Source organism: Sprattus sprattus (assembly GCF_963457725.1).
Source record: "Sprattus sprattus genome assembly, chromosome: 13".
Classification (NCBI taxonomy): domain Eukaryota; kingdom Metazoa; phylum Chordata; class Actinopteri; order Clupeiformes; family Clupeidae; genus Sprattus; species Sprattus sprattus.
The window spans coordinates 24,418,012-24,483,011 of record NC_137911.1 but is presented as its reverse complement, the minus strand read 5'-3'; the positions used below and the strand labels follow the sequence as shown (position 1 = coordinate 24,483,011).

At 44.5% G+C, this 65,000-nt stretch overlaps 4 protein-coding genes across 4 annotated transcripts in view; 1 reads left to right on the top strand and 3 right to left on the bottom strand.

The window, feature by feature from the left end:
- Positions 1–3,902, bottom strand: part of fbxo30a (F-box protein 30a) — a 6,854-nt gene extending 2,952 nt beyond the window's left edge. Inside the window, exons 1-2 of the mRNA XM_080850742.1 lie at positions 3,756–3,902; positions 1–2,208 (exon numbers count right to left, since the gene is read on the bottom strand). The exon at positions 1–2,208 is cut by the window's left edge and continues 458 nt beyond it. Of these exons, the coding sequence (XP_080706868.1) occupies positions 1–2,167 (2,167 nt within the window). The 5' untranslated portion in view covers positions 2,168–2,208; positions 3,756–3,902. The remainder of the gene's footprint in view (positions 2,209–3,755) is intronic.
- A 1,034-nt stretch (positions 3,903–4,936) lies between these two features.
- On the bottom strand, positions 4,937–13,156 carry LOC308374462 (pancreatic secretory granule membrane major glycoprotein GP2; the record flags this gene model as incomplete). Its single annotated transcript, XM_080850243.1, has 10 exons — positions 4,937–5,112; positions 5,300–5,414; positions 5,856–6,024; positions 6,839–6,933; positions 8,630–8,765; positions 9,176–9,336; positions 11,693–11,797; positions 12,047–12,135; positions 12,870–12,902; positions 13,069–13,156. The coding sequence occupies 10 exons, from the start codon at positions 13,154–13,156 to the stop codon at positions 4,937–4,939; spliced, it is 1,167 nt and encodes a 388-aa protein (XP_080706369.1).
- Positions 13,157–15,190: 2,034 nt separating this feature from the next.
- Positions 15,191–32,749, bottom strand: shprh (SNF2 histone linker PHD RING helicase; the record flags this gene model as incomplete). The annotated part of the gene is made up of 30 exons (XM_080850738.1): positions 15,191–15,828; positions 15,993–16,073; positions 16,318–16,496; positions 16,619–16,705; positions 17,003–17,095; positions 17,457–17,645; positions 18,704–18,775; positions 19,081–19,182; positions 19,809–19,946; positions 20,831–21,056; positions 21,661–21,723; positions 21,986–22,159; positions 22,414–22,556; positions 22,751–22,858; positions 22,947–23,039; positions 23,365–23,453; positions 24,087–24,208; positions 24,747–25,003; positions 25,667–25,830; positions 26,342–26,420; positions 26,823–27,074; positions 27,814–28,035; positions 28,537–28,938; positions 29,387–29,649; positions 29,797–29,899; positions 30,045–30,195; positions 30,448–30,529; positions 30,691–30,933; positions 31,631–31,760; positions 32,078–32,749. The coding sequence occupies 30 exons, from the start codon at positions 32,747–32,749 to the stop codon at positions 15,729–15,731; spliced, it is 5,079 nt and encodes a 1,692-aa protein (XP_080706864.1). The 3' UTR covers positions 15,191–15,728.
- Positions 32,750–36,448: 3,699 nt separating this feature from the next.
- Positions 36,449–58,870, top strand: grm1b (glutamate receptor, metabotropic 1b; the record flags this gene model as incomplete). Its single annotated transcript, XM_080850739.1, has 8 exons — positions 36,449–37,181; positions 39,123–39,372; positions 43,178–43,413; positions 46,853–47,126; positions 47,304–47,472; positions 48,851–48,977; positions 55,130–56,060; positions 58,009–58,870. 8 exons carry the CDS (start codon positions 36,449–36,451, stop codon positions 58,868–58,870), a joined length of 3,582 nt encoding a protein of 1,193 aa, XP_080706865.1.
- Between the last annotated feature and the right edge of the window lie 6,130 nt (positions 58,871–65,000).

The window sequence follows — 65,000 nt, the reverse complement described above, 5'->3', positions numbered from 1 at the left end:
ATTCGTCGCGGCGGAACAGCTGGCCGCACACGAAGGTGAACATGGAGCGCTGCTTGGTCTGGTAGCGCGCCACGCACTCCAGCACCAGGTCCAGCCGCAGCGTGTGGAAGGGGCTGGGGTTGGACAGCTGCGGGCTGGCGTGGTCGCAGGCCGAGGCCGACGCGATGTCGCCCACCATGGTGTTGGTGGCCAGGATGGCCGACGGGAAGGAGAAGGTCTGCGTGCCAAAGTCCATGCGGTAGCCGTCCACGAAGCGGCTGTCGGAGATGCCGCGGCCGCCGGGCGAGTCGCCCAGGCAGAAGAGCAGCGCCGCCGTGATCAGGTCGATGCCGTGCAGGCCCATGGGGTCCTCCGACACCTCCAGGTCCGACGTGTCCACCGCCTTGTCCTCCATCTTGGCGCGGAAAAGGTGGTAGGGGTCGGAGAGCAGTGCGCGGCGCCCGTTGAATGTAAACACGCCTCGGAGCACTTGCAGGTTGTGCAGCTTCCGCTCCAGCCAGCGGTCGGCTGCCTCGCCCACGACCTCCGGCAGCTCCCCTCCGTTCACCTGAGCCGCGACTGCCACCGCCCCCAACTCCTCATCCGCCTCGACCACCAGCGGCTGCAGCTCCACCCCCTCCAGCTCCTCCCCTACCACTAATGGTGGAAGCTCCTCCCCCTCCACCACCAGTGGCTGAAGCACCTCCTCCAAATCCAGGGCAAGATCGTCCCCCTCCACCACAACCAGTGGCTGCAGCAGTCCCGCCCCATTCATGTGAAGCTCCTCCACCTCCTCCTCAGCCAGCAGATGGTGGTTGGCTAAGGGGAGGGGGAGGGGCCTCGGGCCTGAATGAGGGCGGGGTGAAAAAGCGAGGTGCGGTGAAAAGCGAGGTGCGGTGATGTTTCCGTGCTGGGCCACAGCTGGCTCCACCACCACTGGCCTGGCGTGGAGAACCAGCTCAGGCTGGAGGTCAGAGGATCCGTTCCGCCCGTTGCCTTGCAGTCTGTGCTGGTTCCGCCAATGATGATGCCCGCCTCTGCTCTCTGGCCGGTGGAAGCCATTAAACAAGGGCTTGTTCTTCTTCCAGGGCATGACACACTGCATCTCTCCGTCCTCAACGTCACCGTCTTTTCCATCCGCAATGACTTCTATTGACGTGCTGAAGCCGTTATGGGTCTCCCAGCTCATGCCGTTTGTGTGGTTGAGGTCAACCCCTCCAACGGCCCCCAGTTCACCCTCCGACCCTGAGTCACTGTCCTTCATCTCCACGTTCTCAACGTCCTTACACTCGCTGTTGACCTCTCCATTGACCCCTCCGCCGTGATGTGCGCCATTGCGCTGCTCCTTCTCGGACAGACTGTCCATGAGCAGGTCGATCTCCTTGTTGGCGCTGGTGAGGATGTCCAGCGCCGCTGCTAGACTCCGGCTGGTCTCCACTGAGGCCATGTAGAGCTCGCTGTAGGACTCCTGCTGCATGTCCATGATCCCACGCGCCAACTCCACCTGAGTGGGCCGCTGGGGCTGCTGCTGTGGCTGCTGCTGTTGTAATTGTTGTTGTTGTTGTTGTTGCTGTTGTAACTGTTGTTGCTGCTGCTGTTGTTGCTGTTGTAATTGTTGTTGTTGTTGCTGCTGCTGTTGTAATTGTTGTTGTTGCTGCTGCTGCTGCTGTTGCTGATTGTTGTGGTGGTGCTGAAGCGGCTGTTCCGGGATCAGCACCTGGGGCTGGCTCTTGGCGCTCAGCTTGTCGTCGGCTGCCCTGTTGACGGTGGTCGTGACGCGGAGCGACTCCAGCAGCATGCGCTGGTCCTGCAGCGCCAGCGCCATGTCCAGCTGCTCCACGGGCTCGTCCTCGCCGCCGGAGCTCAGGTGCTCGTAGGACTGGCGGTCGGCGTAGCTGACAGGCCAGCGATTCCACTCCATGGTGCAGCACACCACGCTGGCCGGGCAGAACTCCAAGTGTTCAGCCAGGCGCCCACGTGGCAGCGTGAATGGGCAGCCGAAGCCAGTGTTCAGGCAAGGCACCCGCTCCAGCGGGCACAGCAGGCGGTGTTCGCTGCCCTTGCACAAGTGGAAGACGGCACCGCACACCAGCGGGCAGCCAACCAGGTCGCAGGAGGCGCCAGGCTCTGGTCGCGTCATGCACCTCCGGTTCACGCATGTCAGGCAGTGGGGGTGCAGCTCCTCCATCTGGGAGTCTGGTAAGCTTTAAATGAGACAGCTCACTGTTCCTGGAAAGGGGCCAAGCATGAAGAGAAGAAGTGTTACTGTGCTATTAACATTATAATAATGATTCGTTCTTGCAGAAATGCATTTTTAGACATTTCAACTATTAGCACTTGATAACAGGCTAAAAGGATTTCTAGCTGACACAATTTTATACGACTGAAATTTGACAGTGTGCTTATGCCGGATAGCTGCTTGAAGCCCCTTCCAAGTCTTAAAAAAAGAAGCAGACGTTCTGCCACGACGCAGTGTGTTTACAAAGTTAAAACTCTCAGTTGCCAGACAACATTTCACAACACATGGCTTAAGTTGCACAGTCATGCCTTTACCTAGAATGCCGTGATGTGGCAATATGAATCTTAAAGGCCAGATCACTATGTGCCACAAAACCAGGGGTGGTATTGAACAACAAAACATGCATTCACTGTTTAAATGTCAGCGTGGTCGCGAGAATGGTCACAACAAGAACGTATACTGGCGTTGCATACTATGGTTTCGTTAGACACGTGGGCTTGTCTGGAAACAATTTAATGACAGAATTTGATTGAACAAATACTAGAGTACACTGACAGAAACCAGAACAGAATGCGCACAAATGCAACATGTTCAGCTTATGAAAAGTCATGTTAGCCTATATTATGTACAAACTTGAACTATTTGATTTATCTCCAAAACGTCAACGTCAGAATGAACTTGTCTAAATGTCTGAGGTAAAATTAAATCAACACCTAAAATGACCGGACAGTCAAAACAAACCGGCTGACAGATAAGCCGAAAAACTATTAGGCCCATCAAACTAGAAACACACAGCTACTTTGTTGGTATTTACGTCACGTGGTAGTAGACATGCATAACGTGTCACTGGGGCGCAACTTTGCTGGGATACAAATCTTAGCAAATAGTTTACGATTACATTTGATTTATCGGCAGTGAGTTGGCGTAAAGTTTCCTAACTTTGGTGAACTTACTAAAATAACTAACTAATACATGAATTAACCAGATTGTTTGTGTAAACACTCAAAACTTCAAGGGGCTGTCCTAATCCAACATTACATTCAAAAGATTTGAGACATTTAAAATGACAGAGGCTGCCCTGACCCAACTGCTACCGGTTGTGTCATCGTTCCCCACATTGGACTTGGTATGTTTGCAACGTTACAGCTGCGAGTACAGCGTAGCGTCTGTCTTTATTTAGATGTTGCTGGATCACGGCTGCTAGTCCGCTAGCTAACAAGTCTGCTAGCAGGATGGCGACATTGTTTATTGATACTGCAAGTTAACGTTAGCTAACATTAGCTACGAGTTAAACGATGAAAACAACTTTGACAACCTTAATTTCCTTGTCAGTGAGCTATATTTTACTACGTATAACTAACAAAACGGGTAGCTGATATAATGACAACAGCCGACAATGCAGCTATCTATCGCTTCAGAGACTGTGCCCAAACTTTGATTTCTGCTAACAGGCTATCCTAGCTCAATAGCAACCTAGCTAATTCTCAAGCTAATCTTTATCCGACACAGAATGCCGACAAACTCGCAAGTTTCTTACCGTGATTCTGTGACAGGCTTGTTAGTAGAAACGACAATATTATTTCGTATCTTATCGTTATGATTTAATGTATAACGGTGTCGCAACACCGCAAATAGAAGCTGTACAATTATGACTGTGTTACACTTATCAATCCCCTCCGTTGTTTTCCACGTCTCCCACTGATGTGTTATACCTAGCCAAGTTGTTCGTTAGCGGTGCCTATTTTCCCGTCGCCTTTGTATTACGTCATGACTCACTTGACGAAATCAACACTGATGCCAGTAAACAGCGACCAAATAGTCACAGCACAACAGAATTGCTTCAACAACACAAGTGGAAATGAAAACTTACAGCCGTAGTATCTGTTATATAGACCGGAGCTGAGTAAATATGGTTGTAATGTTATTTTGACCTAGGATCCAAGGATTTTTTCTGGAGGTATACAAATAAAGCCATAGGCCACCCTTGAAACCCATGCAACTCTTAAAATACCCTACCACACTTAAATGTTAACTCATTCAGATTTTTTTTTCTCATTCATTTTTTATTTCCATATCACAGATATACAATCAACCACATCAGGAAACATGTTATATAGATACAGATATACACAATCCCCCCAGAAACCCAAAAAGAGCAATAAGGGTCAGGGGCAAATCCCATCAGATGTCTTATTCTTGGCGTTACATATGCCCTATGGCAGAATTTCAAATGTATATATATATATGATTTGGATTTTTTTTGAGGCACCAGAGACGTTGTCCCAAACTCATTCAGAAATTTTGAATTACTTCTTTGTCACTGTATTTTTGCAATTCAGTAGCCTACATCCAGTGATAGACTTAATTTGATCTAACGGAGCTCAAGACAAGATCATATTCAAGAGAGTCGAAGGTAGAGACAAATGAACAAAATAACAACCAATGTCATGTCAAAGAACTTTATTACGGCCCAATGGTATTGTGCCTCAGGTATGATGCTCTATGAAATCAAAAATCAATTGGCTGTATGTGGGATGTTGATGCAGAATCTTGATTTTATTTTTTTTCTGAAGTTAGCACACATAAAACTGTACAAAAAGTTTGAAATAATACAAAATATTTTCTATTTCACTTGTTTCACCTTGTCTATCTGTAGGCTACTACCACCATGACCCTCTACACCATTATGTACACTGAAATCTGTTAGTGTGTGCTGCTTCATGAAGCCACCTCTGATAGGTGGTGTATGTTGGAGAGGGTGAGCTGGGCATCATTAGGAGGGTAGGAGCGCCTACTGCGGAGCCAGAGCCTTACAAAAACTCCTGTTACCAATAGCAACACCAGCAGTGTGCTTCCAAGCACCACACTCTCTACGGAAATACTGGTCTTGCTATCTGAAAAACACAACAAACACACACACACACATCATAAACTGCATTCAACACATTTAAGTAAATCAGTTACTTATATGGATTTTGTCAATGCATACGTTGGCAAACATAATTCATTTCCTTCTATATAAGCAAAGTTGATCAATGTTGTGCAATATGAAAATATTTTATACAAAAATAAGCTACTTACCCAAGCCATTGTGGCCACTGTCGGCTAGCAGTCTTCTGATTGGTCCGTAAGATACTGTATGAGACACGGTGATATCCCTGCGTGTTCTGCTTAATGCTTCCTCTCCAGAGCAGTTCTTAAGATAAACAAAGAAAGTCAGCTGTTCAGGATCTTCTTATCAAATGTATTCTGATGTAATCTGAAAAATTAAGGACAGTTCAAACTCTAAACAATAGAAATATGTCCGAGGGGGATGAGAGAGATTTGGAGTGCTCAGAAATTAAAAATGTATATCCAAGTGTTGTAGGAAGGGAATATGACACATTGCGAAAGAACAATGCACCCTTCAGTGTCAAAAATACAAGTTCACCCCACTTCATTATAAAATCTCAAACACTGACTTTGTGTGGTAGACATATTTAAGATATGAATGTGATGTGAAGCTGTGCTTTAACATAATAAATTCATTTTTTACATATTTAATTCCATAAAGCCATCAATATAAGGCTTTTATCTTGGATTATATTATTTTGCTGATATGTGGGAAGGACCACAGGAACAGAGACAGGATCCTCACTGGCTGGCAGACCCCTGCAGAACTGGGGCAGATCTGGACGTTGCAGTGGAGGAAGACATCGGAGTAGGAGCTGCCCACGAACTTGAACATTTGGATCCTGAACATGGCCTCTGGTCCCTGACCATTCCTCAGCACCTCCAGGGTAGATAAACTTCCTGGTACAGGGCAACTGCAGAGAAGGGAAAACCCAGCAGTTTCAACAACAGTCACTAGAGACAAGATACACCCGTTGCCAGGTTCAAAAGACATCAGACACTGTAAGATACTAAAGTCACAACAGATGTCAGCAACAACTGACACTTGGCATACCAGCCAAAGCATACACCATATACAAAAATACAAAAACATTCAGAAATGCCAGAAACAGCTGTGAGATATGTGTGGACCAAATCTCAGCTTTCACTCCTATAGCAGTTTGATACAGTATATAATCCATGGTGGAGTATGCAGTGTGTGGGTACATAGTAGTCAGTAAAGTGAAAATTAATGTTGGTTTTCATTGCTGTAATGGAGAAATGCAGTATCTTTTCAGAACATGTCTGTGAAAGCTTAAGCAACAGACACCCATACATTGACTAATCCAGCAATGTCACATATTAGGTAATACCCTCACTGACTGACCATGAGGTCATGGTGGACAACAGAACAACAATGGGCTGAGTAGAGTAGAGGCCCCAGTCTCAGTTAACAGCCATGGCAGGGCATTTCTTTGCCATGTCGTTACAGGCCCAGCGAAGCTCGCCTGGGCCGTCAAGGACATACACAGCTGTCAGACTAAAATGCACATAGCAGGACAGGGGGAGGATCACATGACACAAACCACTGACGTTTGTTTTGTCCCCCACTTGCCTAGCAACCCACAGCATGCAACAGGTTCCAACAACATCCTCTGAGTGAGCAGATGACAAGTGGGACTAGAAAAACATCAGTAACCGGAATAGCCTCCCTGACCTCTATGTGTGTGCATGTTTGCAGACACTGACCTCTCCTGGATGAATGAGTACTGTATGTTGCTGTAGGGGTCACTGTTTGGCGTGGCCCAGCACCTTTCAAGCTGCAGCGTCAGATGAGCTGGTATCTGAGATAAAAGAGAACGAGAGATGTGAGGGAGAGAAAGAGAGGGAAAGAGAGAGAGAGAAAGAGAGGGAGAGGGAAAGAGGGAGAGAGAGAGAGCAACCCAACAGATGGGCAGGGAGCAAAAGAGTCAGGGACCCAGAGAAAGTGACTGACTCAGTGGGCAAGAATTTGTGTTGAGTCAACAGATGCACCTTGGGAATGTGTGTGTGTGTGTGTGTGTGTGTGTGTATGTGTGTGTGTGTGTGTGTGTGTGTGTGTGTGTGTGTGTGTGAGACAGAGAGAGAGAGAGAGAGAGAGAGAGAAAGAGTGAGAGAGAGAGAGAGAGAGCACAGATAATACTGGTAACACCATCATAACCCTTAGACGGTCATAAACTCTACTGTACATACATTACCCCATGCAAGCTCATAAAAGGTCAGTCACAAAAATAACCACTTGTACAGTGACCCCATGGTTCATATTCTTGTCCAGTTGTTCGTTCCTAAAAGTAAACGGGTCATATTTCATGTTTCCTTCCAAAACCTTTAAATGAGAATTCCACTAAATGAACAGAGGTGCGTGTCTGGAGAGTGCTGGGATCAAATGACCAGACCCAGGTCTAGCCTCAAACGTAAGATTATCCCTCACTGAGTAGAAAGAGGCCCTCCTCGCTTCACAGAGTTCTATCAGCACCACATGACTGCATCGGACTACTGATAGATGTTCATATATGTTCATATTTCATCTGTGATGACCAAGCTACGTTTCATGAGGAATTTAGTTACGGACAGGGCAGATTGTCACAGAATGTTACCTACCTAATGTCTGTTTTGCACTCTCATATTTGAGTGAAATTGAAATGTGTTTGTGTTCGTGTTTGTGTGCAGTAGAGAGAGAGAGAGGAGAGAATGCTTAGGGAGGACAGAGAGCCACAGACACCTGACACAGGTGCTCGTGTTACGTCTCTAATCACAGACTGGGTTTGTTTACCTTTGCAATCAGTGTTGAGGTCAGAGAATGGAGTGTGCTTTTCGTCTGAACAGATGCTTGTCACCTTATCACGCCTTGTGAGGAAACAGATAGCTGCTCCTTACTGTATCAGATGCTCAGCCTGTAAGCTTTTCAGCCTGTCAGGCTTAGTCCCACAGAAAAAACCTTATGACGAAGAACCCTTTGAGGGACCTTAATACACTTCAGCAGTTCGGGTGTTATCAGCTGTAAACTGAAAAAGGAAGCAATCTAGATGGGAAAGATGGAGTATCTTCCATATTACATTTGTTGCCAACTTTATAAAGCTTAAAATGCTGAAATGGTTCTACGAGCCTCTGAACCATGAGGCCAAGCACTACAACCAGAGAGGTTATGAGGGAGGAGGCAGATCACTGACAGGAAACTTAATGGGGGAAATAGGAGGGAATCTGTTACGCTAAACATGACGGATTTAAAACTTGAAGTCCTACTATGTATTATAATGAGCCAATCACATTGTTGGCCTTGTCCACGTGATGTACTTTTAATGTCTGTTTGACCATCCTATGTGGACTTATGCATCTCTCCCCATTCACTTAGATAGGAGACTGATCTTGTTTGCCTGAAATAGCTGCCCGGAGGCGTCGCCAAAATGGCTGCTGAGTGGCAAAACGTGCTTAAAAAGTCTTTGCTACAACCCATTTAAAGGTGTAGATAGGAAGTTGTGAAAATATAAGGACATGTCTAACCATGAATACTTTGACATAGATACTGTCATCAAGTCCAAGGGAGGGCACTGTAGTCCATTTATCCTGGAAGTCTTGGTCTTTATACAGCAGCATGGCCACAGAGAAGTTCCCGTTCTCGGTGTTCAGTGTAATTGTCCTGAGGAGAGTAGAAATTTGTAACTCTATTAAAAATTCCAATTATTCAAGCACTGCTTTTTTTCTTTTCTTGCAGAATCCATTGTCTGACAACTTAGAAAACCCAATCCCTGATTCTGAGTTCTTTGAGTTATTAGAAGCTGAGAAATTCCAGAAAAAGATCATGTCTGGAATGCCGCTTACAGAACCCATTGGGGGATGTGTGTCCTCATTAAGACGGAGGTTTGAACACATTTCAAGCAGAAAAACCCACCGACCCACATTATTTTGAGCAGCCGTGGGTTCTCAGTACCTAATTAATTCGTTACGACTATTGGTTATTCATAAGTTACTTATAATTAAAGGCTAGGATTAGTAATATTGTGTAACATGTACTAGTGTAATACGTCTGCTGATGTCCAGGCAACTCACCTGACGTCCACTCTGATCATGTTCTCACCATTGGGCTGCTGGACCATGTAGTTGACTGGGTACCGGCACCCAAAGGTGATGTTGACATAACTCCTGGTGATTATGTCTGAATTGTTGTTGTGTATAGTGTTAACGAACATGATGTTTTTGTCATCCGAGACCTGTGTGGGAGAAAATATGTTCTCAGACAAAGATTTTAAAAAGGTCCCCATCCTACAGTCAAGGTCGTTTCTGGGGCAACCGGATCTGTTTGTGTCTGTGTCGCTATGTCAGAAAATGAGGCAGGCCGTGAGTGTCATAAAGCTTTTAACTTCAAACCAAACCTATACTCACCATCTAAAGTGTCTACTCTACTCACTTTCCTCTCTTCTCTGTCCCACCCTCTCGCACATCTTTGTTCTTTAGACACTTAGCACACCAGAAACATCAGGCCCAGACACAGGCGTGGGACATTGACATTGATAATGCCATAAAATCTGTCTGTGTGCCTCCCTGAGGACCCTGTCCAGCCCCTGGTCTTTCTGTGACTTTCAGCTGAATAACCTACAAACTGGGGATTTTTATGGCACACCTGTAAACACACCCCCTATAGTCATCCTTCACCAGTGACCGGTCTGCGGACCACCCGTGGAACTCGAGGTAGGATTAGTCTGGGCTGTCAGACTGAAGCAGAATGTGACTGGGTTGCTAAACACACATTCAAAAATCAAGAACCTCTTGATTTCTGTAGTCCCTTTGTATCAAACAAAACAACACAATCCCTCGGTGCAAGTCATTCACGACTTACTTAGCGGTGAGGAAAATTGTATGTCTCTGAAACTATCAAATTACTTGGAAAGTGTAATATATCACACAATAAAAGCCAATCACTTCACTGCTGTAAAATGTTTTTCTTCGATGTCACTCATAATATTCAATCCAAAGTAGGTTTAATGGCTTGCTCAAGACTGGTATGCTAAAGCCTTGTAAAACTCTGTGAATGAGGGAGGGAGGGAGGAGGAGGCATTTGTTTGGCCCCCCTTAGTTCCACAAAGCTATGTTAACCTTTTGCTGGCTTTACAAGAAATGCCTGTATGTGCGCCGAGGACCCTCTCAAGGACCCTTCTGCCCTCAAGGACAGATTTATGCCCTGCAAGCACAGAAGCACATTGAGAGAGAGAGAGAGAGAGAAAGAGAGGGTGAGGGGAGAGAGAGAGAGCGAGAAAGTGAGTGAGGGGGAGAGAAAGAGAGAGAGAGAGAATGAGTGAGTGAGGGGGAGAAATAGATAGAGAGAGAGAGAGAAAGAGAGGGTGAGGGGGGAGAGAGAGAGAGAGAGAGAAAGTGAGTGAGTGAGTGTGAGAGCGAGAGAGAATGAGTGGGGGCGAGACAGTGCTGTGTTCACTGGATGAGCTGAACAGTAGGGGTGGCACCGCGGGGAGAGTGGCTGAGTTATGGGGCGGGTTATTCAGCACGACTGAAAACACTGTCATCATTTCCGTATAAATCAGGATAATTTATTTGGCCAGTGACCCTCCCCAATAGCTCTCATGGAAGTCTGGGCCAGAAGAGAGTAACAACACTCGTCCCTCTTAGGAGTGAAATACAGCCATGAACTCTCACTCTCTCCAGCTCCTCTTAAGGGGTAAAACACACGCCGCATATCTCAGTTGCTAGTTCCAACATACAGCACATTCATCATTCTCACTTTTACTGTCCACTGAGGAGTAACACAAACCCACAAACCCCTCTCTCTTCTTCATCTGAAGGGTAAGATACACCCTCAGACACTCGCTCTATTGGGATTAATACACTCTAACCCTCATTCAGTCCCATAAGGGGTAAAATAACCTCCTCAGCTCCCACTCCCTCAGAGTTTAAACACTCTCAACTCTCACCAACTCTCACTCTCTGCTGTTCAAATCCAGCAGCCCATACCACCCCCACCCCACGCACATGCACACAGACACAAACACAAATACAAACCCAAACGCGCAGGATTAATATAAACCACTCAACTCTGCTTGTGCTATAATACTAGTCCTACACACTCTCCTGCCAAGAGATCTGTCGCCTTGATATATAAATAAACTATGCCAAAAGTCACCAAAGACTCCAGTTGACGCACACAGTCAGATAGTTGATGAACATATCGTTTTCCCACTAAATCCTCAATATTTAACTCCCCCATCTCTTTCGGCATGGAACCCTTTAGGAGGCTGTGCTGTGAACTAGACCTGCAGCTATCTCTTTAGCTCTGCAGCCTGATTTACTGTGTGAGGGAGACTTGCACTGTAGGCTAGCAAAGATCTTTACAGTAGTTTGTCTTCATGTTGTTGGTTCTAAATGTCCTCTTTTACGATCAAGCGTTGTTCCAATGGAATAGTGTTACACATGATTTGTTGTTATGAGACCAGCTCTTTACAGTAGTCCATGCTCTTCTTTGTGTCCTTAGACTAACACTACATACATTATTTTAGAGGTCTAAAATACAATAACAAATTGGGCAGGGCATTTTTATACTGTAGGTAGAATATTTACGGTGAGTGTTCCACAGTCTGTGAGGTTTGTCTTGATACTGAAGACGTAGTTGTCACCTATCTGCACACCGCGGCATTCTGGATCATTCAGGTGTAAATCCCAAACCTGTGGAATGCAGCCAAGAGAAACCATGGGAGTGTATACCCTAATGGAATAAAATGTCAAAATGTCATATGACACAACTTAGGCTGTTAAGCAAATTAATGTTCACACTCTGGAACACAGATACAGAGACATTTGCTGTGAATTAGTGCCCAGATGTTACGAGAGAGAGAGAGAGAGAGAGAGAGAGAGAGAGAGAGAGAGAGAGAGAGAGAGAGAGAGAGAGAGAGAGAGAGAGAGATTCTCACTTACATAAACAGGAGGCACTTTGCTGAGGAAGAAGGCAGTGGGGATGATTACTTCAATCTGGTCATTGGTACAAATGACGGTTTCATTCAGATCTAAATACACACAGGGGAACAGGCCTTCTGGATGCAGGACACAAACATTCTTCTCACTGGATGAAATGTTTATCATGCTTTTTTTTTTTTTTTTTTAACTAGAATCATGTTTCACACTCCTTTTCAAATGTATCCTTGCCTCAAAAACAGACAAAAGTAAATAAAACAAATACATTTTCTGGTCACTGGTAGAATGACAATGCAAAGCAATATTCTTCTCTGAGAAATAAGAAAAATCACTGATTGCCTGGCAATTATTGTTTAACATTAACTGTGACTTAGACAGACTTAGGTTAAGTTAAGAGGTAATACTGAACTAAACAAAGATGTACTATTTAAAGAGGCTTTTACACCTTAGAACACCCTGTCTTGTTAAACCATGCAGATTGAATGCAGCACAATAAAATTAAGTTTAAAGACCTTGACAAGTTCTCCTTCCTGAAGCTTATTTTATATTGCAGATGCATGCTAACCCCCTTATAAACAATTGTATCTATATTTTCCAATTACACCTATTTAAAAAAGAAATGAATGCATGAAAACATTGACATTTCTCTTGAGAACATTAATAGAAAGTCATTGGTGCCCTAATGGCAATGGTAATGCTAAGAGGATAATGCTAAGATGGCTTAACAAACTCCTCAAATGACAAACATCATCACCACCACCACCACCGCCACATTGGTCACTTAATGACAGGAAGAAGAGGGAGCAATGAACATCAGTGGACTCACCTTCTTCTACCTCCTCTGGCTGCGCAGCAGATCCTGCTTAGATAGAAATCCAGGACACTTGGGATCACAGTGAACACAATCAGCCCTTCCAACAACCCCCTCAAACGCCCGCAGCCTAAACATCTACAGAGCGTGCGATGACCATCTACCAGACTACCATCACTAGGAGAATCGAAGGGACAGCAGCAGACAGACTCACCTTCCATCTCTTCCACCAGCTGTACAGCAGACCCTGATATCCTGAGAGCCAGAAGGCATCCGGCCAGGGCAAGCGTGACAGGAATCATCCTTAAAGATCAGACTCCCCTCTTCTTCTCTCCCTCACTCTCTTCCAGGCTGCCTAGGCTTTCTTCTGCTCCCCTTTCCCTGGCTCTACGTCTCTTTCTTCTCCGTTCTACACCTCACAGAGCAGTCAAATCTCTCCTTTAAGCTCCTTCAGCTCTACGCTCCTTCAGACCAGTGGCGGGTGGAGTGGAGAGCCCCTTGTCCAGCCTTAAAACAGCAGCCTGAATGATGTCCCTCTAACAATGAGATTCCACACGTGAATAGTGGGAGCCAGGGGGAGTCCAAGGTAACAGAGATCCACCAGAACTGGCCTAATGGAGAGGAGTAGAGGGATGGGCGGAGGGGGCAAAATAAAACCAACGGGTGACAATCAAAAGGGGCGTCACTGCCCCTCCTCACGCCTGGGTCGCTCTTAAGTGCAACAAATCTACCACCAGCCCTCTGCTCAGCATGCATGGAGCAGGCATCATATTGGGGGGTGGTGTTTTCCATTTGTGTGGGCCCTTTTTGTCTGGAAGGTCTTTAAAAAAAACGCCTTTGTTTTTTACGGTTGCGGGAAGCACAGCCGCAAGCATGAAAAGAAGTCCTGAAGTTGAGTCAAGGGCAGTTCACTGACATATGCTGGCACACAATCAGGAGGAGGCATGAGTGTGTATTAGAGGGGGGGGGGGGGATGGGAAGAAAACACATGAAACCCGTAGACAGTGCCCAAACCCCACAGATGTCTTGAAGATGATGAAATCTAGTCTGAAGATGAAGGATAAAAATCAATCACATCATATAGCGATATGTACATATCAAAAATGGGCCAGAGACATCAGTGATACTTTTTTTCAGTTTTTCCCCCATTTTATTGGCAAATTACAGTTATGCATTCACAGAAGATCAAATCATAGTAGTTGAACATGAAAAAAATAAACGACACAGTACATGTTTTGTGGATTGTTAAAACTTTTCAGCACGGAACATCTCAGTGGTTATAGTGATACTGAATTGCAATATAATCTAGCAAAGGAATGACGAATTAATAGAAGCGTAAAGTGCTTTCCAAGTACGGTCACTTCGTCAAAATATGCAGTGCCAGTAAAACAGGTTTAACAGATTGCATAAAAGACAAGTAGAGAAATTAGATATTTTTTTCCTGTTCATTTGGTCACGATGTTATGTCAAACACCATTAAATAGCATCTTTACCCTCTTAGGTCAAACACCAGCATATGGTCTACAATCCTTTATCACAAGGTCATGATGTAAAACTGTACAAACTGTGTGAAACTGGTGATTCTGAAAGTCCCGGTGTGGTATTGCTGGTATGTGTGTTATTGTTATTGTAACTGTACACTGCCCTGACACTAACAGACATCTCATTCCTACACAAACCCCTTCCCTGGTCCTCTGTACACAGCCCCTGACAACACCTCCTGCTGGAAAACATTTTTTCCTCTCTTTTATTCTCCCTTTCCCGCTTTTAACAAGGCTTCTTTACGGGAGCTGTTTCTTTACTGACACTGAATCATGCAGCCCCCTTTTTTTGCCTTTTTTTTTGTTTGTTTTTGTCTTGCAAATCAGATCTGCTAAAACACAGGTCTGGCTCCGTTAAAGGCTCTGGGCCCTCCAGACAGACGCTGAAAGACGGTACAGCCCGAGAGAGAGAGAGAGAGAGAGAGGACCCTCCATTCCCCCGTCTCGCTGTAAACTCTCACCACTTCCTTCCTCAATACACTTTACAACACAGGCATAAACAGGCCCCGGCTTTGCAGAGCGTGTGCAATGCACGGCACTCAGTGCACACACATCCAATACACATCCATGCCTCTCTGCTTACTAATGTCACTCACTCAGCCAGGGGGCCCAATATTTGTCCTCTGACGCTAAAGAGGATAGACACTGTCTATCAAGTCTCTCGCTTGTGAGACTGGGTGCAGTTGTTTTTCTTTTCTTCATTTCAAGGGGATTTCGGTCATTAACATAATCTTTTTAAAAAAGATTATCCGAGACTATTTTTTCCCGTAAGTCTTAGGAGGGAAATAGCAGAACAACAACACAGGCACATCGACTCATTCCACCGTGCTGGCAGAGAGACATCATAAAACAAACAGGTCTGGTAATCTGCTTTGCTCTGCGCTTCATTAATTAGGGCAGCTCACAAACTGGATAGCACCCAAAACTTCTACAATCCCTCCTTCTTTTCATAAAGCCTTCATCCTCCTTTTGTGAGTGAGAATCTGAGATTTCGGAACATCAGGAAAAGGTAACCTGAGGTGAGCATGGGAAGTTTAAAATAACACTACACCAAGTTTAAAACAAGAGCACCAGCTGATTCTACAAGATTTCTTCGGAGATACAGCACTGATAGTGATATACACATGATAATACCCCTATACAATCAATACAATACAAATGTCTTTTCCAGAAAGGTGAGCCTTTTGCATAGCGAGAGAGTCTGGAGACTCCTTTCATAAAATCTCCTTTTCATGCACTGGCACTACAAAGACACTTCTACTCAGCACTTTGATCATTCACACATTTGTTTTCCTCTCTCATCTCACTCTCTCTTTGATTCTTGTTTTATGTTTCAGTCCTCCAGGCTCTGTGGATCATCCGTGAAGAGCTCGGCCAGGTCAGCTACAGTGAAGACCGACGCTTCAGAGTGCTTCATGGTGGCGGAAGTGTGGCTGCAAGGCAGGGAGGGCAGATATGATATATCAGAATGTTACACAGCTCTTCCACCACCTGGGTTACCAGGTAGACAGAATTCATATTAAATCTCCTGGAGCGTTTTTAAAAGGCACTGATCAAAGAAAGAAAAAAAATGAAAACGCGTTTGCGTCCTCCTCACCTCTTCTCTGCCGTCTTGAGCATGGCCTGCATCTTATCCTCTATGGTGGACCTGATGAGGAACCTGTGCACAAAGGTAGGTCTGGAGGCAGGAGGGTGGGGAGACAAAGGAGAAAACATACAAAAAGGTAAACATCAGAAGAAGTAGTCCAAGAAAACCAATTATAATTCATGTTCTGTGGATACACTACCCAGTGCCAGCAGTGTGGGGTGATATCTGTAAGTTATTTATATAGTTACAATAACAATCTACAGTTATGGCTGTACTTGACTTCTTCACTGCATTGACCAAAACACCACGGATGAGAGATCTCTCCGAGACTCACTTTGTCTGGCCTATTCGGTGGACGCGGCCAATAGCCTGCAGCTGGTGGGCGGGATTTAGGATGGGCTCCACCAATAGCACGTGAGTTGCCTCAATGATGTTGAGCCCATTGGAGCCGGTGTGCAGTGGCAACAGCAGGATGTTGATCTTCTCCTCATATTTGAAAGCACACAGGTTTTTCTGCAGAACACAAATGTTTACATGATTTGGACTGAGAGTTACTATTTAACAGAAAACACACACAAACACACCAGATTCAATATACACAGGCAAATTATAAGATAGATAAGTGCATCTGAAACCTGAAAATTGTGGATGCCGTTGATCTGGGAGAACTCCATATTGTTGTCGAACAGTGCTTTGGCTATGATGTCCAGCACCCCTTGCCACTGATGAGAGAAAGAGAAAAGAGAAAGAAGGAAAGAAAGAAAGGGAGAGAGAGAAACGAGGGAGAAAGTGAGAGAGATAGTGTGTGTGTGTGTGAGTGGAGCCACAGTTCCAAGAGAAACCACATCACCAAGTCATAAAGAAGTCACACGCTGGCAACAGGCACAGCCCCCTCCACACCATCACATAAAACTGTGAGAGGACACAGAGCCTCCCACTAACCTTGGACCGTCAGAACCAGGAAGGCGGGCTCAGACCGTAACTCAGAATGACTAGACAGAACTGGGGAGATGGGTTACCGTGGAGAACACCAAAGATTTGGCTCCTGGGTCCGCCATCTGAATCTTCTTCAGGACTCTGACCACAGCCTCCACCTTGGTGGAGTGGCTGCCCTGTGTAAAGAGGAGGGGAGCGTTATTCCCAGGATGCTACCATTGAACATTTCCAGTCAGATCATTACCATAGCTCCATCCTGCAGATTATGATTTTTCTCTTTCTCTCTCTCTCTCTCTCTCTCTCTCTATATCTCTATCTATTCCTCCCTCCCTCCCTCCCTCCCTCCCTCCCTCCCTCCCTCTCTCTCTCTCTCTATCTATCCCTCCCTCCCTGCAGATTATTGTTTTTCTCTCTCCCTCTCCCCTCTCTCTATCTATCTATCTATCTATCTATCTCTCTCTCTATCTATCCCTCTCTCCGCCCCCCGCCCTCCCTACCTCCCTCCCTCCCTCTTGTTTTTTGGCTGCTGGCTCTGACCTTGACGGGGATGTCCTCTCCGCTGCCATCGTTCTGGGTGGTGAACACGTAGGAGATGTCGGTGTGGGAGGTGGTCTGTCTGCAGATGGCACACTTTATGGCCTTGCGGCGCGAGCCCACGCTGTACTGCTCCATGATGATAGCGATACACTCATTACAGAAGCAATGGCCACAGGTCAGCACGGCCCACTGAAACACACACACACACATGCGTTAACACACACACACACACACACACACACACACACACACACACTTATACACATACAGTTGTGGTCACATTTTTCATGGGAAAGTGGTGCTGCAGTGAGACTGCTAATTACCAGCTTAATGATGACAGTGATTTACATACAGCTGTCATTCGCTGGGTAATTAGTGACAGAGCCAAATCCTCTGCTGCTTTAGGCCATAGACAGAACAAACACAAACATATGAGTGTGAAACCTCATGAAAGACTATTGTTGCCACCATACAGATACCTAAACAAAAGGATGATGAATGGGGTAAGATTTTGAGGGATTTGTGTGAGAACGCAGTCATTTTGTCCCGTTTTGTCCCGTCAGGCAATGGGGTCCTTATAATCTAGCCACAGGTGTCACTGGCAAAGGAGACAATTTCTGGTATGAATGACACATTGGGCCAAGCTCCCTCAAAGGTACCGTTTTAGCATTTTGTTTATTCAAAGACGAACAAACAAATAAAAGGTTCAGAAACCGAAACAGTCCATTCAGATGTAATTAGTCTGGGGGTTCGAGATGAACACAAACAATGGCTGGATTCTGTTCGGGCACTGCTGAGGGCAGCACGAGTGTGGCCTGAGGACCCTTGAGCTCCACAAAGGTCCACCGCTGGGAACAGCATCCTGTGATCGGGATCAGATCCGCAATTTCCCCTTGAGAGGCTCTGAGGGAGCGGGGTACAATGAACAGCAATTTCATTTTCAATCAGGAGGCTGAAAGGGAGACAAACTTGAGATAGACCTGATCTCACCCCGCCTCTGCCTCTGCCATCATTACTTTCCCAGACTCACGGAACAGACCAGAGAAGAATTAGCCAAGGGTCTGTTTGCCACTCTTTGGTGTGTGTGTGTGGTATACGCAAGCGTGTGAGAGAGAGAAAGGCGGCAGAGCGAGGGGGTGGGAGAGAAATAGAAAGGAGAAAGAGAGAGATAGTGAGAATGTGTGTGTGTGTGTGTGTGTGTGTGTGTGTGTGTGTGTGTGTGTGTTGTGTGTGTGTGTGTGTCTTACCTCCTGACCGAGGGAACGGGCACAGATAGGACATGGTTCTGGGTTCAGCCCCCCTGTCGATTTATCCTGAGACTGAGAACACATCATGACACCAGGCATTAGATCATCATTCACTGCCCCACAGCTAACCAGCCACAACAGAGTTCAGAGGCTTGTACAAGGCATCTGTATCAGCTGAAAAATAAATGCATTTGGACCAAATGCATGATACAGACTAAAAGTGCATCCTTCCATAGTAAATAACTATATAATAACAGCTTGAAATAACTAAGTTCTCAGAGTAAAGGTCCATGCAGCGTTGCTATGTTGCTGGAGGTGACAGCCACATGCTGAACATGGTTTGATGTTGTGGTCCTTCTCTGCCTGCCTGGGCTCACCTTCTCTAGGTTGGTGAGGTAGAGTAACTGGCCCAGCTTCTTCTGCAGCTGGGATTTGGCCACTGCCCGGTCATTCAGCAGCTTGACCCTGTTTTGGTCCACCTGGAGGTTCACAACAAACAAACAAACAAATAAACAAACAAACATTCTTATCCTTGACTGTGTAGAGCCCAGACAGTTTAATTAAGGACATGAAGGAAGGACATTACATGTAATTATTTTACTCATAGTATAATTCATTCACATAATGTGTGTGCATTACGTCTGTGCAATAGTTTTGTCATGAAGTTCTGAAAAGAATGATTTTATCATTTCTCAAAAGACTGTCATTACATTTACAATCATCGGTCACCATCTGTTGATTGATTAGATTCACAAACTCTGATTGGAAGCCTCTAAATGTTTTCCCTCTCTAAGCCACTGATGAAATCATTTAAGTGTGACCGTGTCAAACCCATACAAATCCCTCCATATATCTTATATCTAATATTTATGACAACGAAACTCTATCCCTTTGTGTCCTGTTGGTGTCTTACCATACACCAAAACAGCAGTCCAACTTGACCCCTCCAACATTACACTGACTGAGAATATGTAACTTGTCCAATATGGTATTAAAGCTGCTTTTATTCCAGCCTGTCTGCTCACATCCATCAGACCTCACACTAGCAGGAGTGCGATGGCACAACTGGAACGTCTCTGTGCCGGGTGGCAGGACTCGGGTTTACCTCGTGTGGCTCTATGATGTGCAGGACCTTCTGCTTGGGCTCGTCGGGCAGCCGCACACGCAGCCTCTCAGTGGCCATGCCCAGCTCGTCAATGGCCGACACGTGATCCCTCAGGGTCATCCAGTACTCGTGCAACACCTGCAGCCACATAGGGGAGGGGACACACGCTCAGGATCAGAGTACTCGTGCAACACCTGCAGCCACATAGGGAGGGACACACGCTCAGGGTCATCGAGTACTCGTGCAACACCTGCAGCCACATAGGGAGGGACACACGCTCAGGGTCATCGAGTACTCGTGCAACACCTGCAGCCACATAGGGAGGGACACACGCTCAGGGTCATCGAGTACTCGTGCAACACCTGCAGCCACATAGGGAGGGACACACGCTCAGGGTCATCGAGTACTCGTGCAACACCTGCAGCCACATAGGGGACTGAAGCTTGGCATTTTATGATAAGAGAGAGAGAGAGTGAGTCATTTAAGGGGAAGAGGGAGAGCAATTCTGAAAAGTTTCCTCAAAGTTAATGTTAGTTAATATATTCATTATTTTAAACTTAAAATAAATTCAGATCTAAAACTTCTCAAAGTTCTCAATGCATTATTTGACTGGCGCACAACCAAACAATGTTCTCTTTAATTAAAAGCTTGATGATGTAACAGTAAATCAGGAGAAGTTAAGAGAGCCAACACATTTTCTAAATGTTTATTGCCGATAAAATGCCTTGTTTTTCCCTACAAAAATGTCATGCCAAATGAAACACCGAAAAAACGGCAGTCTTAAAGTTTATTTTAATGACTCATAGCCAAACAACACACTTTATAAATTAAAAGCTCAAGGATGCAGCAAATTATGCGGAACGACTGAAATGAGACACAGCTGAATTTCAATATGTTGGTTGCTGCTAACATGCTTCATCTGCCCTTGTATTGCAGCCTCCAAAAATACCATACCAAATTAATAATAAAAAAAAATAACCTTTAAAAAAAGAAATTAATAAATGTTTGCGCAGTGCACAGACCTTGTACTCCTTTTTCCAGGACTCAAAGAGCTCCATGAAGGTGCTGGCATCCTCCAGCAGCTGGGTGTCCAGGCGGCGGGCTCGGGCGAACGCCAGCATGGCCTTCAGGGCTCGCTCTGTCTCACTGGCTGCCCACAGGCCGCGGCTGGTGGTGGGCAGGCGGTCGTCTACCAGGCCCTCCTCGTCCTCGATCATCTCCTCAAAGATGGCCGTCTGACCTTTCACCCTGTGGAGTACCGCAGAAGAGCAGAAGAGTCCAACTTTACCAAAGTGATTCAATTAGATCACATGTGTCAAACTCAAGGCCCGCGGGCCTGATCAGGCCCGACAAGCCATTTAATCTGGCCCCCAGCTCCTCAAAATGTTGCAAAAAGTTCCATTGATTTGAATGAGCAATGGTGACATTTTATTTGGCTTGCCTTATTTTCCCTCAGGATTAATAAAGTATCCATCTTTTAATCTATCAGAGCTTGTCTGCCGCGGCCGCTGGTATGTCGAACGCACCACAAATACTGCCAAGTCCCACAATGTACTGTCACCGCGTTGGTAGCATACATCAATTTAGGGAGTACTTGCCCTCGACTTAGACCCATTATTTTTATTTCAGTTTGGCACCCCTGAATTAGATGATCCACAGAAGCTGCATCCAACACATCACAGGAATCTAATTTAGCCAGTCAGCCAACTGAAAAGAACTAATCCTACATAATCATGTGGGAACATTGAATTCTAGGTTCGTATATTAATACAAATAGATCATCCACTGTGCATAATTCAAGGTCTGTGCCTTTCTGTAAAAACCAGATCAGGGTTTGTTGTGCTTTACTCACGTGTGCGAGAACAGCTTGGACTCGTAGTCGGTGAAGAGCTCGTCAGCCTTGCAAAACACACAGCTGAAACGGCAGAATCAGCAGTCGAATCGATTATTACTCGCTACTTAAAGTCAGTCAGATACAGGCTAAACACACTCTGATGTGCACATCCGCCATTGAATTAAGAGTCACCTGGATATGGTCATTTAAACAACCCAAATGTAGATATGATAATGGGGGGGGGGGGGGGGGGGGGGCTGCTCTCTGATTCTCTTCCATCTCCAGTAAAACAGATTATGATTGGCGTCAGTCGGCAACAATCTGACCAATAAAGACGCCTCACTTGTTGAGTGGCAGCCGGACGGGCCTCAGGTGACACATGGTGGTTTCCTCAATGGTGGCCTGCGAGGGCGTGCCTTCCAGCCTCTTGACAGCATCCTGCACCACCTTCTGGGACTTCAGGAGGTCGTCGATCTGTGTGGTGAGCAGATACTGCAGGCCACGACCATCTCGAAACCTGAGTCACCATACAAGTCAGCCATCTCTCATCTCTTTCTCTCACTTTCCCTCAAGGGGGTATGTATAAACACTCGCTCAGAAGAATTTCTTTCCTACTTCTCACATTGAAATGTATTTTTGCAAAGCATGAACAAATCACATATAAAGCACTTTCAGCTACATTCTTTTGCATGAAAGGTGCTATCTAAATAAAGAAGTATTATTATTATTATAATTTAATACTACTACAAACACAGAGTAGATGAACATTACTTGTCTGCCATGGAAACTTTGCTGGCTTCCTGTTTGTAGCTGCAGGTGAGCTCATTCTGGATCCGCTGGACCAACTCGTCGTCCGTGGAGTACTTGATGGCCTGCGCTATGACATCCATCCACCAGGGGGAGCGCAGGTTCACCTTGGGAGAAGCCCACACACATTCTCAGTATGATGGAAGCAGAGGGAAGAATTTCACCGCCTGGGGCACAACGCTGTATTATTCACTAACTTACTGGTGGTGCGATGTGGGCTGCAGCATAGGTTACTTTCTGCATGTATAGTGTGTATACAAAAGTGAGTGTGTTAGTTTGCTGTGTGTGCTGTGAACGTTACTTTGCGTTTGAGGTCTTTGATGTTCTGAAGCACGGGCTGCAGGTTCTGCTGTGCTTCGGACACCTCTGAGTTGGATTTAGTCATGTAGTGCTGCTTCAGTTGCTCTGCCTGAGAACACACACACACACACACACACACATTACATACGCTCTCTTTATGTATCTGAACATGTGAACTATCTTACGGCTTCCTTCACCTCCTCTTTGAGTCGGTCATCCCGAAGAGTTGGGGGTATCCCATCATGCTTTGCACTGAGCAGCTCCATGAGGTTGTGCGTGGCGTGGAGTCTCTGTCAAGTCAAGAGTTTACATGAGCAGCTTCTGACATAATAATAATTACTTTTATTATGATTTTAATATTTCAAGAAGCCTATCGGAACATCAGGTTCTGATACGATGTTGACCATTATTTTATTGCTCCTGCTGCTTTATTGATTTTATGTAAAGCACTTTGAATTGCAACTCTTGTACGAAATGTGCTATATAAATAAAGTCTTACTTACTTACTTACTGGCATATACAGCTTGCCTACAGTATATTACAGATAAGGTCCTAAAGTAATGTAATGTTAGTGAAATGTTAAAAAGGGTAGAAGGGTGCTCCAGCTCTGCATACCTGTAAGGAGTCTGTTTTCAGTCGGCCTTTATGCTCCTCCGATGACCGCAGCACGTCTCTGTACATCTCCACTGCCTCCCCAAACTCATCTGTCCCAAGTACAGACATTTTAATTGGGACGGCTCATTCCTGGGTTTCCAAGACTACCATTCAAATCAGCTCTTCAGTGTGAGAAACAGACAGTGCTTTGATGTTAACTTTGAATGTGTTCATTTGATCACTATAACTGGCACTGTCTCTGACCCAGAAGGGAACGCATCATCCCTGGTGGTTCTCAGTCAGTCACCCTCCCCCCACCCCCAGGTTATCAGAGACTGAACTCAGAGGAAGAGTGGAGCTTGCAGCACAGCATGATGTCAGACAAACTCCTCCATTACGATGAAAAATGGCCTGCCTGTCAACGTGTCACAACTATCGCCGGTACACTCTCTCCAGACTTAGTAATGCTGCTGTCAGCCAGGACAGAGGAAGGCCGTCTGCGTCACCTTGAGTGCTTCTGATATTACGACACTTCAGTGCAATCATCCCAGAGAGACACACGTCAATACAGTACAGCACATCTCAATCCCATATACCAATAGTGAAGAGCATCGGTATCTCAGCATTGATATCTTTCCGTCTTTGCCTTCCATTGCAATAAGACATCTTCAAGGTAAATACAGCCATATTAAGAAGGTCCTTGAACACTGGTCCAACCCCCCAAATTCAGTGTTGTGTTGTACCTCTGATGATGTGGATCCCAGCCAGGCCGTTGAGGGCACACACCAGCTGCCTGTGGGCCTCCTCACACTCCACACGGCACTTCTTCTGCAGGGACTTCAGAAGCTCCTCCATCGTCATGGTGCTTTATTCAGATTCAAAAACAAACAAAAACTTTAGGTTACGGTTGTAACGCCGGGTTCTCTGAGGGAGCTGAACAAGAACATCTCACTACGGGACACGCCGCTTGCCTGCTCATTCACCGAAACCTGATTCAATCAAGCCTTCATGTCTAATTGGTCAGTGCAACAAAGAGGCCTGTCTCCAGAAGGCAAGAGGAGAACTATGGTGAGATGTCTCACTCATAGATATATATAAAGGCTAGATGTTTCGTTCGGGTTCCCGGCCAGCAGAGTCGAATGTCCGCACATGGCGGCCATCTTGCCGCGGTAGCTCGCTCACCCATAACATTGTGTCGGTAGTGGTATGTACTTTTTAAACAACCATAACTTGCTCAATTTTCAACGGATTTAAAAATGGTTTGGTCGAGCTATGCCTCGTCTGAAACTGTGGAGCTATGCCTCGTCTGAAACTGTGGAGCTATGCCTCGTCTGAATTCGAGGGGAAGTCCTGCCAGGTAAAGACAGAAATTGGCCAGCCCATGCCCCCGTGGGAGCAATCACCTCTTCTGGAAGGGCAGGAACTCTCCGCGGACGGCCTGCGGGTGGCAGCAGGCCTGGCGCAGACGGAGCAGCGGGCACAGGATGGTGCTGACGGTGCGGCGGTCCAGGCTGCTCAGGCGCAACGACCAGTCAGAGATCTTGCGCAGCTTGTGCAGTGCATCCTGGGAGCAGACCTCGTGCTGCCGCTGGTAGAAGTGGCTCTCCACGGGCGAGAAGCGCAGCCAGTGGATCTCCTCCGTCTGAGGGGGGATCTGGATCTGAAGGGTTTGCACAGAAAAGACTAAACGCTCACACACATGTTATGGGATAGGGAAAGGCACTAGCCATAGAAGCTAGGCAAATACGCTTCCTGTTTAACTTGTTTAGGGGATTACAAGGTGAAGCCAATGGCCAGCTTCTTCACCAAGCCTCTAGACTCTAGAGCCTGTTATATTCTTTAAATTATTCTAACATAATTTGTATAGCATGCGTGAGGTACATTTTCTTCTTTCTATTTTAAAGTTTTATCTCTGCAAAGCGTGAGAAGCTGCAGGAAGTGAAAGCAGAGAGCCAGATAGAATACCGACCATGGGGAAAAGTCAAGGGGTGAGAGGCCAATCACTATAAATGCAGATACTCTTCAGATTGAAAATGTCAGCAAATTGACTATGAAGTAAAAATAACAGAGAAGTCGACCCATGGTGACCTCTTTCCATTTCTGTTCTTCTGTGGCTCAACCTTAATTACACAGTAGCTGCACCACATAAATGTCAAGTATGGGTATATTTATCAAGAAAAGGCCTCTACGTATTATCTCTAGATCTACGTTAGCTTTAAAAATAAGATCACCAGCCAAAAGCATATAAATGTGAGTGGAATGGTCATAATGGAAGGAATCATAGATGTGTGGGTAAGAAGGGGAGAAGTGGAGGACCCTCTACCTGGTCGATCACGTCCTTCTTGGCCGAGCGCCACAGCAAGCGGCCCATGAGGCTGTAGAGGGGCTCCGTGTTTCCACTGCGAAACGGGCGGTACAGCAGCTGCTCCCACCAGTGTTTCACCCAATACGGGTCCACACCCAGGAACAGCACCAGGCCGTACAGGTCTAAACACACAGATGCACTCGTTCAACAGGGTCACAGATCTAAACACACAGATGCACTCAAAACATTCAACAGGGGGACACAAATCTATTAAAAAATACATTATGTCAATCTCTCATCCTCTCCATCCATCCATAATAAACAATCAAAATAAAAAGAAACAAATGACACATCTTTGGTTACAAAGGAGGTTGAACTATTTTACAGCTTCTTTTCTCCCTTGCCCCAAAACCAAAAGCATGAGACACTAAGGTTAGGGAAGAGATACGGCAATTTATTTCTAACACATTTTTGAGAGAACTGAAGTTCCTTCATAAATAATGTATTTTAGATTCAGTCAAGATCGTGTCCGAATAACCTGTACAACCTCAACAAACAAAGTAAAGAACATTAAGAGAACACAAAAGTGTGGCTGTTAAAGCTTATTTCATTGCGCTCTGAAAGACTGTTAAGTGATGCACGGCAGTGAATGAATCCCCTCCTGAGGCAGAGATGGGGCAGAGAGGTGCTCACCTTCTAATCCCCTCTGCACAGGTGTCCCGCTCACGCACCAGCGGTTTACAGAGGACAGACGCAAGGCCATCTCAGCAGCCTGGACAAACAGAACACACACTGTTCAACTCTACAGGCCATAAACAAACACACACACACGTATACATAAGATATAAACACAAACACACACACACCCTCAAAGCCATCGAACACAAAACACACCATCAATTACTAACCATGATGGACTCCATGAGCACACATGACAGATAAATGTTTTTTATTTCAGTGTAGAGTAATGGTGACCACATTGATGAAAAACAAAACTGTCGATGTCTTTCCTCCCTCTGAGTGTCATTCCACTTAAAACATAAGTCAGTAATGCTGGAATGATAACAGCAGATGAGAAGATGTTTATAACTATGTGAGGGCAACACACACAAACACACACACACACACACACACACGAGGGCAAATACAGGAAAGGTAGAGGAAGAGGAGTTACTTTGGCAGTGGTGCACTCAACCATCTGCGCCTCGTCCAGGCAGACGCGCCACCACTCCACGGCCACCAGGGGGCTGGGCACTGCCATGTAGCGCTTGTGCGTGCGGAAGCGACGACCGTCCTCACTGTTGCTGTGGGGCAGGTCCACATAGTTGAGCTCGGAGCGCAGCACGTCGTACGTGGTGATGACCACTTCCTGTTCGGCCAACACGTGAGGCTGGATGAAGCCATGACGCTTCACACCCTGATACACCTGGGATGGTGGGAAAGGAGAAGGAAAGAGCAAACAAAAGAGAGGTTTACTCCAATCCTGACTGGGTAAAATTATATCAAGCCCCGTGTCATTTTGTCATTGGCAAAAACATTAGATAGATAGATAGATAGATGGATATTTTATTGATCCCGAGGGAAATTAAGGTCATCCAGTAGCTTACACTTAACATGTTCTCCCTATGTGTATTGTGTGTATTGTGTTTATTGTGATTCATGTAAGTATGTTTGTGAGTTAAGTGTAAACTACTGGATGACCTTAATTTCCATTAAGGAGGATTAAAATCTCAGGTACAGTTATGTGAAGATCCACCAGTTATGTGGTAGGCTCACCTAAAAACATCAGTCTGGACTGCAGACTTATGTGTCTAAATAGCCTGAAATTCTGCAAGTCATGGCCGTCATGGCCATCATAGACCACATATCAGGCAAGTAAGCAGCCTGCACACACATGGGAAGAATACTGATCAACTCCACCAATTGGAGTCTCCCTCCTTCCTAACCCCCGCCCCCTCAGTCACTATTCTTTTTTTTTTTTTAAGATTTATTTTTGGCCTTTTATGGCTTTATTTGGATAGGACAGTTGAAGATATGACAGGAAGCGAGGCAGAGAAGAATGGGGAGAGGACCCTGTGAACCCTCGGGCATTGTAGCCCGTCAGTGGGGGGCTTTATCGGCTTGCGCCACCGTGCCCCCCCTCAGTCACTAGTCTGATCCCTCACCAGCACGCGCAGTGAGGACGAGCGGATGTGGCGGCTGATCTCCTCCACCCACTGGTGGCAGATGGAGCTGGGAGAGATGATGAGGGTGGCGCCGGTGGGCACGGGTGGCATGGCCACCAGGCAGTGTGGGCAGTAGAACGGCGTGGTGTCCAGGCTCTCCTGCTTGTAGTTCACACAGTCTGCATGCTGCCACAGCAGGCAGTGCAGGCACTGGACACGCGCCTGGGTGGCACACAGATTACAAATATAATAATAATAATAATAATAATAATTTTTTTATTTTTACACACTTTTCATTCAAAAGAATCTCAGAGTGCCTACATATTAGAAACTAACTATAATAATACAATAATATAAAACATTTGTTGACACAAGCATAATAGAAAACTTAGTGGTAAAAGATTTAACATATTCATGCTCACACTTTCACAAACAAAAACAAATATGTTCATATCGTTCTTCATTCCTCTGGATTCGAGCCTCTGATTCTAAAATAAATAGAACTGGTTGTTTTCTAAAATGATGAAAACTAATGACTAGAAGAAAAAAAAGAGAAGAAATCTAGGCGTACTGCCGAGTTGTACTGCATACCGACCAAATGAAAGATAAATCATAGATAGATATAGACCTGCAGCACTGCAGAAGTATTTGCATGCAGAAGACGTCCTCACATTCCCTCTAACTATCATTTTTGAGGATCAAAGTGCAATCCAAGAAGCTCACCTTGTAGTCAAGCAGACCAGTCTCCCCGCAGATGCACTCAAAGTGGTAGTCTGGCTCAGGGTCGGAGGAGGGCTGTGGAAAGTCCTTCACTTCTTCACCAGGGGTTCGACACTCCTCTTCCATCAAAGCCTGGGGGTCAGCTTGACCTTCCAGCTTGGCTAAGGTCTTCACCTGCTCTTCCTTGTCCTCCTCAGAGGGATGCTCTCCAGCGCTCCTTGCTGGAGGGACGTTGGCATGTTCACTGGTGGGCTCCAGCTCCTGTTTGGTGTCCTGAACTTCACCCTCAGGCACAGCGTCTGAGTCCAGTCCTTCTGGGAGGTCAGAGGTCACGGCCGCACCCTTCTCCTGAGCAGAGCGCCTGCGTGAGGTTCTCCGAGGAGTGATGTCACCACTGGGGCTTTGCTGATTGGATCAAAGCATCACATGAACATCAATGAAGGCCATAAACAAACAAACAAACAAACAAACAAACAAACACACACACACACACACACACACACACACACACACACACACACACACACACACACACACACACACACACACACACACACACACACACACACACACACACACACACACACACACACACACACACACACACACACACACACACACGCACGCACGCACACGCACACTCACACCCTCACAAAACATCAATCAACATCAATGAAACATCTCGCTATCAGCACGGTTGGACAAAAAGAACACCAGTCATAAACTAAATGACAGACAAATAGCAAACTATCTTGTGCCTAGAGTCTTCCTCATCACCGAAATGCTATTCGGATCTTAAATTGGAAACGGGTATTTATTTTACGACTAAAACTACTTTTATTATGATACTTACAGGCTTCGCTTGTTTGCTTGGTGTCTTCTTCTGTGTCGCCTTGTACTTCTTCCCGAACTTGAAGGATCCGGCCAGGCCTCGACCTTTGACCTGCTCCACGAGCTCTTCGCCGATGAGCTTGGCGAGGCTCTTCTTGATGTGGCTGCGGTTCTTTATGGGGTCGTACCCGAACATGGTGCGCAGGTAGGCGAAGATGGCATTGATGGAGGCTCCCTTGCCCACCTTCATCTCTTTGATGGCAGTGAGAATCATGACACGAACAGCTGAGCCAGAGGATAGACGACGAGTTACCAATGAAGAACATTACAGTTTCTATGTTTTTTATGCCTACTGAGACAACAGCAGCCAACCGAGAGGTTGTGTCAGTTTTAATAGCTGACGGCGTTTGGCCGTCTCCACGTCTGACTCACCAGGATAAGAAATTCTCTCCCTGGGTTGGGGCTCCCGCTTGCATGGTGTGCCATTTTCCTTCTCCAGTGGTGGGGGAGGCACGAAGAAGTTTACTTTAATTCCCTGGTAGAAAGAAACTCCATTAACAACGCTGCTTAACAAATCCATTTAAGCAGTTTTGCATGCGCAACAGGTCTACACTCCTTGAACCGGTGACCTGGCTAGGTTCCAAGCTGACAGAGGTCAGAGCCTCTGGCTTACAGCTCACCTCCGGTAGACAGGGGGCAGTATTCTCTAGGCCCTGTCTTGGGTGGAACAGAATGAGAGCAAGCACTTCCACTGTCTTCCCCAGACCCATCTCATCCGCCAGGATACCCCCCGGCCAATCTGGTCCCGCCTGAGGAAACTCCAGGATCAGACTGCAAGAACACACACATCCAGTAAGGATCGCATAGATATTTATGTCAAAAAGTATCACTTCATTCGAACACAAGAGTAGAGCAGAATCTGTTAGGTGCAACAAAGTGTCAAGATCCATGTGTACTGGCTAAGTGCTGGTCATTTTTGGCAGTATTCCCAGCAAGATACCTCCCTGATTCATTGACTTAAATCCAGTCTTCTTTAAGAGAGGTTATCTTTTAAACTTAAGGCAGCTGTGTAGTAGGTCTTACCAGCCTGTGTAGATGTTGTAGTACAGCTTCTTTCCACACAGAGTCACAACTTCACGCCACAGGAAATGCAACGATGGTACGTCTTCATGTAACAGATGGCGAAAACCCACAATTCATAAATAAATAAATAAAGTTTAGGTACAGTGACTGCTATGTGACAGATAACAACTGGGTTGAATTTAAAGACAGCTGATGTGCATGTTTGTCCAGAACAAAAACGATGGCCGACCGGTATCGGGTTACCTTCAGAGGCACTCCTGTTGTACTTCTCTCTCCTCAGCATCCAGTTGACAGCCTGGCTCTGGTAGGGTCGGAGCACGGGCACCAGGGCCTCATGCCGCAGGTCTAAGCCCTCGCCCTCGCCCTCGCCATGCGCTTCATGCTGGTGCTGGTGATGATGATGATGCCGCACACAATCGTACAGCTCCTCCACATTCTGGCGCTCAAGGTCAATGTCGCTGTCCTCAGCCTGGTCGTCCATCACCTCTGCAGGAAGAACATTCAGCATGAAAAGTGCAAATCAACGGACCTCTTAAAAGAGCCAAAAAAAGAGAGCCTTTGTAAGTGACACAAGCTCTTTAGGAGCAGTCATCATCAATTTTCACATTTTGATAACATCCTACATCATACAATGTTCATAGGATCACACTGCTTTGCTTAGATCGGTAAAAGAGAATTGATACAGTATGTCGGCTGTGTATTGACATTTTCTTACATGCCTACTTTTTAGCACAAATAAATAGTGGCAGGGGGCACTGTGGCACGAGCCAATAAGACCCCCATTTACGGGCTACAATGCCCGCTGGGACACAGGTTTGAAACCGGCCTGCTATCATTGCCCGATCCTCTCCCCTCTCCTTAAAATAAAAATAAAATAGAAAATAGTTGCATGCAACAAGACTCAGAAACATGAGGCCTAGAGAGATTAGATTTCACTAATCAACACAATCCAAACACGGGCTCCAAAACACATATCCTACCTTACTCTCAAGTGAACTTACCATTCATTGCTTTGTGTCATTCCACTATTACGTGAGAATGTATAGTTTTATGGATCATAAAGATGAAGCATATACTCTTATTCTAAGTGTATTCATCACTGACATATTGTTCACTGAAATGATTCTGAGGGGGCTCATGAAGCAGGATCATGACGTGTGAATCTGGAATGGAGCCTACTCACCTGGAATGATGAAGTCATAAAAGTGTTCCATGAGTTTCTGGATCAGCTGATGTGCCTTCTTCATGCGGCCGCTACCTTCGCTGAGGGAGGCGGGATGGCCTAGGCCAGCTTCCAGCAAATACACAGGCAACTGCAGGAGATCAGGGTTTCATGTTTAGATATGCTGCCACAGGTAAAGCTCCTGGCTTGTCTGGCAATTATGATGGGAAAACTGACTCCCTGCCTCACACAGGTAAATCGTTTAGTTTACAACAGTAAAGGCTTATACAGATTAATCAGTAAATGAATGTGGTCCCTGTGGATGTGGTTCCTGCAAATTGCACCCATTCATCCAGGCACATTGCAGTGTAACAATTTAACTCCTGAGGCCACAGAGAAACAATAGCTACCATGTGATGCACGTATCATGTAATGACTATGTGCTGGCCCATATAATGACACACACACCTTAACATAGTTCTCTTCAAGATGGACACTGAGCTCGATGATCCTCCTCTTCTGAAGCCAGTCCAACTCCTCCAGCTGTACCATTCCAAAAGATCCTTCCACTGGGCTTGTGCACTCCAGGCTCGGAACCTCCACACTACAGTCTCCATCCTCCTGAGTACCAGACGCACACAAGCACAGTCTACCACCAGTCCTCTGAAGTGTCCACTGCTGGCTAGTGTCTTCCACCAGCGGGAACTGGGCACGGAGGTTGAACTCTCCGATCAGTACCCTCCAGGTCTCATCCAACTCGGAGACGGTAATTAGGGGTATGACAACAGAATCACTTGTGGCACTCTTTGCCGAGATGCTCGGCTCGGATCCAAGCTCAATTTGTGGTGTATAGTTAATGCAGGGGTCAGATGTCTCTTCACTTGCAGAAGGAATATAACTCAAACTTACAAGACCTTCCTTAGAGAAAACCAAATCTGGCTCTTCTACAATAGAGGGAAAAGTTTTAGAACAACTCGGTTCTTCACTAGGGACGGCAATACAATCTGCTGTCACATCAGAACTTTGTGTCGGAAGCGATTCAAGCTCGTTCCTCCGGTCCTCGTGCATATTCCAGTTCAACCTTTTCTTTGCCTCGTCATCCACCTTGACCGGTGGTGCTTTTTTTCTTTTGTTACTCATGGCGATAGTTTAAGGGAAGACACCGTTGGGGAAACTATGCAGCAGAGCAGCGTTCACTCATTACTGTTTCAAACGTCCCCGGTCAACATCCCAACGTATCACAGTCACATTTGCACTATTTGGAGCGTACGTTCTGCACACAAGTGGTCATCATAGACCCAGTGATATCACAGTGGCGGTATCATTGCATACCTGATAGGTTTCTAACTATCGACAGGTAACCGGCATTGAAATGTGGGACCTCCATCACAGCGGGAACAAAAGCATTGAATATCCATTGAAGGTCTCTGTCCAATAATCAAAAATGTCGCTTAAATACATACATGCATTAGCGAAATTACCTGCCTAATTTGTTGAGTTTGTGTAGCTAACGTTACCGGGTTAGCTAAGTCTATCACCCCTCATTAAAATGCTACGCTATTTGCAGGACAGGAGCAACATATTTACAGTAAAATTACACTTTATTCACACCCGTAGCCACGTCCACTCTATCATGTGGAGAAATGTACTAAATTGCTTTCTGGGAAATTAAAGTCCCTAGCTACTTCTTTGTTATGAATTCGAGTATTCCGCCATGGAAGTCCTCCATTTTTAAAATATAGGAAGTGACGTATGTGTAAATTAGGCTACTAACATACTGATAACACCAGATGGCAGTATAACCACTTCAAATCCATAATGGGAACAGGTATTACCCTAATGTGCCACCTGTTTTTTTCCTCTTCCATATCGTACATCTACCTAGGCAGGACACATACGATACGAGTGTCGCTGTAGGTTCACCTCTCAGACCTTTCTTTGCGAAATGCATAATGAAACACCATTCATACATGACTCAGAAATAGCCTAGCATCACACTACAGTTATCATTCCCTTAAGTTTTTTCTGTGGGCCATGTCTGTTATTTATGTATGTTTGACGAAACCAAGTGGAGCGGATTGGTTGGAAGTGGGACAGAGACGCATGCTAAATGGAGCACAAATACCCTGGGCCATCAGGAGGTGATTCATAATTTACGGTGCCAAGTGGAGGTTAGGTGGACACCTTTGTCCAAAGCTCACTCATCACAAACACACACCTTTTTCCAATTGCATTTTTTTCTTACCTTTCAAAGCAAACAGTGTAGTTTAGTTCTGGCAGCAATACATTTTCTTTAACACAATGTAACAATGAGTAATACTTATAATGGGAATCAGAAGAAGAACAGTGATTCTCAATTGTGTATTCTATCCATTCTCTGCATCTGTTTGTATTTTGGGCATTTGGAAACTTTAGCTCCAGTTTCATTCAATGTTCTTATTTAATTGATACAAAAAATGAAAGCAAAACAAAATTCTCAAATAAAGAGACAAACATTTTGTAAAAGGATTTCAACAAAACATAGACAACATTGATGCTGAGAACTCATGCAACTGGAACTGTTCACTAGTACATGTTAAATGAACAGATCTATTCATACAGAAATATATTGCAATCTACAATGATAGCCAAGTCAAAAACTAATTTGGATAAATGACTGCAAAAACAAATGAATGTTTGAGATTCGTATCTCAAAGATCCAGCAGGCTGTCTCCAAGCATGACTGCTTTCCCCATCACTTCCTGAGTAACATTATGAACATCCAATGGCCAGACCACATCACCAATACTATGGTTATTGTATGCGTGCAAAGAGACTAAAAAAGATATCAAAATCCATCAAGGGCCTTGAAGACCATCTCATACAGCATCTCATACTGCATCAACTGAGACCATCTCATGCTGCATCCCCCCTCCCCACAAATAACTTGTTTAGCCTTTTTCACTCTGGCAGGGGGACTGACAATGGAAACTAGCCTTTTGGCTATAATTGGGTGCATTTACATTTTAATGTTTATTAATGTACACTGTCCCTCTTCATCAAATCATCAAACTGAAACTGAAACTGAATCCGGGCCCTGATTTGATGCGAAGCCACTTAATATTCAGGTAAATTCCGATGTCAACTGCTATGATAAGGACTTAAAGCAGGCCTGAACACCAATGGCACTTCACTCCAGGAAAGCTGTCATTAAGACTGTAACATCAGGCATCACATTGCTCTTTTAAAACAGCAGAGAAAAGACAGAGACTAATTCCTCCATCCACAACCCTGCCCTCCACCTGCAATGTATTCCAGGCAACTGACTTGTTAGGCAAGCAGCCTGTCTGTTCCATTAAAACACACTTCCCTGATTTCTGCCCTCAGAGAAGGCACAACTGTTGTGTGTCTGTCATTGTGTGTGGGTGTTAGTGAGTGAGAGACAGAGAGAGTGAGGTGAAGTGGGGTGGGGTTGGGATAGCCAGGGCTGAAGAGGGGAGCGGTAAAATGAGAGGAGAACAAGGATCTCAAGTATTTGCATTCCCCTCTTAACAAGCACCTCTCCTTGAGTGTGTCCTTGAATTTCACAACAATCTTCACAAATACTTGAACTCAATGTGTTTCATAGTCATTTTTGGAAATATTTGGGCCTATGTATATTTATACAAGTCGTTTGCATATTGCAGGGAAGGGCAAAACACAACTATTATTTTTGACACTGAAGCCCCGTTTTCATCATGATGTCAGTGATAATGGGCTGAACTATCACCACCACCAAGCTTTTATCATCAAAATAATATTTTTTTTCATCACCATTTTCTTTGCCGTATGAGACCAATTATTTTGGCTATTGGGGTCATTTTGGCTTTTGCAGTTGTTCTGACCCGCTTTTAAGATGCAGTGATTAAGAAAGAGAGAAGGGGGGCACCACCGCTCGTTTTTAGAGTTACAAAAGACGACGTCCCCCTCTCGCGCGCCAGAAGCAAAGCCGCAGTTCGTAATTGTGAGGCTCGGGAAGCAGGGAGGCATGCGGTGGGCTCGCGCCTCAGGTAAGTACACGGTTCCTCGGAAATGCACTCCCACGCGCTTTAATTGGCTGCAATTTACCATAAACAAACTGTCACGTTTTGTCCTCTTTTATGTAGAATACACTGACGCGTAATTAGTCCCATTCATAATGTTTCATGAAGCTTTAATTTAAGGGATGTTTTGATAGGCTAGACTGTAAGATTTTGAAGATCTTCATTGAAAATTATGGTGAAAGGTTTACATTAGTGGCGTTTCCAATTTTAAACGTTCCATTGTCTTTGTTAAAATTATTCCATAAAACGGAACAATTTAAAAACTACAGATATTGAACGATGTTTATTCAGACATTGTGTGATAGGCTACAGTGTGATAACGAGGGGAGTGAATCAACAGAATGTCTGAATCATTCAGGATTGCAAGGGGGTCTAAACATCTGCAGTCTCAACACTTCTATTGAGTTCTACCCGCTCACAAGACTAGCGCTGTCCAGCGTGCTGAAATCACAGACTACCTTAGCTCATATATTGCTCTCTTCAGACAGTTAAGGATTTATTTTCACTATGAAGGAATGCTTCAGGGTTAGTTGGCTTAATCTGATTTGCTACGCCGGACAAGTTTTAAAATGAGGTGTCATCCAGCGGGCACGTCGTCCATTCAGGTATTATTTTGGTATGACAGTGAGCTCTGAGCTCAGTCACAATGTAATTTATTTAAATTTCCCCACAGGATTTTTAATGAAGAACAACATTAAGACGCCAATCAGGTGATGGGTTTTCTCCTCAGTTAACTTGGATACAGTGAACACCGGCGCTGCTTGACGACCTTACGGATATGATTTTACCTCTGATGCGATGTGGACTGATTAGTATGAGCTCTATCCTTGCTTTACTTTTGCCGCTGGTGCTCTTCGGTGGATTCGTTTTTCCTAAGAACATTCATGAGCGGTCTCTGATGCCGCGGGCTGTCTTACGCTCGGTCGCCCGCATGGACGGTGATATCATCATCGGTGCCCTGTTCTCTGTGCATCACCAGCCCTCGGCCGAGAAGGTTGCGGATAGGACGTGCGGGGAAGTCAGAGAGCAGTACGGGATCCAGCGGGTGGAAGCTATGTTCCACACGCTGGATCGCATCAACGCCGACCCCAACCTTCTCCCCAACATTACTTTGGGCTGTGAGATCAGAGATTCCTGCTGGCACTCCTCCGTGGCTCTGGAGCAAAGCATCGAGTTTATCCGGGACTCCCTCATCTCCATCCGCGATGACCAGGACGGCTCCAAGTGGTGCATCGACGGAATCCCCTCTAGCCAGCCGCCGTCTACCAAAAAACCTATAGCCGGAGTCATTGGTCCGGGATCGAGCTCGGTGGCAATTCAGGTGCAAAACCTGTTACAACTTTTCAACATCCCTCAGATCGCTTACTCAGCTACAAGCATAGACTTGAGCGACAAAACTCTTTACAAGTACTTCCTTAGGGTCGTGCCATCCGATACACTCCAAGCGAGAGCTCTGTTGGACATTGTGAAAAGATACAACTGGACCTACGTGTCTGCCGTTCACACAGAGGGTAAGGCCCAGTGACGACTTACACACATTTAAATCAGGTATATGTTTATGTGCTGAGCTGGTGATTCAACATTAAACTATTACAGCTTTGAGAGTTGGTTGGAAAATGCCCCAAAAATATCAAGTCCCCCAAGTTCTCTGAATGTCTTTCTGTAAATGTGTGTGTGTGTGTGTGTGTGTGTGTGTGTGTGTGTGTGTGTGTGTGTGTGTGTGTGTGTGTGGAGTCTGGAGCAGGCCAGTCTGTCTAGTCCCAGAGACATTTGAGACATGCTCCCCTGAGTTTGTAGCCCAAGTCCAGAGAGAGTGAGAGAGAAAGAGTGTGTGTGTGTGTGTGTGTAAGAGAGAGAACTACAAAAGAGAAAGGGAGAGAGAGTTTGATCGCCAAGAGACGTGTATAGCTCTGAGAGCTGACTTCATTCACAGTGAACAAAGCTCATGAGTCCTGTGATTCTACATGAATGTTCACACATTTATTGAAGGATTTCATTCATTTTTCCATTAATTTTCTGAATGACATCATGTAAGCTCTAAATGTTGAGAATTACTTCAACAATTAGCTCAGAGCAGAGTTAAATACATGAACACGTTTTGTTGCTCTACTGCTGTGCCGCTCTGCTGGCGATAAGGGACTGCGTCTGGGATTATTACAGTGTCTGATCTCAGAGTTTGGGATGCTGAACAACCACAGTTCAGACTATTAACTTTTTTTGGCATATTCTAGAAGATTCTATTTGGAAAACAAGGCTATCTCGTCCTTTTGAGTAAAACAGTCTCTGGCTGGATAATGTGAATAATGATGGTGTTCATGGAGGACAGAACACATCTCGTAGCTCCGCTTTGGCCTCGAGATGCATTACTGAGTCAGTATTGACAGCGTGTGAGCAGCCGGAATGATATCGTCATTTCTGAAAATGGAAATACTTGCTACTTGTATCTCATGGGTGTAGGCGGCAGGTAATCTATCAGGCTGTCACTGCAGTCTGGAGAGGAGAGGGGTGAGTTTGTAAATGGCTGCTTAAGAGGTCATTTAAAAATATCTGCTCTTTGAGGCGTGTCTTTTTAAAATCCTCCCAGTGTCACCGTGTGGCCAGGAGCAGATTATCTGCTTTTTTTTTTGCTTATGGAAATATGTGATTGAAATTCAATTTTTTCTCCAGAAACCCCAATAATTAAAATGGCGTCTATGGGCGAATCAGATAGGCACAAAGCAATCTACTGCATGCATAATATCCCACAGGTGGATGGATACATACAGCCCCAAGGGACATGAATTGCAAAGCAAGTTCATTTAAATTGATGATTCTTCCGAGTGCTTTGTTTGTGTGGATGGATACAGAACGAATGGAGAATGAGCCTAATATTCCAATTGTCTATCCCAAGAAGACACAATTCCATATGTATTGTCTGTCTCGTCCGTCACGCCAGACTAGAACAATGTTGCTCCATTCTGGCGTCTCATGATAGAGGAGTGCAGATGTGTCCTGCAGCGATGCTCATTCACGTTCACACTCAGCTCATTCACTCTGAAGGGTCTGGGAAAATATGCCTGAGACTAATTTGCTGCACCAGCGTGGAAAATGAAATGTTTCAAGAAGTCGCAGAGCAATATTGTGTCACCTGTGATTTGGTATTTTACATAATTGCTTCTGAACCACAATACAAACTAGCTCCTCCATGTGCTTCATAAAAAGGAACTTCTCAGTTCTGTTGATTGACTGACTTGTTTTGATTTATTTACTTACCATATATTTTACCTTTTCAGGAGGGCGCTGTATACATCAGAATATCTCTTATATATCTACAGAATATCTACACATACATTTCTAAATATATTACCCAACACATTATCACAAAACATTCTTCCACTAGTTTGGCTATCCCAGTCCAACTGTCACTATCCACACCAAAGGGGGGAGTACAGTGACCTCTTCTCCTCGTGCAGGAAACTATGGTGAGAGTGGCATGGAGGCCTTCAAGGAGCTGGCCGCTCAGGAGGGCTTGTGTATCGCCCACTCTGATAAGATCTACAGCAACGCTGGGGAGAGGCACTTCGACCGCCTGCTGAGGAAGTTACGTGAGCGCCTCCCGAAGGCCAGGGTGGTGGTGTGCTTCTGCGAGGGCATGACCGTACGCGGCCTGCTAATGGCCATGAGGCGCTTGGGTGTCGCCGGAGAGTTCCTACTCATCGGAAGGTGAGGAGCGTGCACGCACGTGTGTGTGTGTGTTTGTGTGTGTGTGTGTGTGTGTTTGTGTGTGTGTGTGTGTGTGTGTGTGTGTGTGCAGAGGCTAACCTTAGAGTTCTAGCTCATGGGGAGTTCTAGCTCATGGGGAAACCAGGAGTGTATGTTTGTAGCTATAGTGAGTGATTGTGTGTGCATTGTGGTAGGCGAGGTCCATCTGACTGTGCAGAGCATATAAATATTGAATAAATATGGGGTATATGTACAGAGACACATTTGCACACATACACACACACACACACACACACACACACATACACACAGAACCCCCCCCTCCCCCCTCACCAGCCGCACTCAGCCTCCAGATTCCAGAATATTCATTGTGATTCTTACTGGAGTGTGTGCTCCATCCGTGGAAAAGCTTGGCCATGAATAATGCATGTGTGAGGAGCAGCCACTGTGTGTCAGATCACAGGGAGGCGGGCTAATGTGTTATAGCACCTCCAACAGGGAGGAGAATGAAGACTATGAGCTTTCGGGCCTCGCTTCCGACTGGTGAAACCTTTTCCATGAGCGTGCGTTCCGCAGCTCTTACCAGGAGAGCCGTGGGATAACCACTTCACCGAGAGTCGGGGACGGTCAAATTGTCAGCCCCCATCATCTTCTTCACACTACACACCGGCAGGCTGTGTTTCACTTTGTTTCGTGGTGTGAGGTCTGCTGCATTGCCTGTGATTGGCTCAGTCACAACAGAACCATCACATCTGGTTGGAGAACTTGGGAGAGGAGACAAAAGCTATTTAGAAGTAGGAGAAAGCATTTAGGAACACCACGCTTCATTGCCGCACTGTGCACAGTGATGGTGGAGAGATATGAAATGATTAGAGGCATTAATGGAGTTTTGGCTTCACTGGAGCCCAAAAAAAGAACTCCAAAATATTGTTACCGGTAGTGACAGAAGTGTAATTTCTAGAGAGGAGTCTGGTTACATGCCAGAAGATTGCCCAAGGTGAAGGGGAGAGAAATTCAATCAAGCTTGACTTTAAAGTTGACTTTAGAAGCAATCTTTTGATTGCAACAACCACCTATGTTGACGTGCACACTATATGATGAAACATGAGAAAACCTGCTTGGGTGAAGAACGAAATGTTTCAGAGTGGAGGTCCTGGAAATCAAGCTTTTCAGACACACTCAGAAGAGTCAGCCCCTCGGAAGAGGCTGGCGGATTCTCTGCTCCCCCCTGGAGGTCTCTGTGGACTCCTGGAAAGAGAACAGCAACTGGGTGAAGCAGTGTTTTATGGGTCAAGGAGGAGAGAAGGAGGCCTGCAAACAGCAGCGCAGTTAAGGCAGAGAAACTAAGAAGCACAGACAGGACTAAACAAGACTCACCACTAGGACTGTGGTAACAGTGGCTGCTGGATCTGTTACATTAGCCAACAGGACTTTGATTAGCTGCTGGAACTGTTAGATTAATAAATAGGACTTTGATTAGCTGCAGGAACTGTTAGATTAATAAATAGGACTTTGATTAGCTGCTGGAACTGTTGGATTGATAAATAAGACTTTGAGTAGCTGCTGAATTGTATAGATTTTTAAGAAGGACTCAGATTGGCTGCTGAAGTGATGGTAGGGCTAGGGACCTACTTAGGCAGCATTTGTCCAAGGGGACTAAGGGACACTGAAAGGGCCCAGGCTTGATGAAATAACTGTGTGATGGAAGGCTGACGGTTCTATAGGACCGTGGTAGCTCTCACCACTACACTGGCATGGTACTGTCTGGATGGTTGCCTGGATTTTGACTGGCATGATAATGAGGCGTGTTTAGCTAATCAAGACAGTCTTCTGGATGAGCTATATCAATGGGATTGCTATACCAATGTGTGCTGTGATTACTGCTCTTACAGATTTAGCTTTTGTATCACAGAAACCAATCAAAACAATGTAACAGATTGCATGGTTATCAATACAGTTGAAGGAAAACAAACAAAACATATGATGAGTTGACACACTTCTGGTCTGTGTTATGGTTCACAACAATGGTAACCCACTGATCGTTGAGACACTTCTGCACCATCTGTCTTTACCACTGTAATCTGCTGTGCCCATTGTGTTTTGCTTCATTGATGCTGAGTTGTCAAAAGGCCCTGGAACAACCAAAACGCACATTACATTTTTTCACCTCTTTGAAATACCACCAACAAAAACAACAGAAAACCCACCTGCCTTAACAAAGGGGGCACTCACCATAGCTGGTGTGTATCGTCATCTAAGAATAGGCTGTCCTTGGCATACGTTAGGTGAGGGTGCTGTGAGAGACAGATGGTAAGACACACTGAGAGAAATGAGCCTCCAGAGTGAGGGAGAGCGAGCTCCAAAAGCCGCACTATGTATCCAGCAAAGGGCAGTTGATGAAGAGGATCTCATAAAGGCATGTCCAGGAGGACGCTAGTCATGTTTACTACTGCCTCTTCACCTTATGTCACTTAGAAATACGGCAGAGACACAATCTAATTTCATTTTCTTTAAAATCACTCCCCGAGTGTAACCAACTTACCTTCAGCTGTAAATCAGTGGCTGTGTTTTAGCGGCGATTACGGCCCCCTTGGTGGGAGAGAGTGCAGGGTTTGATTGGGACTGCTTCCTCTGGTTGCGACAGTGCTTGCCTTGCCAGAAAATAAGGAGGCACTTCGATAAGATTTTAATGAGTGTTTTTCTTCAGGCATTTATCTTCATGGAGAACTGCCTGGTTAGCGTCTGCATCTCGCTGATATTAGATGCACTGCACAGATGGTTAGACAGGCACCGCTTGAGTTCTAATCGAGTCTCATTGTGCCTTTGTGAATGGCAGTGCCTGGGTTGGACCGTATCGGTATGGTGGTTTAAAACTTTCCTTTTTCTATGCATAGAAATGAAGGGGATTGGATTTTATGTGAAGTTTTGATTTGTTTCACCATCACAGTGTATTCCCTCAGGGAAGGTGGGGGGGGGGGGGGGGGTGCATGTGCACAGAGGAAGACCCGTCTGGTGCAACCAAACAACTGTCAGATGGCTTCACTAGCAGAAGACACCGCTGATAAAAGCCCTGCTGTAAAACGGGTTCCAATATTTCCAGGATCTTTGCAACATTCTGTGAAGTTGAAAGGAAAACACTGTCAGATTTGGGGCTGTCAAGGCAGCCTTTGTGAGCTTTGAACAGAGACCCTTTTACAAACAAAGGGACTGTGATCGCTCAACACAGCTGAGCCCGGAACAGTCATGGCAAGTGAGATTGTCTCTCTGCCTCATCCTGTGTGGGTCCATGTGTGTGTGTGTGTCTTTGTGTCTGACTATATGTGCCTGTCTGTGTGTGTGTGTGTGTGTGTGTGTGTGTGTGTGTGTGTGTGTGTGTGTGTATGTGTGTGTGTGTGTCTCTTTCTGTCCATCTCTTTGGTTGTGTGGATGAAGGTGTGAGTGACTGCCTGTCCATCAGTTTGCACTTGTCTGTGTGTGTGCGTGTGTGTGTGTGTGTGTGTGTGTGTGTGTGTGTCTGTATACAGATGTGTGTTAAGAGGGCATCTGTTTCTCTGAGTCTGAACGTTATCCTCTGGTGTCGCATCGTTCGCCCCTCTCCTTCTCTCTCACTCCTCTGCACTGAGCACCTCTGATTTCTCCTGCATCGAGAACAAGCGGGAAAACACAGAACTAGGCCAGCTTTCCCGAGGGGGGTCGGTGAACCTGTGCTGCGCATACTGCTAATTCAAAGGCTTGTCACAGACTAATTAACGCATAATTACGTTATGACTTTTTGACCCTCTCGACCTCTGACCTTCCCACGCAGTGACGGCTGGGCCGACCGAGATGAGGTGGTCGAGGGTTATGAGCCGGAGGCCGTGGGCGGCATCACCATCAAGCTTCAGTCTGAGGAGGTGACCTCATTCAATGAGTACTTCCTAAAGCTGAAGCTCGACACCAACACGAGGAACCCCTGGTTCGCCGAGTTCTGGCAGCATCGGTTTCAGTGTCGCATCCCGGGACACGCACAAGAGAACACAAACTACTACAAGAACTGCACAGGTAACAGAACCAAAGAGACACTGATGAACTTTACAGAAACTGGGTCCTGCGAAATGTACTGTGTAAAGGTTTTAGCACATAAAACTGGTCTAAATATCAATGAGAAAAGCTTGAGAGTGCGGTTTTATTGTACTCAAGGTTTTAGAACATGCAATATTGTCTTTATGCCTGCAGAACCCTAACTGTTCAATGAGGCGGGCTGAGCTATTGCAGTTGTAAGACAATGTGCTTGCCCTAAAACCTTTGGTAAAAGGATTTAACTGCTTTCCTCTGGTAAAAGCCTCTTCAACATCTTTACCGGCATAAATGTCTATTGTAAACATATCATACAAATAACATAACATGTTTTATGTCTGTTTGTCTCCCTTCAATACTCTGCTGCACCAAAAGGTGATCTAGGTAAATTGAATTTTTATGGCACATTGGCAATTATGTTCCACACGGACCCCAAAAAAGATCACTTTATGTTCTAGATCACTTGAAACAATGCTCAGAAAGCATGTTTTCAAAACAGTGAAAACATCACACAAACTCACACCAGAGAAAGGTCTGACAGTCTGCAATATATTTACGTTTCTGAAATGCTTTCAAACAATAATGACTGTTTGGGCTTGTGGCCTGTACATCAAAGGAATATCAATATCGCTGATTTAAATACGTATAAACGTAAATATAAACAGGCATGTTGAACCAATTTTACCTCATGAAGTAATGTACATGTAGAATAGATCCGACTGTTTTGTCACTATCTTACCATGTTAGAGTAAATAAGCACCGGCACAACCATGCGCTTTCCATGTATCTTCTACCCTCTTGAAAACAATCCTGTTTTCTGTCTTTTTCCCTACTTTTGTCCTGTTGAACACAAGGCCATTCACCTCTCTGCTTTCCTTTCCACACTAAAGTAATAGCTCCACCAGACACACCTGTGAATAGTTGTCTGATAGAGATGCAGTCATAGTCTCCTGTTCTGTTGCCTTTATTATGTTTTTTATCTAGAGCTCCAAGATGGTAAGTGTGTTTTCAGATGGGCTACACTGAACCACTTCACCTCAGGAATATACATAGAGGTCGACTGATATAATAGAAGCATGAGTTTAGTATGCATTGGTTCTCAATTGTAAGATATGGATTTCTACGTAGCAAAAGCGAATGTGCATGTTAGATTTAAAATAGTAAAAGAGATATTTAATATAATATATAGATATATATCTGTTGACCTCTACTATATACAGTTATTGGGATGTTATTGTGCACTGTTATGGGAACACTATAAGTTAAGGTTTCTTTACACACGTTTTGTGTATGTTAGTACACGTTTCTTTTTGAGATCCCAATAACATGTGTATGATGCACCGCAGTAGGCGCCCACTGGCTGTGCTGCTCTCTGCATGTGGGGAGGACCTCTTCGATAGAGTTACGTATGTGTAGAGTTATGGTCATTGTGTCTGACGGTGTGTGTGTGTGTGTGTGTGTGTGTGTGTGTGTGTGTATGTGTGTGTGTGTGTGTGTGTGTGTGTGTGTGTGTGTGTGTATGTGTGTGTGTGTGCATCGCTGAGTTTGTCCACAGAGAAAGGTATATGAGGAATGATCACATGTGCTTGTGTGTGTGTGTGTGTGTGTGTGTGTGTGTGTGAGAGAGCGATAGAGAGAGAGAGAGAGAGAGAGAGAGAGAGAATACACTGTGTGAAATCGTAAGAACACCTCACCAGGGGGCACAGAGCTGTGAGATGCACATCTTAGGTCTGCCTGTAATGATGACACACTCACATCAGCACGGTCTGATTTAGCATAAATTCAGTAAACAGTTATCGCAAGATGATATTGGAAATATGATACTGTGGGATGCAGAAATGGGAAAGATGAGGCTCTGTTTAAGACCCCTGTACAATGTCCTAAAGGGAACAATTTACCGTCTCATAGTTGCCTCAATCCTTGACCCTATTGTGAAATACCAGGTTAACACAGAAATTAAACATGAAAAAAAGAATATAAATATCTAGCAGTCAGCAGCTCCTGCTTCACCCAAAGTATCATATTGTCAAGCACGTGTAGCACAGACAGACTGGATGTTTTCATCACCTCACTGCATGATGGTGTAAAAAGGACAGTTAAGCCATCACAGTGGCAGTAGATCTGTTTTCAAATGAATGTGCATTGATTTTAATATACTATGTCAATTATTCTTTCTTTACCTTCAGAATGTGGCCTACAATTAAGTCTCGAGTTCTCTGAGAACAGGCATTTGGGTTGATTCGACCAGTTCGCTAACAGTGTATCTTTGCATAAGCAACTTTGCCTCACTGCAATCCTCCGGGATTGGCATAATCAAGTTTATTTAAAAGGAGGTCACCTACATCAATAAAGTCTTGTGAAAAATAATACACCACAGTTTGCTTTGAAGATTTCAGAAAGTAGGGCAGCGACAACACTGCATGTCTTAGTCCATGTATCGCTCCCCCTCCCCCTCCCTACCCCCCGTGCTTGCCTCCCAGAATGCAATGCCTTACTGTAGTTGATATCTGGAGTTAATGACCACATCATTTGTAGATCGCCTTTACCCATTACCATTTATTCGATAGATGACATATTGGTACAATACTCTGGAGAAAGTGAAGAAAACCCTCAAACCAGATGATTCAGCGTGGGATACTTCTTTGGAAAACTGTCATGCAGTGTGTCATGTTGGAAAAAACCCTAATAAATCACACAAATATCAGCTAAATGCTTGTTAGTGCTTTTAGCTGGCTGGAAGTAAAATAGGCTTGTTAATTGATAGGGTGTCCTTTGAAAGACCTCTCTTGTTTTCATCAGAATATCTTTTCATATCTTTTATCATTTTTTTTTCCCTTCTCTGACAATGTGAGTGTCGCACCAAGGGTGAGCGAGAGGGGGTTAGGGTAGGGCGCAGGAGAACACAAATAAATGATTAATACGGTTTCTCAATTAATAATAATGTCACCATAATGTCCATTACTAATTAAATGCTGAGTCGGGTTGCAGAAACGGTTTCGCTGCTCCATGGTAACCAGCGTGCCTTTGATGCACTATTTCATGGCTGCGTCTCCTTTGATGCGCATTCCCACAGAAAACCAGCCCAGTGTGTCCTGCTGCCCATGACTCCAGGATAATAACAGCTCTTTGGACACCCTATCATTACCCCTTATCTCATTTGCACACTGCAGCAGCATATGTTTTTGGCTGTGAAAAGAAGAGCCTTGAAGCTGTGCCCTCATTTTAACCTCCCCAAGGTTAAAATATTGTAACTCTTTAACCTCGGTACCCTCATTAATGTGAACTAATTCAGCTTTTTTTTTGTTTATCAGATGCTATACCTATGCAGTGTTTTGCTGGTTTTATGGCATGGTATTACTGTGTAACTGCACATGGGTAATTATGCATACAAACAAAGTCACCTCTTAGCCCTTATTCTAATCAGCATCCATGGTGTCCTTTGTTTGGGCAGGTTATGAGAGCCTTGAGGATAACTATGTGCAGGACAGTAAGATGGGGTTTGTCATCAATGCCATCTATGCCATGGCTCATGGCCTCCACGACATGCACCAGTACCTGTGCCCAGGTGTGGTGGGACTGTGTGAGGCCATGGACCCCATTGACGGCAGCAAACTCCTCGAGTTCCTTCTGAAGACCACCTTTGCGGGCGTTTCTGGAGAAGACATGTTGTTCGACGAAAATGGTGACTCACCTGGCAGGTAAGTTTGGGGACACTACATTCAGGGGTCTGGGAAATGCACTAACTGAAGAGTAAAGCTTGAAAGTGAAAGTGAAAGTGAAAGTGTCCTCCGGTGACGGCATGATTTATGAACTGTGTTGCCATAACTAGAGTCACAAAGTGTTCATGGGTTGATTATTCCCTCTATCCCTATCAGGTACGACATCATGAACCTACAGTACGTGGACTCAGGTATGTTTGACTACATCACCGTGGGCTCGTGGCACGAGAGCATGCTGAGCATCGATGACAACATTATCCAAATGAACCGCAGCGAGATGGTCCGCTCCGTCTGCAGCGAGCCCTGCGAAAAGGGCGAGATCAAGGTAAGCCCTCTGCTGCCCCTCAGCCTGCAGACCTCCTGAGGTTCTACAATCCTGCAGTCTTTTACTTTGAAAGGTGGAGAGAAGAGGTGGGGAGCGGGATCGGGAAATAACAGCGGGTCGGATTCGAACCCGTGTCCCCGTGGGCGTTCATGCCCGTATATGGTCAGGGCTACTGCTTGCACCACAGTGCCCCCCATGCAGTCTTATCCCCCTGCAAAGATCCTTAATCTTAATCTTACCCTTCAGCCGAGAAACCCCACAGTCATGCTGCTCGTTGCAGTTCTGCACCTTATTCAACGGAATCCTTCCAGACCTGCCCCCTGAAACAGCTCAGCCTCATGAGGCCCTATAAAGTTTATTATATGCTGAATTTGTCGAACAAACAATTGAATTACTTCTATTAATTTAATATTAATTCCTTCAAATATGTGTTTTTGTCCATGAAAATATAAACATTCAATATTGGATGAACTTTTGCAGACTTGATGTCTGCAGAACAATTAAGGCTTCTTCATAGACAGTACAATGTACAATGTACAATGATCTGTCTGTTTGTACACAACAACCATACAAAGTTGCGTATCACTAAAATACCCGATTGCTGTGCCCCTGGACCTGCAAGCTGTACCTGCAATTATGCTGTCATGACTCTCAGGCGATGCAATCTTGCAGTTATGGCTCAGTGGAGATCAAGGTTATTACCGTAGTTAATTGGCCTGGTCCTCCGTGGTTCATGACATTTCATCATTCTGCTCCAGAATAAGTTCATTAACAACACCAGGAAGTTTGTGAGTCGTAAAAAACTAAAGCTCAGGACTTAACATGACTATGCAGGGTGAAAGGATAGGTAGATAGATAGGATAGGTAACTGGGGGAAAGTTCTAAGGGCTACATCATTTATTTGGGTAGCACTTTAACCACCAGCGCGAAAGAAAGCAAAATAAGTGTATATGTTTATCAGTACTATGGTTCCCTAGCGAAATGGCATGGGATCAGGATGCATTATGTGTGGAAAGAAACATCACGTTCAGTGTTATGGATATCCCATGGATAATAACAAAATTGTTCACTCCTGTACTACACTTTACTGATGTGACATTGCTATCATACTATGAATACTATTGTTACATTGCTATTACATACAAGAACACTGTTGACTTATGAACAAGATCTAAAATAAGAAGGATATCGTGAATACATATCACAGTCTTGATCACATATTAAGATGACAAATACTGGCACCAGTTTGAAATGCTCCACTGTATGCGTGTGTGAAAGTAATCTGGATCTATCTGGGTATGGATGGGTATGAATGGGTCGAAGGGTGATGTTCTGTAAAGACAGGGTAGGCTTATGATTCCTTGGCTTCCTTGTGCAGGTGATAAGGAAAGGGGAGGTGAGCTGCTGTTGGATCTGCACGGCCTGCAAGGATAATGAGTTTGTCCAGGATGAGTTCACATGCAAGGCCTGCGACCTGGGCTGGTGGCCTGATGAGGACCTCCAAGGTACAGTAGAGCCCCCCCCCCCCCATTCTTTATATCTGTCTCCATCTGTCCCTCTATCTCTGTCTGTCTCTATCTGTATTTCATGTCATGCAAGACACAGATCCCTAATTGCTCCTGATGTGCAGTGTGCCATCAGTTTAAATGTAAAACGAAATGTGTATACATCCTTGTAAGTCGCTTTGGATAAAAGCGTCTGCAAAAATGACTAAATGTTAAATGTAAATGTTGCAGTTTCTCTCTGTGGCCCTTCATCTCTAGCCTGGCCGTTACCAGACTGTGACTCCATTTCATTCCGTCAGTCAGTCTGGGCCAACCCAATGCATTTTGGTTTCCGAGATGGGCGGGTGCTTATCTTGAGGTTTAAAATCATTGGAGTTCCCTTAACCAATCAACGTTTAGTAAGCATTCGGTAGATTAAACTCTTCCCAAAGCGAGTTGGGAGAAGAGCTACGACGTCCTTTCCAATCATAAAACTTACAAGAAAATACTCTTGTTCTCCTTTTAATTTTCTGATGTTCTCGAGAGTTGAGACAACTTCTCCGATAGCTTTTCGTGTCTCTTCCTCCGTAGCAATTTTTGCTATACTGTTAAACTACAAACTCGGCTGGACTACATGCAACTCGGCAAGGCGAGTTTTGCGTCACAGCTCTGAACTGTTTGCTGATTGGTCCTGCAAAATTTTGAGTTCTGGAAACGATTGTCAATGGGGCTGGGCCAGACTGAGTATGAGCTTGAAATCAATTCAGGCGGAAATACGTAGGCTGGTGTCACCAGGCTACTTCATCTCGGCCACAGCCTCTCTCTGGCTCTGCCAGTATCTCCTCAGAGTTTTTTTTTAAGGAATCTTGATGCTTTCACCACTACCATCCTAAATCCATCTCCATTTTTAAAGTACATTTTTTAATTACCATAAGGAGCTTAACGGCACAATCGCATTCTCCAGTGTTTACTGCCTGCTTGGACGACTGTCCTTGTCACTTACGTATGTGTGACTTCATTCAAAAAGTCGTCCTTGCAACAAAATCCCATCAAGAAAATGTTAAAGCAGTGAAATTGCTATGCTGTCACTGAAAGTGTTCTTGGTGCTCTCATAATTGGACATAATGTGCTGAAAGCTCGATCTTATGACAGTTTGACACGGCGTACCGCTGCCCTCCGTTCAGTCATGCACCCTCTGAGCGCCCTCTAAATGACTCACGGGCTGCTAATGTTTATCCTGATAAGCTTGTGAAAGTGCGTGGGGTCCTAGGCTGCAAGTGAAGGCAGGCATACAGACCCGACAGGGAGAACATTAAGCTGTCTCTCCATGCGATGGCTATAGTCTGTAGCGTTAGCATGGCCAGGCACTGGTTGGTGGACCTGTAATGTCCTAGTTCCAGAGCTTTCCCATGGCACTTCAAGGCCATTCATCATGGTAACTCTCATCGAGACTCTCACTCCCAGCTTCCTCCACCTACTTGCCTGACAGGCCTACTTCACACCCAAGCAGCCTGTCCTATTTTCAAGAGCCCTCCATAATGGTCAAAGACAATGCAGCATCTTAACAGGATGCCCTATATACTGCATACGTGTGTTGCATACCTGCATCCTGGATTTCCTGTAAGAAGCCGAGGGTAACAGCTGATGTGTCCACCAGAGCGGACCCCGTAAGAAGAGATGTCATTTGCATGTGTGTGACCTGTCACTCACCTCCGCTGCAAGCTCGTAGTGATGGAGACAGAGAATAGCAGACGCAGTTTAAATGGTGTGGCAAAAATGAGACAAGCAAATCTATGAGGAATGTGAATCTGCCAGGGAGCGAGTGTGATAGGGCCTACAACAGGTAGGGTTGGGTACCGAGAACCGGTACCAATACGGCACCGGTTCCATACAACCGATACCTACCCGGACCGAAATGCAACGCAGATTTCGGTGCTTCCTTTCGGTGCCTGAGCAGATTTTTTTTTTTTTTTTAATTAAAATTTTTATAATTTAACAAAACTAGCGATAGCTAACGAGAATTAACGTTAGTGGCGTAGATCTTTCTGAGTACGATCTGTATACTTTTTTGTGTTGATAACAGATTTCGTGGGGGGGCACATATAAAACTGCTCCATCTCCCAATATAGACTCTCGCCTGTGTCGCTCACGCTGCATTCCGTATGGGACTAGTGGAAACGGGATTTGTGTTGAGGAGTTGCCATGGTAATGGGTTGACTTGCGTGTGGTTTCGGTTTCAAGATAAGTGTGGTTGTTCTAAGCAGAAGTTGGATACGCTTTATTAAACGGAGAGCTACCGTCTCATCCAAAGATATTCCTTCTCAATGTGAGTTCTTAAGAGAGCACTAACTTGGACGCTACAATAACATTGCAACAGTCTGACAGCGAAGAGCAGGCAGCCTTGCACAGAGCAAGCACAAACAGAGCTAGCCATCAATATAACGGAGAAAATGTCGAAAGGTAAACGATCAAAAGTGTGGCTGTATTTCGCACAAAAAGATTCAAACAACGCGACGTGCAGCATATGCAACAACAAAATTGCGTGTTTTTGGTGGAGAGAACTCAAGAGGCCCTGAAGCTAAACTTTTAAAGGGGCAGTAGGCTACACATTCACGAAACCAGTGGGTTTAAATAAATGCAAACTAATTAATATTTGTTTTACTCTGAAGGCAAACATGCTCATATTTCTGCAAAAGTATTAATGAAGTGTGAAGTGTGTGTACAGAGTTTATGTATTTATTTATATTTATTTAAGTATACTGTAAACAGTTGTTATAAGTTAATATATTGTTCATAGTTTGAAGTTAAAAGGTTTGAAGCCAAGTGTTTTGTATTTATTTTTATTTATAGTATACCTCAAACAGTTAATATATTGTTACATTTAAAGAAAACTATTTGCCTTGGCAATAAATAAGCCTAATGTCTTTAATTAAAAAAAAAAAAAAAGTATCGGTTCTGGCACCGTTTAGGCACCGGTATCGTTTTAAAAGTATCGGTTATGTACCGGTATCGGAAAAAACCCAAACGATACCCATCCCTAACAACAGGCCTGATTTGGATGACATTTTGTATTGTGTTTTGATAGTTTTTTCACATTTCAAATTTTGTCTCAGCACGAGCGCTAGCACTTTACATTATTATTCCAACATTACTTACTAACATGAAAACACCATGAATTTTAGTTGCCATTTTTGCTGGCATTACTGACATATCTGACAGGATGACTTTATTGGTTGGTTCATGTTGCCTAATGCATGACTGTTCACATCAAGGACAATTAATTAGTGAGGAAACTTCTCCATTAAAAACATAAAGTAATATTTTGATGTATTATTCATGTTTTATTTTGTATTAAGTTAATTTATATTTATGTAATTAATGTTCATTGAGGAAATGTTCATGTTCAATTATGACTTACTGAAAACATTTTCTTCATCCGGCATTAATGGAGAGACTAATGGACCTGGAAACGCAACAAACAACAAAATGTCTATCTGACCAAATGCTGGAGAAGCAACAGAACAAAACACAACAACTAAATATATTTTACCATTTGCTTTCACAAGAGATCAATAACAGGGCAATGGCATTTGGTTATAGCATTAACCTCTGGATTGTAAAGTGCAGCGTTTCATTTTGATCAGCCATCTCATCCATTTTAAATGTATGTTGTATTATAGCCTAGGAGGATGTATTTCAGGAGTGGGAGGTATGAACTAGAATAGAGTTGCTGTTTTAATCTTTTTCTGATTCAGAGAAAGCAATAACATGTAGCCAGTAAGTCAGCCAGTTCAATCATTGACTTTAGACTACATGAATAAAGGCTATAAATTAGGCAACGCATTACCCTACTAAATGAATAGGCTACTAGCTATTAATGTCATGTATTTATTAGCAAGGCCTACCTTACAAAAACATCTACACTGACACTGTAGTGCAAAGGCAGTAGACTGAGTGAGCTAGTAGGGAGGTTATTGCCTAACAGAAGTAAAGGTGATGTAAGCAATGCTAATGTATCTTGCTAACTTTGGCGGAAATGTATCTATGTTCCCAGGGTCCCAAGTTCTGGTCAGAATTGGACCAGCCTGACATAAATATTAATAATTCTTTTTGTAAACATTTGATTTTGATCTATTTGAATTGAAACCTTTCTAAAGATGCAAGTGATTGTCATTATGATGTGGTAGCACTCAGTTTTATTCAAAATAAGGGACAACAACGTATTTTAACATACATACAACTAGCACAAATGTAAATCTAAGGATTATAAGTATTTTTTGTATTAAAAAAATATTTAAGAATTAACAACACATTTAAAATATGCATAAAATATACATAAGAAAATCTGTAATTTTACAACGTAATTACACTTGTTGTGTCCTTGGTTAAAAATGACCAATGTAATATATGACAAAGATACTGTACACACCTATTCATATCAGCACCCAACTGCATTAAATGTGACATCTTACAACTTAACCAGTTATTCTACTCATATAACTCAATGTATTACAGTCTTGGACATTTATTTTAAAGATTGGTCATTTTTGACTGAAGACAAACCAAATGCAACAATGTTAAGTTATAACTATAATTTATTTTATCCATTCAAGTCGGTAGGGTCAATATGACATAAACACTTGTGAGTTTAAGGTAAAACTAAATATTTAAATTAAAGACTGAAGTTACAAAATGGTCATTTTTGAGCAGAACACTCTTTCAGGGTTAAGATATGTGCTACATAGAGCTGAGAAACATAGGACCTGGCAACACTGAAATGAACTCACTTTGGCAAGACTCTGTATAGATGTCCCGCTAGTAAATGTGCTGTGCACACACAAAGTAACTGGCAGGCAAGAGTATGTCTCTTTGGAGCTTGCCTTATTTGTTAATGCAGCCGGTCCGTGTTAAAACTACTGCTGTTGATTATCGAGCCAGGGAGAGCGCCAGAGACTTCTACAATCAGCTGTCTGATGGAATAGGCACTGTGTCTCAAGTATTGAACAAAACCAGCAGTAGTAACAGCTTCAAGCTGAATGTGTTGTCCATTAGGACACCTTACCAGCTAGCATGTAAACTCAACTGAATTATTTTACATTTATACCTATTTGGCACACACTTTACTCCAAAGCAATTCACAAATGAGGAAGAACAATCAAGCTACACCATTCAAGAATAAGCAGAAAATACCAATTCTAGTCAATGTAACAAACTATACAGAGAGAAGATAGAAGAAGCGCCCATAGAATAACTGCAGAGTAAGTGCAGGAGTGTTAGGCGTATTCTTTTAATATTTAAATAGCAACCACTATTCGACTGTCATATGGTCAAACAGAAAAAAGACACGTTGCCGGTACTTTGGTCAAACACCGGTAGCATTATTTCACAGGCTTCTTGTCCAGTAGCTGGAGTGCGGTGTGAAAGCCTTAAGTAGAGCAACGCTGGTGAACGGGTGCTCTGGCTCCGCTGCACTCTGCTGCACTCTGCTGCATAGTGTCTCCTTTGCTGGGGATGGGTTCTGTCTCACTGGCCAGCACTCCGTGGAGAAAGGACCTGTTTATTTTTAGTTGGACTGGAAACCTACTTCGGCTTTGGTGCATTGGAGTGCTGGGCACAGGCACAGGGTTTTAGACAGAAAAAAAGCGGCGTGGCAATCCAAAAGAAAATTCCACGGCCATTTTTAATTCATGGCCAACTGTGCGCGAGAGCGGGTCTCAGCACCCTCCTCAGGCTACTTCAGGGTTTTTATGAGAATAAATATATAATGGCTCTCTGCTCTCAGCGGGTCACATGTACTGGTAGAGATCTGGGCCTTCTTCAATCACTCTGACATGCTTTTGTGCTCAGCTCTGACTGAAAAACATTAAAAATTGACTGAAAGTCAAATGAGACACTTCAGTAACATTTGTCATGATTTTTTTAACATGGACTCCTCAGAAGAAAATGGCCTGCTTGACATCAGTTCTCACGTTTTGGAGATTAAAATTGTATATTTCTTTCCAGTTCTTGAAAGTTGAACTCTCCTTGAACACTGCTTTTACCCTCAAACTCATTACCAAGTGTCCATATTTCACCATCTCTGACATTGTTATCCATTTGCTCAATAGAAACCTTTTAGAACCTGTAGTACACACCGAAATAATACGTTCCTCTTGTCATCTCTGTGTGTGCAGTCTGCGAGCCCATCATCCTGCGGTACCTCGAGTGGAGCAATGCCGAGTCCGTCGTGGCCGTGGTGTTCTCCTGCTGTGGCATCCTAGTTACTAGTTTTGTCACCTTCATCTTCGTCCTTTACAAGGACACGCCCGTGGTGAAGTCCTCGAGCCGCGAGCTCTGCTACATCATCCTGGCCGGGATCTTCCTGGGCTACATCTGCCCCTTCACCCTCATCGCCCGGCCAACCGTGGCCTCCTGCTACCTGCAGCGCCTCCTGGTGGGCCTCTCCTCCTCCATGTGCTACTCCGCCCTGGTGACCAAGACCAACCGCATCGCCCGCATCCTGGCCGGCAGCAAGAAGAAGATCTGCACGCGCAAGCCTCGCTTCATGAGCATGGCGGCGCAGGTGGTCATCGCCTCCATCCTCATCAGCATCCAGCTCACCCTGGAGGTCACCCTCATCATCATGGAGCCCCCCTCCCCCATCAAGTTCTACCCCAGCAACCGTGAGGTGTTCATCATCTGCAACACCTCAAACGTGGGCATGGTGGCGCCGCTGGGATACAACGGCCTGCTCATCCTCAGCTGCACCTACTACGCCTTCAAGACGCGCAACGTGCCCGCCAACTTCAACGAGGCCAAGTACATCGCCTTCACCATGTACACCACCTGCATCATCTGGCTGGCCTTCGTGCCCATCTACTTCGGATCCAACTACAAGATCATCACCACGTCCTTCTCCGTCAGCCTCAGCGTCACCGTGGCGCTGGGCTGCATGTTCAGTCCCAAGATGTACATCATCCTCGCAAAGCCCGAGCGGAACGTCCGCAGCGCGTTCACCACGTCGGACCAGGTGCGCATGCACGTGGGCGACGGCAAGATAGCCTGCCGCAGTAACAGCCTCATGAACATGTTCAAGAGGAAGAAGGACGGCCCTGGAAATGCCAAGTAAGTCCGCCACTCTCTGAGCTCCCTTACCAGCCAGCCGCCGAGCCAAAGTAGCAGACACATCCGCTATCTGTTGCCCACCCGTTTGCTGCTGATCCTCTGGGAAGAGGTTGGAAGCTCCGATTAATGCTGGCTGTGCTCCAGACAGGGGTTAGGCCTCTTAAGGTCAGGCCTCAATTAAAGTCTCCCGCAGACATCTTTCATTGGCTGGGTTGAATGCAATTAAAACCCAAAGGTCCCAGGAGGACTGCAGCAACAGGGTTCAGGCTGAGCTGAGTTTGAGTTATGGAGGTTTTTCATCATTAATTAAAAGTAAGCTTGATGGAGTAAAACTCCATAGAAGCTTAAAATGTTATCAGGTTACCATGAATTATTTACATGACTCAGTAAACAGCTAACTTCAAAATAAAATTCATAATATATTCATAATATCAGGTTTGTCATCCTCTGGGTTGTGGGTTTATATTCATATACTGTGGTAAGGTGGTAAGGTATAGTTTTCAACCCTCTGAGAGTCATCCCCATTTTCTGGTTAACAAATGATACTTTTCCCAATCAGTATTTTCTTTGTAAACTCTGTTTACACTGTAGTATATTTATATATTTATACATTACCCTATATAAGAGTAAGTACGTCATTTTTTTACTAAAATAAAAAAATGAATTCAAAACTGAAATATTCTCATTTTGCATAAGTATTCAACGCCCTGTACATTGCCAAATGGAAGATAACCCTTTGACTGCAACAACAGCCTTAAGTCTGTCTTAAGAGACAGAAACAGCGTTGCACATCATTCGGTAGTGTTTTTCTATATTCTTCTAGGTTGATCTCTAGAAATCCACTCCCAAGCCTTAGTTTAAAAACAGACTGCAACAGGTTTTCTTATGAATTTGTGTAGAATTTCCATTAATTCTCCCTTCAATTCTACAACTTTTCCCAATGTTCCCTGTTCCCAGTCCCACAGATGAGTAATATCCCCACAGCAAGATGTTGCTACTGCCATATTTCATGAAAGAGATGGTGTTTCTTGGGGCATTGGCAGTGTTAGATTTACGGCACATGTAGCACTTTTAGGATTGGCCAAAAGGTTCTCCTTTGGTCTCGTATTAACCTAAAAAGTCCCATATCTTAGTGAAAGTGAAAGTGAAAGTGAAATATCTTCAGCAACATCTACACATGCTGAATGTGAATCTTCTAAAGCTGAACTCTGTAGATGTTGGGTTGATGGCTGGACTGTGGTGTCCTCCCTCCCAACTTAGTATCTCCCTCAGATGCCTTCCCAGTGTCTTTCCCTGACTTAAGCATTTGAATCACCTTGTCTCTTTAGTCTGAATGTCATCGTTCATTTTGTTATTCATAACCTGGCTGATGACCCTTAGCCGGCTATAATGTAGTGGAGTACAGTAGGGATCTCTACTTCACTTGCTCAAAAGCAGCACCTAATTATGATAAACTGGTCAAATAAATCATGCGTCTGTATGATTGGGGGATCATTTAACATATGCCTTAATCTGAAACTCCAATGCACCGGGGTTTGAATACTTATGCACGTAGTAACTACTACTTAATTCATTTATTTTTAATGTTAGCAGACACATAACTTTAACTTTGGAAATTTACTAGAGAATAAATAATCCTCAATAATAATACTGACTGGGAAAATATGGGCAAGTATACATGGTGATGACTTTAAGGGTGGGGGGTAGGTATACGTTTGCAATGCACTGTACATGTATCTGTTGTATATATCATAAAATACATGTATATTGTATGAATTATGTTATATCTTATAGAACTCATAATAATAGTAAAGAGTATTACTCTTTATATTAGTTTTGGACAGCAATCAAGAAAAGTAAAATGTTTTTTTACATGAACCAGAAATGTTTCATGTCTTCACTTTTCTGGATTCCTGCGAAATAACAGCTGTCTTTATTCTGTTTATAGTTCTAATGGAAAGTCTGTGTCATGGTCTGAACCAGGTTCAAGACATCCTCCGAAAGGAGAGCACATGTGGCACAGACTATCAGTTCATGTGCGGAGGCAGGAGACCAGCTCCAATCAGACAGCAGTCATCAAACCCTTAACTAATACCTGCCAAAACACTGGACTGGAATTCTCAGACCTCAGCACCAAGACTCTGTACAACGTGGCTGAGGAGGAAGAGGTTGAGCCAGTCCGATACAACCCCCCTCCACCCAGCCCCCCCTTGACAGCCCACATCCAGCCGTCGCCCCGGCCACTGACTCTCAAGCTGGTGGGGGGCGGCGGAGGGGGGGCAGACCTGGATCCGTTCTATGCCCCTGAGCTGCCTCCGAGAAGCCCCCTCCCCCAGTACCTCACTGCCCACTCCCCGCTGGATGGGTCGGCCCGCTTCTTCCCCAGCCCCAACAGGAGCGGCATGATCACCCTGCCCGGCAACGGAGGACGACCAGTCTACCACCAGTCCCCACACCTCATCCAGTCCCAACCCGCCTTGCCCCTACACATGGGCGAATACAGCGAGCCCACCTCCCCTCTGGAGGATGACGAGGAGGGCGAGGAGGACGAGGAAGGCTTTAGCCTCCTGCACGGTTACATTTATGACAATGCACAGATCCACGATGAAGAGGAGCTGGTCAACATCAACAAGACGGCAATGGAGGACTCACTGGCACTTATGCCGCCCTCCCCTTTCCGAGACTCGGATGGTTCTGGGAGCCCTGCGCCCGGCTCTCCGGTCTCCGAGTCGGTGTTGTGCACTCCTACGAGTCTATCCTACGCGTCTGTCATCTTAAGAGACTATAAACAGAGCTCCTCTACGCTGTGAATGCGGTGAAAACCCCCATGTGTTCAGTGCAACGCGTCATTTCATTCACCTCAGCTCAACACTTTTGGAGGAAATACTACCATCATGATCCGAACAAGTTGGTGTTTACAGGAACCTGTTGAACTTTGAATCACAAGATCAGACATTCAATCCCAGTGAACAATTTTAACTACACCAATCTTTTGTTTGTTCCGTTAACTCCTGTTTCCCAAGTCACACCATGTCACAGCATGCTAAGCCACAGTTTTCAAGCAATTATGATACATATATTTGTTTATTAATTCTTATGGAAACATGCACAGACATGCACACGACACAAACACATGCATAAGCATACTCACCCAGGCATGAACATACACTTGCACAGAGGGGCATTCACACACATACACACACACACACACACACACACACACACACACACACACACACACACACACAATTAATAAATACATACATATGCACACATTTCAGTGTGACAGTTCCATTTAGCGTTCAGTTGTGAAAGTATTTCTAGTAATTGAGAGTGAGACTAAATCCAAAGGTGACAAAGCCTTTTCAGGACAGAGTATCAGTAGCAGTTACAGTGTGTTGATGTGATGGAAGACTTGGTTTGACAGCGTCTCTGCCAGGTTATGCTATTTATGAATGTCTACCGTCAATTATATTAAATGACTAAGAAGGAACCTTCCAGAAACCAAACGTGTGAGTTAGATAAGAAGTTACAGATAGGGATTATGTTAGTTGCACATATTCAGACACAACCGTTTTGACTTTTTATGGTCGTAAAATATAAAGAATTTCTTAGACATGCTATCCTCTTTTTGACCAACATGATGGCTTTTTTATGAAAAGGACAGCTAGTTCCAGTGAAAATGTTTCAAATGTAAATGGAAAGACGCGCTATATAAAGTGTTTATCACACTCAATGCAATAATGCAGTTCAGTTTCAACAAAATAAAAAAAATAAACAGTAGATATTTTATGTAAACTACTTATGAAATGAACACCTTAACACCATCCTGTGTTGAAAGTATAGCATCACATTATTTTGAAACAATGACAACTGTACATATACATATAGAAAGAGAATATATCATACATGCCATTTAAATAAAACATTACAGACATGGCAAGCTAGAGATTATGTTAAAGTGCCAACCTAACTACTGTCTATGTCATTGTAATATTAATTTGCCTAATTTATTTTCTAACATTTGTAATATTATGATACATATGAGATTACAATTTGTTCATAATTGTATGTTTTTAATGAGATTTCTGAATATTTTAAGATAATAATAATACTGAATACTGACTTGACATACAATATTTATTGAATGTATAGGCTTGTGTTGGGGTAACGATAGGGTATCAATTAAGTTGTGGTAGTGTGAAATGCTTTTAGTTTTCTATTCAGTAAAGAAATACTTTTGGTATTTGAATACATTAGGCTTAGTACCTGTTTTCTTAGTCAGTATAGTTGTGAAGATGATATATTTAAACGTAATCAATGCTATGATGATTTTGTAAAATAAATTGTTGTGTAGCCTATCAAATATAGATTCAGTTATAATGCCATGTGTTGTTCAAAACAAAGATATTTGTGTCATTTCAAGAACATCACCAACATTGCCATAGCTACGATTACAGTGTTTTGTCAAAGTAAATGATATTAAATATTTTTTGTACGATTGTGTCCTCAGCTGTTCTTATCACATGCATCATCTAATTATGGAATTGGGGATTGAAATCACGTAATCCAGTCTTTTAAATCTTAATATATTGTATTGATTACCTCGAAGGTACGGAGAAGATAGCCTTGTCCTTTTCTGAGTTATATGCGTCTCTTCAGAAATCTCACAGGACTAAGAATCAATGGAGTGAAAGTCTAATGGCTTGTTTAAACCAATACCAAGAGTTACAAATAAACTCTTACTTGGTACAGAAATTGCGTTTAGCCCTTATTGTATAGTGCGTAAAAAAACAATCTTCACAATTCGACTGTACCATTGTGTTTCTATCTGATCGTTCTTGGATTGGGCTGCATTGGGTTGCACACATGTTCGGCTGGCTCCATCGTGTTTCCAGGGCTCTCTCCTGTGACAGCTGCCTCTTGGCGGAAGACAAAAGGTTTCCCAGAGCTGGCCCGAAGCTAGGTCTGCAGGGTTATGGGGCGAGGGTAAAACCGGGGTCAGCTTGCGAGCGCACGATGACAACAAGCCTTTGCTTTTTAAAATGCGTTTTCTGAAAGCATCCGCTGAACGAGAGAATGTGAATGTCGATGGGGTGTGACAACAGAGCAGTTGGCAGCCTAGAGTGCTGAGGCTGAACACGTAAAAAACTCTGAACAACTCGGCTAGATTTCCCATATGACTACATACACATAATCAAGCAGAGCTTAGTCGACTTTAAACAATCGAATTTAAGTGGTAATTGCCATCTGTAATTGTAGTCACGGAGCACTGTGGCATGTAGTGAAGCCCCTTACATACGTTGCAGTAATCTCTGTGGTGCCGGTTATTAAACAGACACATGCAGACATCTTTCATCACCGCGCTATTACAGCACTGGAGGCCTCGTGTTGATGTGATGCATTAGGTAGAAAATGAAATGTGACAGAGTTTGTAATGATCTCCCGTATGTGTGAAAGCAGGGTGGCTCAGCTGCATTTATATAAATGCCAGTGTCCTGGTAACATTCATTGTGACTAACAAGAATGCTCTGGTACTGGTATTAGGGGATGTTAAGCCAGTTGCTTCCAAATGTATGTAGGCTTTGTTTTACCAGTTTTAGGATTTCAGCATTTAATAGAGGCGTTATAAAGTCATGCATCCCAGTCCCTAAATGCCTTTTAATTATTATTATTATATATATATATTTTTTTTAACTTTTCTCCTTTCTCTTTGGCAAAAACAATATATCAGTGAATATGTTATCTCTCAGGGTCATAGGTAATAGGCCTACAAATGATGCCATGTCATGCAGATATGTTAAGAAATGCCATTTTGTCACAGTTAACCTGGTGACAATGTATTTGATGCATTTTAACACAGCATGTCCTTGACCTGGTGTTACTGATACCTTTTTTTGCTGGGGAGGTTTTGGACTCCTGCTGGGTCTGTCACCCTGCTTCACTAAGCTGGCAAATCTGTTTCACTGGAGATATGGGAGATTGCAGACTTTGAACATTTGTGGGGACCGGAGTTAACCCAGGTCGGTGTGATGGTGTTAGAGGAGTTAGCACGCTGTGTCCAGCAAATTCTTTCCACTGTCACCTCTCCTCTCTCTTGGACAGTTTCCATGGAAACCCACCCACTGTTTTTCTCCTGTCTCAGAAAGTGTCGTAAGAAAGCATGTTTGGTCTTTTTGATTAGAAGTCTCCTTGCCAATTAGCTCCAGCACTGAACTGTGAGAAGTAGAAGTTTTTTTGTGTGTGTGTGTTTTTGTGTGTGTGTGTTTGGCCGTCTCTGATGGTAGACAGAGAGTGTGTGTATGTTGTATAATGTATGTTGTGTGGTTGTGGGTCTGTTTTAGTTATGTCCGTCTCACAGATTTAAATGAGCTCATACAATCTGTTGTGATTCTAGAAGTTTCTAGTGGGATCTCTGGAAAGGATAAGCTCTGGGGGCTGGAATGTGTGATGAAGACTAATGGTCCCATTCCACCGTGCGCTGCGCAAGGAGATGGCATTACTGGGGAAGACATATGCACATACACGGGCCGAGTGGCTTGGCTCCTTGAGTGTCATTGGTTGTGAAGGCCTGTGGTAAACGCCATGATTACTTAATGAGAGGGGCGTGTGTGACTGTGACTCCTGCTAAAGTGTCTTCAGGCACTGTCTCATGGATCCTGAAATATACATGCATCTGAAAAGGGGTTGTTTGAAATACTGTAAGAATATACTGTAAAACCCCTGCTAGAGTAAAAACAGAGACAGTTAAAACCACATTTGCTTCATCTGATTGCCAAATACAAAGACAAGAAAAGAAATCACCGTATTTGTGGTTTGTCAAGGTGAAGGTCAAGTCTATTTAGGACAGTGTCCTGGGTTTACAGTGTGCATCCAGTGTTTCCCCTGGCCTGACTGCTATAAAAACAGACATGGTGAAATTGGGTCTGAGGTGGAGAAAGGAAGAAAAAACGGCAGAGTGGAGAGTGGCCAGTGGCAGCTCCGTCACTGCTGTGGGGGGAAACAGCTTCATCCTGTCCGAGACAGGACAAGGCTCTTTACAGGCAGAGACTGTCCCTGTTGGCAGCGCCTTTGTGTGGGGGGAGAGAGTAGAGAGAATGGGGGTGGTGGGGGGGGGGTGGGGGGGGGGGGGTTGGGGTTTGTCTCTGAGTCTTGACACATCATTAACTCTGCATGTACCGCGCCCGGCATTGCACCCACATTACCCCCGTATGTGACACCACCTTCCCCGCTGTGAGACCACAACAAGAGCCCACACATCAAGGGGACTGCTTCTAGTGCAAAGGCACGAGATTCACCCACACACCGCTATCCTCATAAATAACACTGGAGACAGTGCAATATGATAATCATAATGATAAAGCATTACATAACTGACAGTATTTCATTACATAATCAGATGATTATGACCCAGCAGGGGTTTTTCTTATTTTTTGGGGCATTTCATGAAAGAAGTTTAAATGCTAGGCCTGGTCTTGCAATGCATCCTTCAACGAGGCACAGAGGGATGACTTTCTCACACTCAGGACACGGTCAAGACACGGTCAGATGTTCCCTTTAATTACTCAGGTGACCATAACAGTGCTGTGCCTATAGGGAAGCCTGGAGGATATTGATTGCGATGCAGGCATCCCTGAGGGTCACTGCTGACCCCGCTACTGAGGGGTGGACGTGTGACGCTAACAGGAAATGACAGCTTGGTGGAAAAACAGTCCCGTCCAAACAAAGGACAGTTTCCCCCTCCGACTGCATACCTTCACAGCCTGTGATTACAGGAAAAAACACCTTAAAATATATCGTTATCTGTGGTTTACTCATACTATTTACAATACCAAGACCCTTTCCTAAGACTTAGGAGGTTATTTTCTACAGTATTGTCTACTGTACAGCATATCATTTTCTAGTGTTCGGAAGATAACAAAGCAAAAATATTCCTCCATTCATTATTTAGCAATGAAATTTCCAACCTCAGTTGGGAACCCTCAGTTGAGAAACAAAAAGGGAAATTTTCATGAATGACAATGAAAGGCAACACATTGACATTAAAGAAGGTGAGAGTGAGAGAGAGAGAGAAAGAGAAAGAGAGAGAGCAGCGAGCAGAAAGGTAGAAGAACTTGAGTGAAATGAAGTGAAGGACATGATGTTGCACCTCTACCTTATTGTCACCCACCCCCCTTAGGTCTGCGTCTGCCTTTGTGTTGACGGCGCACTCCTTGCAGGCATGGAAGACAATAGCATGGAATATTCATGGCCTCTCAAACGAAACTGCTCATCCCCTCCACACTCCTCCCTCTCACCGCCCGTCAAGAGAGAGGGATGACAGAGTGCTTTTATCTTAGGCAAGTTCTCTCTCTCTCTCTACCCCCCTCTCCTTACCACCACCCCATTCTCCCGGGTTTTTTTTTCTCTCCTTCGTGTCGATTGCAGAGAGTGCTTTGACAGTTCAGAGGCGAAATGGCCGCTCGGAGTTCATAAATGAATCACACTTCGGGGTGCTGGCTTTGAGGGGAGAGGAGGAGAGGGGGAGGAGGTGGTGTATGGGAACATGGTTAAGCCTTAAGGATGTGAAACTGATGCTTCATATTAAATGCCGTGCTTTTATTTGAGGAAGAGACTGCCGAAACCAGAGCCATACCGCTCTGTTACTCAGCATCTTAACCGTTTCATGCACCCATCTGAGTCGCAGAGCATTGATGGAGATGCTGGAGTCTGTGGGCTCGCCTGTGTCTGACAGGAAGAGCTGTGAAGGGTTGAAAGGGATGAAGCAGAGATTGCAGAGGCTAGAGTAGGCGCAATACACAAGAACAGATACAGACCAGAAAAGACAATTAATAACGAATAGTCGTCCGGGTGTATTTCACCCATTTATGTCTGCCACTGTCATATTATTGAATCACAATAAAAAGATAAAACTGTTTATTTGATTACAGTTATTTCAAC